At 54.2% G+C, this 60,948-nt stretch overlaps 1 protein-coding gene across 3 annotated transcripts; it reads left to right on the plus strand.

Moving 5' to 3' along the window:
* The first annotated feature begins 2,905 nt into the window (after nt 1-2,905).
* On the plus strand, nt 2,906-60,524 carry HCN2 (hyperpolarization activated cyclic nucleotide gated potassium and sodium channel 2). 3 transcript variants are annotated; one of them, XM_038384446.2, is made up of 10 exons: nt 2,916-3,104; nt 12,920-13,045; nt 14,578-14,814; nt 27,014-27,437; nt 40,118-40,279; nt 46,669-46,887; nt 52,320-52,466; nt 52,686-52,926; nt 53,336-53,500; nt 55,105-60,524. In XM_038384446.2, exons 1-10 carry the CDS (start codon nt 2,959-2,961, stop codon nt 56,007-56,009), a joined length of 2,772 nt encoding a protein of 923 aa, XP_038240374.2. In that variant the 5' UTR covers nt 2,916-2,958; the 3' UTR covers nt 56,010-60,524. The 3 variants fall into 3 exon arrangements, with proteins under 3 accessions (XP_038240377.1, XP_038240374.2, XP_043358337.1); XM_043502402.1 differs by lacking the exon at nt 12,920-13,045; XM_038384449.2 differs by lacking the exons at nt 12,920-13,045; nt 14,578-14,814 and having other exon boundaries at nt 2,906-3,104.
* The last annotated feature ends 424 nt before the right edge of the window (nt 60,525-60,948 follow it).

Raw genomic sequence — 60,948 nt, forward strand, 5'->3', positions numbered from 1 at the left:
GGGTTGCGTGGGTTACAGCATCCTCTGAAGGGGGAGCTAAATGCATTTCAAGGTGTCTTTGTGCAGCAGATCGACTGCCCAAACGGCGCAAGAACCCAGGCTACCTCTGATGGGGGTGACGAAGTGGGAATTTTCTGCGATATTTTTATGAATTCTCCCTGTGCCTCTGTTTCCTTCTGTACTGGCATTGAGAGCTGGCGGGCAGAACCTGCGCCAGGGGCATTTGTGTCACGGCGCTGGCTGGGCTGGGCCAGGATGATTGGGCCGCTAAGGCCCAGGCTAGAAAGTGCTGAAACTGACTCGGCTCCAGGGGGGCGAACCCAAGCAGACAGTGAAAACCCCAAAGGCTGGAACATTCATAGCAAGCTGCCAAGCGGAGGGAGATGGTTCTGCTGAGCAATGAAGGGCAAAGTCCCCAGCTCGAGAACAAAGGGAAAGGTGTCCAGTGACTGGACTAAGGACTGTCCTGGGGGGAGAGGCAGGGCAGGGCTCTCACCTGGGGCTGACAACAGGTTAGGGAGACAGAGAGCAGGAATGGATTCCACAGCAGCTTGGCTGGCTGGTTAAGCTGGCTTGGCCAGAATGGATGGTGCTAACCTAAGGATTTCCCAGTGCTATGTTCCAGCTGACTTAGAAACCCGACTCTGCTTTGAAAAGGCTGTCTGGTGTCCCGGCAAATACCCATGGAAGTGCATGTAAAAGTAAAGCATGTCAAGGTCTCTGACCCGGGGTCTCTCTGGGCCGAGTTCACGGTGTGAAGTGGGAGACTGGCAGCTCAGTCTCAGAGGTGGTAAGACCACGTGGCCTACCCTGATGGAAGAGTGAGACCCCAAAGGGTCTGCTGGGCAGAAGGGGGTTCTTCCCAGGGCCGGTTTAAAAGCTGGGGAGAAGCACAGATCCCGTGGCTCTGTGACAGTGGGTTTCCTGGTGTGCAGCCCAGGGGCCGAGGCAGGAAGAGAGAATGGTGTATTGCCTGCATCTAAAAGTTTTGCTGCTCTAAAGAAGCAATTCCTTCCCCGTCTCCCCTGCCAGCATTGACACCTGGCATGTATCTACATCCACTGGTATCAAAGGTGCTCAGACCGGTATTGCTTATTCCAGTTTGCTCCTACCTGCCTGGCTTTCGCTCCCCGCAGAAGGCCAAGGACAGCCAAGACCCCCATGCCAGGGGATTGCTAAAGGGAGCTGAGTGTGAGTCTGGGGTGGGATTGTGTCTTAAGGAGAAAACATATAACTGCATTTGAGAGCACCAGTGTAGCTGAATAACAGATGTGAAAGGGAAGAATGTGATCGTGTGATCAGAGCGGGGAACTGCGAGCCAGGGCTCCTGGGTTCTATTCCCAACTTAGTGGGTGCAGGGTCTAATGGCTAAAGCAGAGATCCCCAAACTGTGAGGTTTGCCCCCTGGGGGACACAAGAATGTTCAGGGGGCACGAGCCATCCCCCATGGGCATGGGGAGGGAGCACCACCCAGCTCTGCTCCTGGCCCCAGCTGCCAGCCCAGCCCTGTGCCTAGGGTCCCAGCTGCCAGCCTCAGCCCCCAGCCAAGGCTCCACTCCTGGCCCCACCCCAAGCTGTGGCCCCAGCCTTGGCCCCTTGTCCATGTCCTCCACTCCCAGAAAGGAGTCTTCGCTCCCTGCCCTGGCTCTGGATAAGTGGGGAGGGGGAGTCACAAGGTAAAAAGTTTGGGGACCACTGGGTTAAAGTAGAAGACTGGGAGTTCAGAACTCCTGCGTTCTACTTCTAGCTCTGGAAGGGAGTGTGGTCGGAGCAGGCGGCTCAGATTCAGGACTCCTGGGTTCTATTTCTGGCTCTGCCATATAGACTTCTCACCCAGAGCTAGCAAAACCAAACCAAACCAAACCACAAGGGATATGTAAAAACAAACCATTTCAGACCTTCCTCCCACATGCAGTTGGAGTCCGCATGGCTTAGGCTAAAGGAGATGATTCAAGAACTCTTCCACATTTAGAAATTTCACTAAACAAAGGCATTCAGAGACAATAAACAAAATCCACAGGAAGAAACATAAAGACCATTACCTGGGGAGCAAATGAGAGGAGATGAATGTCTGAACAGTAACTTGGAATGATCAAAATTCATACAAACTAAAACCCAAAGGCACTACATGTTCCTCCAAGTACTCTAAAGGAATTAAGTTTATTTCACTGTAATGCACTATTCTGTGAAGGCAACTCTTGTCCAACCATGCAGTACGGAGCCTTCTCAAGTGAGGTCAAGCTTCTGCCCGTTGATCCTGAGAACTAACAGCAAGCTGTGAAAATTAACTCCAAAATTAAACATTCAAATAATCAGAACAATCGTATTTCAATTCACAACAAAATATTTCCTCTGGTGTGAATGAAACCAAACCAACCCAACTCCAGGTTCTAAACAACTTGCCCCTTACAGCTGCTATATTGTACATAAGAACGGCCCTGCTGGGTCAGACCAATTATCCATCCAGCCCAGTATCCTGTCTGCCAACAATGACCAATACCATGTGCTTCAGAGGGAATGAACAGCACAGGGAATCACCAAGTGATCCATCTCCTGTCACCCATTCCCAGCTTCTGGCAAATTGTAAACCCCAAATATGCTCAAAATAATTCTAAAATCTGCTTTGTATTTTTTTCTGATCACCAATTGGGTATAACCACACAGGCAATGTAACTAGTTCAGTGGTTTGCAAACTTTTTGAGCTGAGATGAGCTGCCCCTCTGAGTTCCAATTTTGGGTTGCACCCCTCCCCCAAGCCAGACAGACATAGACACATGCAGAGGTAGGCTTGATAGCCTACTCATAAAGCTAGGAGAGACGTTAGCACATCTTGAATTAAACTACCTACACCTGGAAGTCTCAAATGCACAGCTACTTACCAATGGCACAGCCCAGGCTTCCTCAGCAGCCAGCTGCTTCTACCTTGCAATCAGCCTGCCCCACTAAGGCAGGACCAATATGTGCCCCTCTTCCCCTTCCCCCTTGGATTTTCAGAGTGCCAGGGTCTCTGAGGGCAGAGCCAGCGCTGGGCAAGGTGGCTGCTGGGAGTGGAAATCGGCATGGCAGATATTGATGCTGACCCCCAGGCTGGATGGCCCACTGAGGTGAGTCAGGGGTGGAGATGGTGCTTCCTCTCCACCTCCTGTGGGGACTGGCCCAGGTTCCGCTGCACTGGCATAAGCTACCTGGTGTCACCATCCCCCCCCCCCCGTCCCATGAACATTCCTCCATGCCCCCCTCCCAGAGGGGTGCACCTCACAGCCTGGGTTACCCCTGTCCTCTCTCGGAGTTTCTCAGCTTCAGAGGACCTTGGATCTGTTCAGGGTTGCCCTCTTTGTGCTCTGGGCTGACTTACCTTTCGCTCTGGGCTTTGCTCCCTCCTTAAGGCCGTAACGAGCTGTGCTCAGTGAGGTCGTCTTCCGGTTGCAAGCGACAAGTTTCAATGTTTTAGCACCGCCCTGAGGTCTGTGTCCGCTTCAGATAAACCAGACTGAAGGTGAAATCTAGATCCCGTGGAAGTCCATGGGGAGTTTGCCATTGGCTTAAGTGGAGCCAGGATGTCACCATCAAGCTCTGGGCAGCTCTGGCCTCTCACAGCTGTGGGTGGAAGCTTGGAACCTCTTAGCCCTTTCTACAATAGGATGCCAGGGCTCCGGCTGTATCTCTGAAGGGTCTTTCTTCAGCCACTCGGAGACATTGACAAAGTTTCTCTCTACCTGATGGCGTTAGTATGATTTGAAAGGCCTGATGCCTGGAATGTCCCTTGTCCCAGTGTGTCTGGCCTCTCTTTGATGGCTGCTGCAGTGCAATCTCTGGTTGTGCTGACACTGGGGGGGCAGAGGGCTCTTTTCAGATCATTGGGACCATTTTAGGGAAGGCGGTTGGCCTTGCAGCTGAGGAGCTGGGCTGGGAGTCAGGTCTGATTGCCATGGGGGCAATGGTTCCTTCCCCAAACTGTGCACTGGGGGGTTTGAAAGGAGGAGCAGTGGTCAGGAACTCAGTTGTGCTGCTGATGGGAGAGATGGTGACCCCAGCAGCCCGGTACCCCCTAGCACCAGCGCGGGGCATTGGAGACTTGACCCCCATCCAAGTCTAGCTTGGGGGAACTAAAGGGATGGCAGTACAAGATGGTGTGGTTACAAGGAATATCACCCACCCACCCTTACTCAGTGGGGTCTGGAGTGCGAATCTGAATGTCTAACCGTCTGTGGTGCCACATGCTGGGCAGCAGAGGGCACTGCTCTCCTGCAGATGCTGGGCAAAGGAAAATGATCGAGTAGCTTCTGTTGTGTCTCCTGGATCTCACCCAGCCCTTGGGCTCCTGCAGCGGCCGGACCAACAGCCGGACTTGTGGGAGCTGCCCCTCTTCATGCTCTACTCAAGTCTGTCGCCAGGACCTCGGGCAAAGGAAGAGGCTGCCAGTCAGTCCCCTGTTATCTTTGCCTTTAGCTCATCCAAGCATTTCTTGGAGCTGTTCGGTGCTTGGCACCCTGCGGCTGCCAGCCAGCCCAGCCTCACAACCCCACAGGTGGCAAAGCAGTATCGCCCCCATTTTACAGGTGGGGAAACTGAGGCATGGAGCGGGGACACAACTTACCCCAGGTCACGTTGTGCTAGAGATGTGGAGTTCAGGCCTCCCATGGCTGTGCTCAGAGCGCTAGGCCAGGCTGTGTCTGTTCATAGTTCAAGACTCTGTTTAGAGGCACCGATTTTTTTCCCCCCCTCGCCTTCTTCTGCCCCTCCCCTCCCCCACTTATGCTGAGACCTGCAAACACTCAGGCAAGCCTGGAGCGCTCATCATCGCTCCAGTGTCTCTGATACTTCTCTGTGAAACTCCGATGTGCTTTCGGACAATTCCATCCCAGCCACAAGCCCCACCAATGTCCCCTCTGCTGGTCTCTACTTAAGTGTGGAAGCGGGATTGGGCCCCTATCTTCTGCGTCACGTGCATTTGTACTGGGCCTTCATCCCCTCTGTCCTCCTCCTCCTCTTCTTTTCTCCATTTCCTGCTCTGCAGCCCCCGCCTGCCCTCTGTCTATTCCACCAGCAGCAAGCCTGGATCCTGCAAAGGGCCTAAATAGGGAAACAATAAGCAGATATTTATAACACAGGTTTCAGGTTCAGCCTGCGGAGCTGGGAGGCAAGAGAAACCACCTTGCACTCAGGGCTGCTCCGTCAGCCCCTGACTGGTTTTTAAAATAGAAGAACTGAGTCCATTTAGATTGGCTGCAGTTTTGCTTGCAGCCCAGAAGAGAGAAAAGATCAGGAGAGAAATAGCCCGGGTTGGAAGGAGGGTTCCTACAAGCTAATGACTGTTCCTCTTGGAAGTTGCTTCCACTCCCAAGTACAGAGGTAAAGTGAAAGGGACAGAAATATCTCCAAGAGGCCAGGAAACAGTCTTGGGTGTGGTGGTGCGTCGCGCACTCCAACTGATGCCATCTGTGCAGAGCTTGGCAGAAAATGCAAGCACATGCTCACGAGGCAACCGGCTAACAATGGGGCTGGTTTCTTTCCATTAAGAACTCTGCTCCTTCCAACGTGAGGTGCCATTTTTGCAGCAGAAAGGCAGTGTGGAGCAAGGGAGCGGGCGCTGGCCTGGCCTCTTTTATGGCCCTGTTGTTTGACTTTGGGCAAGTCACTTCTCTGCAACTCTACTTTCCCCTCTCCCCCCCCATGTCTGTCTTGCCAAGGCTGCTTAGCACAGGAGGTGTCTCCCACTGCGGGGCTCTGCTCTCAGCTGAGGCCTCTGTCCCTGTAGTAATGGAAATAGTAAAACTCTGAAAGTTTAACTCTATAAATGCTTCATCATCCAGAGAGACATTGTCATCACCCAGCCTTCCCCATCCAGAGATAGCAAAGCACTTCACAAAAGGTCATGTCATCAGCCGCATGGTACAGGTGGGGAAACTGAGGCACAGAAGCAGGAGGGTGTGACTTGCCCAAGGTCCCCCAGTGAGTCAGTGGCAGAGGCAGGACTAGGACGTCTTCATTGACTCTGAAGTCCAGGATCCAAGTTCCCCCACCTCGTGTTCTCATTTCCACCTGTGTAGGATGGTCCCAACACAGGATTCTTCTGCTGCATCAGTGGTAACGTTTCCTGCCGGAGTAACTGACACAAGGTGCAGGGTGACTCAGTCTCTCAGTGCTGACCTTATTGCTATAACAAGGGGGCTAGATCCTCTGCATAGCCCCATGGACATCCAGGAGGGGATTTGTATCATGCTTATACCAGATCCAGCTTAGGAAGGTGCAGACTGGGCCGGAACTCTTAACTTGCTAAAGATCTTCTGAAAAGTCCTACCAGGTAACTGACATGAACTTCATGCTAGGCCTTCTGTATGCACACAGCACCAAAGCAGGCTAGGTATCTTGGTTTGGACCCCTGTGGTCCCCAGGCATCCCCCCCGCACGCTGCCTAATCTTGTGCTGTTCCAGCCCTCTTGTTATGGAGGTGCAAGTAGTGCCTCCCGCCTTGTCTGCCCTTTATGCTAACATGTGACGTGCCCAGGAGAGAGCCATATGAGGACACAGAGGACCCAGCAGACAGCTCAGCATAATGAAAGCTCTGCTGCAAAATGCTGTTGGCACAGTGTGTGTGTGTGTGTGTGTGTGTGTGTGTGTGTAAGGAGGGTTAGATCAGCCAGATTTGCCTCTATAACTGTTGCTACGCTCTGTGCGGGCAGTGGGGAACTGGGGTTAGATCTGCCAGCTTTCTCCTTTGTAACAGGCATAAGGAGGGGAGAGAAATCTCCCGAGGTCCAGGCAGTGCTGGAAGGGACAGGATAAAGCCAACAGGCTGTTAGATCGGGTCAGTAATTTGGACGCTCCTGGGGTGGGGCAGAGTGGAATTCTTCTGCATGCATTGTTGGGGGGACCCAAGCGGTGGATTCAAAGGGACCTGGCTTTGATATGGGCACTTGATGTAGATCCCAGGAAGCAGGGGGGAAGCAGCCAGCACTAGAGTTCATGGAACCAAGAAAGGAGCAAGTGGCACTCGGGGCCCGCTTCAAGGAGGATGAACATTGCATCCCTCTGCAGTGTTGATGCAGGTAATGGCGAGAGATAGGCTGGACTAGCGATTAGGGCACTGTTTCCCCATCTGTACAATAGCTCTGCTCACAAACCCATACAAGAGTGAGAGGGGCTCAGACACCCACCAATGGGTATTTGAAGATCCCCTGCACTAGAAGTCTCTCTGCTCATACCACCAGCAGCTGGTCCCGGTTCCACTACCAGCTCAGCTGTGCCATGGCCTATTGCTGTAGTATCAGCCCTAGGGGAAACTGACTCTGGTCCTTGCCCTCTCTCCCCGCAGCCTGCTCGAAACAGGCCTGACTGTACTGAGAGATGGGACCCTCTTGTCTCGCTCTGCAGGGAGTTCCTGGCATGATGCGGGAGAATGAGTCTCTCCTCCCATAGGATGGGCTGGGGCTTGCACCTTCTCGTGAGCAGGAAGCTGTGCTTAGATGCAGAGTCAGCTAGGGGAGAGCGGTGACAGCTCCCTTTCCTTCCCCATGCTACACGCAGCCAGTCCCTTCTTTCCTGCTCTTTTCTCAGGGAGCTGCTGTTGCTGGTGGATCTAACGCTGAAAAGTTCTGATTTCCGCTGGAGGGAGCGGAACAAAGAATCATTGCAAGCCCAACTTTCCCCACGGCTTCAGATGGTCATCAGCAAACAGGACACTCTCTCTCTGGTACCTATACTGCAGTAATGCCCAGAGACCTCAGTCTGGACAAGAGCCCACTTTTGCTGGGTGTTGTGCAGACACAGACCCAGTCCCGAGGAGGCTATAGTTTAAGATCAGATGCAACAAGTGACTGTGTCCAAAAAATTGGAAGGAAACGGGGCAGGAGGAGATGAGGCAGTTACACAGGCTCCTAGTCAGCTGTGAATCTGTGCCCAGAAGACCAGCCAGGCTGGCAGTGTCAGGGGATGGGCTGAGAGACTGAGTGTGTCTCCTCTCGGGAACACGTGTGAATCTTTTTCCTCTTTTGTGCATCTGCGCACACTCTTCTCTGTGCTCTTACCTGCCAAAAGAAGCTTGCATGTAGTACATTGTTCAGCCATTAGATGTCTCTGGGTGCTGTGTAGAATTCCAGACAATGGTCCCTGGTACACAAGGGAGACAAAGCTGGCACTCAAGCTGTGTGGAAGCCTGTTTGTGGTTTTCTTTAATAAATGCCTCCTGTTTTTCCACATACCATGACACCGCCCACTTCCCCACCACTCCCCCACCCAGGCACATCAGTCTATGGTACTTAGATGACCCCATCAGCATGGTGATGCACTGAGCATCTCACAACACTCCTGTGAGGTACAGCAGGGCTATGATCCCCATTTTATAGATGAGAAACTGAGGCACAGACTGAATGACTTGCCCCAGATCAAACAGAGCAGAAAAATGAACCGAGAAGTCCCAGGGTAGTGCCCTAACCTCTGGACCATCCTTCCTCACACTCACTCAGTCTCCTGCCTTTCCTTCTCCTTTATCCTGGAGGGCTCTCATTAAGGCAGCTCTCTCTTTTTGCCTGTCACCTTGCTGTCTAACCTGCCCCCTCCTCACCTGGTCTGTCTCTGGATAGGTCAGATGATTCCAAACCCCTCCAGATTGCCACATGCAGCAACAGGAAGTTTTGCTACTGTGCAAACTACCTCAACAAGGGCTGTCTGCAGTGAATGATCCTTTGTGAATCTCTTTGCGAGACAAACACCTTGGTCCACAAGCCACCACTGGCACTAGGGGCTGAGCACATAGGGGCTCTTGGCTGGCTATTGTCTTGTGACACACACACACACACACACACACACACACACAGAGCTATCTGCAGCTGCCAGAAAGAACTACTGACCCCAAAAGTCTCCATAAAATCCAATCACCTTCAGGGTCTCCTCCCCCCTTCTCCATCTCACACACACCAGATGGCTAATGAGGTGAAGGCTGAGTTCAAGTCCGAAAGATTCTTCCCAGTGCAGCATTAAGCCTTGGATGGCTTTCTCTGCGCGGTGTGTCCTGCTATCTGGTTTGCTTTGGCTGTCTGTCCCTGGAATGTATTTGTTGGCAGGTCTGATAATGAGCCTGTAAACAAAGGATGCTGCTGGCACATGTGAGCCCTGTATGTGTGATGGAGATGCAACCTGCTGCTCGCGTATGTGTGTTTTATCCTTGTGTATGTGGTGCAGGTAGTAGACTGGTGTGTGAGAGAGGGGGGGAGTCATGCAAGTTGCAGTGGGTGTGTCTGTGTGTAGAGCTGTGGGGGGGTAACACTGGCTGTAGCATATGGTGAATGTATATGTGTGTAGAAGGGGTGATGCATGGGGGATGAGTGTAGTGGGGTGATGTAGGGTGTAGCATTTGGTTGGTTGTAGTGGGGTGATGCAGGGTGTAGCATGGGAGGGTGGCTGTAGTGGGGTGATGCAGGGTGTAGGAAGGGGCTCTATGCATGAGCATGCATTTAGGCTCATGCCTGGTGCTGCGTGTAACTATGTCACACACAGATACAGGGAGCAGTGTAAAATATGAGGGGGTAGGGGGTGTATGACAGGTTGGCTGAATCTCTCCTTGCCATGCAGGTGGCAGCGTGAGCATGAAATGCAGCTTGTCCCAGATTCACAGGATCAGTGCTACAGCCCCAGCTTTGGAACAGTCTTCAGTGGGCCAGACACCCAAAGAATGTCCCTCTTCCTCCAGGGTAAGCCATGCGGCTTCACCACCTCCTTGGACTGGACCCCTGGGCCTTCAGCGCCCCTGCTTCACGCTGTGAGCTCCGTTCAGCCAGTCCAACTGAGACAGATTTGTCCACTCGTCAGGGATTAAAGCAGCTCATCCAGCATTTGCAGCGACGCTCACGCGGGTTTGCTAATCACCTGGAACCCAGCATAGGAAGTCATTAGGATAGCCCAGAGAACTGAAGGTTAAAGCATAATCCATTCTGGTTGGCCCAGAGGCCAGCCAAGGTGTAGTGAACGCCCTGGTTCCATCTCTGTCCATCTGACCTTCATCAGACTCCAGGGACAGCCCTGGTTTCTTCCAGAAATCAGATCTTATCCCCCACCTCACACCTGCCAGTCCTTTGATCTCGCTTCCCTAAGGAGAGGTGGAGAAATCCATCTCCCTCTGGGGCCTTGGTTGCTAGGTGCCAATGTCCCAGCATTTGGGTTTGCCACTGTCTTCTTAGATACTCCATTGATATGGAGACTAAGGCCCAGGGAGCTAGGTGACCCCCATACCTATGTCTTCTAGCCTTTCCTGAGAGCAAACAGTCCCCTGCCACCCCCTGGGTAACAATGCTGCCCACAGGGGAAACTGAGACACACACAGGACTCACAAAACTATTCCCACTTTGTCACACAGATTCCAGTCTGGTTTTGTGTTTCTGTGTGATGCAAGGGCCAGGCAGGCTGGTGTCTAGGTCTCACTGTGATGGGTGAGCTAGCAATGCCCTGAGATACCTGCCCATGTGGTACTGGGCTCCTGCTTTGTGTCAGTCATTTTCAGCCTTCCCTGTCCAGCAGTGGCAGGTCCCTAGGGCTTCTCACACGCTGCCACTACTTGGCTTGTTTTCTCTTGGCTGATGGACTCCTGAGCTTCCATGCCTGGGCCTCTATCCCAGGAGAGGAGCTGAAATTCCCCACGGCTCTGTCCAGACCTCTCGGAAACTCAGACTCTTTCCACAAACGAAACCCAAATTGGGAGGCTGAGTGAATATGAGTCTGATTCCCAGTTACTCCTGCACTTGGGGAGCAAGGATGGGGTGGGGGCAGTTTAAAGTATCTTTAAGCCACCTTTGTTCTTCCCTTATTAAGGGGCTGTTCAGAAACCTGCCCTGCCCCCAGTCTAAATGAGAGTCACCGCAGGGCTGCTGTAACTTGCGGTCTGCTTCCCTTGCCTCTCTGTGGGTTCTGGGAAGTGGAGAATACCTGCAGGGAAGTGCATGCTTTGGTCATGCCCCTGGGGCGCTCGCTCCACCAGGGACTGAGAGCAGGGCCAGTGTAGATCCCTTGTGCTTGTTCTGCATCAACTGGGGAGGCCGTTTCCACCCACTTCAAGGCCATGGGCTTAGTGTAATCATGCCTATTGTTTCCTACCCAACCTGCAGTCTAAATCGGTGTAATCACAGGGCTGCTCTAACCTATACTCTGCTTTCTTCGCCTCCCTATGGCTAGCAAGAACTTGGAGTCTTTCAGATGAGATGTAAAAACTAAAGTCCTGACCACCTGAATCTATTCTGGATCCTGCCTACTGAAAATTAGACAGGCCCATCCAATCTTCAGAGTGTTCAGAATCAGGCTCTGGCTCTGCATATTCCAGCTGGATCCCCTGATCTCTAACTCCCCACCACCACCACTGCAGTTTCAAGCAGACAGTATTTTTCTTTCTTCCTTGTTCTAATTTGCAGTGGGAGGCTGTGCTAGTCAATTGCTGCATCCCACCATGGAAGCGGCTGTATTTCAATGGTGGGGGTGAGGCAATTCCTGTGTATGCTCTAAAATGCTTTGACTGTTTACTATTGGTGAGACTAAGGTGTGTCAACCCAGAAGTAATTCTGTAACAAACAAATGAGGAGACTAGAGCATTCAGGAAATGTACAGTCCATGTATATATCATGATCTATCCAGTTTGACTCCTCACCCTGCCTATTCCTGCCTATCCAGAGAAAAGGAAAATTGGCCAACTAGTTTTTAAAACGTCTGCAACCCTTTAAGGAATGTTTACACATTGCGCCACAAAGAAAGCTATTAATCTCCATTCCCTTCCAACCCAGGTCAGGTTGGGAATCTGCAGTGGAAGGTTGGTCTGTCAATTTCAGGGCTGTGAGATCAGGAGTACTACCTACAGTCAAATTCCCCCAGGAGTTATAAAGTGGATGATTAATGCCCATAGTTCTGTGTTCAACCCCAAAATGGCTGCAATCCTCCATTAAAATGCATTTTTCTTCTGAACTGGATCCACTTATTACACATGCAAAGATGGGCAAAGAATTCATATAAAACACCAGGTGTGGGAAGACGAAATCTTTCCACAGTGTCACCTTTTCCCCAAGTCTTAGCTGGTTCCCAGGCAAGGCCAATGGTGCTCTGATTAACTCTGTGTAGCAGAGCAGCATCAACCAGTGCCTCAGGATCTGCAAATGGTTTCCATTATGAAACCTGGGTTTCATGGATCAGGGTCTCAACTGCAAAAATGGATGTGATGGTGAATGAAGTCCCAGCCCCCAGCCGATTTGGCTGGTTTTAAGTAATCGAGGGTGCCAAACAAAGGGAAGGTCAATATCGGGTGTGTCTGTCTATGGAAGTGTGGACCGTATGGGCTCCCTGTTTGTGTGTCTGTCAGAGTGGGTTAGTTTCTTAGCGTGAAATGGCTGCTAATCCTGTTGGCCCTGCAGAGCAGAGGAAGAGGGGGCAGTGGACAGTGCACTGCATTATTATACAGGACTCTTGGGCTGTCACAAACTGCCTGGGTGACCATGGGCAAGTCATTTCCATTTCCTGCTCTGTGCCTCAGTTTCCCCAACTGTAAAATGGGGAGCATGATGCTGACCACCTTTGTAAAGTGCTTTGAGATGACAGACTAACCCTTTATCAGGGCTGAAAAATGTTGTTTTTTGCTTCATGCACCATCAAGAAAACTTGTCACCTGAATTCTGGCTGAATCTTCTGTTCCTCATGGCAGTGACAACAACCACTGCAGAGTCTCCAGTTTCCAGGCTGAGTTTGCAGGGTGTAAAGTTAATTTATGGTTGATAAATGGAGGAAAATTGGTCCAGAACAGCCTGGAGAAAGCCTACTGTGTGGGACTCCCACAGCATGGTGTTTGGAGAGTCATTTTTATAACTTTCTGGGCCTGTGAATTTCAAAAGTGGGTCTGGGTTTTGGTTTGAAATGGCAAAGTTAAGAAGATGTCAACTCTTTGCCAATTCAGTGACCTGCCCTGGGAGCCTGTGGCAGAGCCAGGAACTGAATCCAGATTTTCTGCATCCCAGTCCAGTGTTTTAGCTGCAAGACCAGATAGGATGCTACTACTCATGCAGAGTAAGGACATTTCCCTGTAAGTACTTTGCCTCTGAATGCTTCCATCACCTAGACACTGGGCACAGCATGCACGGCCTCCAGCCCCTGCAGTTCCTCCTGCCAGGCCTCCTGTATGGCCATGAGGTAGCTGTTGTTTTAAACAAACATTAAGGAGAGAAAATCAAACACAGTCGCTGGGAGAATGGGCCAAGACTAATGCACTTTGGGGAGGCACAGACAGTAATTCCCTAATCCCACAGCCTGCTCCTGAGACCCTTGCAACTTGTACCAGGTGTGTGTGGTGGTCATCCTTAGCACCCCCGGACTTGGCCATCCTGGGCTCTGACACTGACAGCATTCGAGGCCTCCATGGGTTTGGGACTCACGCACAACACCTCAGCGGTTTGCTGGGGGCGGGGAGGGGGCTGCAGTGCATTGCTAAGACCCGGCAGCAAGATGGGACGGCAGGGGGGACTGAATTCTTTTTCCCTGTGGAACTTCTACCTCTTGCATTTCACTCTTCTATCCCCTCTGCCCATTCCTCCTGTCTTGCCTTATTCTTCCCCGGCCCTCATTTCACTGCTGCGTGCTTTTTATCCTCCCGGGGCCCTCCTCTCTCTCCTTTCTTTCTCCCTCCAGCATTCCTTTTCTCCTTGCCTTTCTTTCCACCTGCCACCCCGCTCCACTTGATTTCCCTTTCTCGTGTCTCTGTCCCTCTCTCGGTTCCTTTCTTCAGTCTGATCCCTCTCCCTATCCCCTTGTCTTACCCCTTCTCCTGCCTTATCCTACCCCACCCTGTTCTTCACTCCTGCCTTCTTCTCCTTGTCTCTGCCTCCTGCCCCCTTTTCTCCACCCCCTCTTCTCCATCCCTCTTGCCTCCTCGTCTCTCTCTCCCCATCCTTCCTGCCTCCTTCCCCCTCTTCTCCTCCTCTCTCTCCCCCCATCCCTCCTGCCTCCTTTCCCCTCTTCTCTCCTCCTTTCCCCTCTTCTCCTCCTCTCTCTCCCCCCATCCCTCCTGCCTCCTTCCCCCTCTTCTCTCCTCCTTTCCCCTCTTCTCCTCCTCTCTCTCTCCCCCCCATCCCTCCTGCCTCCTTTCCCCCTCTTTTCCTTGTCGCTTTGCCTCCTTCCCCGTCCTCTCCTCTTCTCCATCCCTCCTTCCCCCTCTTCTCCTCATCTCTCTCCATCCCTCCTGCCTCCTTCCCCTTATTCTCCTTGTCTCTCCCTCCTGCCTCCTTCCCCCTCTCTCTCCCCGCCCCTCTCCCCGCCCCCGGCCGGGCTGGGCTCGCCACTCGCCGGCTGCCGGCTGCGGCTCTCGGGCGGGCCGGGCGAGGGCGGCTGCAGCATGCGGACGGGCAGCGGCGGGGAGGCGGCGGCCGGCGGCGGGGCGCCGGGCCCGGAGGAGCGGCCGGCGGCCGGGGAGGAGCCGGGCCCGGGCGCCAAGCGCGGGCCGCCGCTGCGGGGCGGCAGCATGGGCGGGCGGGCCGGGAAGGGCTCCCCGAACGGGGAGTGCCGGCGCGGGGAGCCGGAGGCCGAGCCGCCCCGCGAGCCCAAGGTCTCCTTCTCCTGCAGCGGGGCCGAGACCGAGAGCGGCTCCCCCGGGGGGCCGGACGGGGCCGGCGGGGAGGAGGGCGGCGAGCCCCGCGGCAGCCAGGCGAGCTTCATGCAGCGCCAGTTCGGGGCCATGCTCCAGCCCGGGGTCAACAAGTTCTCGCTGCGGATGTTCGGCTCCCAGAAGGCGGTGGAGCGGGAGCAGGAGCGGGTCAAGTCGGCGGGGGCCTGGATCATCCACCCCTACAGCGACTTCAGGTACCGGACCCTGGGGGGGGGGCTGGATCACCCCTTCAGCGACCTCAAATACGGCGGGGGTAGAGGGGAGAGGCCGGGATGGGGAAGGAAGAGAGGAGCAGGGAGGCTGGGGGGGGGAGAGAGAGGGGCAAGGACCCCAGGTTGGGGGAGGGACTGGGACCATCCACCCCTACAGCGACTTCAGGTACCGGACCCTGGGGGGGGGCTGGATCACCCTTTCAGCGACCTCAAATACGGCGGGGGTAGAGGGGAGAGGCCGGGATGGGGAAGGAAGAGAGGAGCAGGGAGGCTGGGGGGGGAGAGAGAGGGGCAAGGACCCCAGGTTGGGGGAGGGACTGGGACCATCCACCCCTACAGCGACTTCAGGTACCGGACCCTGGGGGGGGGCTGGATCACCCTTTCAGCGACCTCAAATACGGCGGGGGTAGAGGGGAGAGGCTGGGATGGGGAAGGAAGAGAGGAGCAGGGAGGCGGGGGGGGGGGGAGAGAGAGGGGCAAGGACCCCAGGTTGGGGGAGGGACCGGGACCATCCACCCCGACAGTGACTTCTGGTACTAGCGGCCCAGGGCAGATGGAGATCCTGGGGGGGCAGGGAGCCTAGGCGTGCATAGGGGGGTGGAGGAAAGCGCAGGGGCAAGATCAACCTTTCAGTGACTTCAAATATGGGGGGAGGCTGGGGGGTGTTTCCTCCCCCATGTTGGGGGAGGAAACAGGACCACCCACCAATACAGCAACTTCAGGTTCTGGGGGAGCCAGAGGGGCAGGGGGACCTGGTTTATCTCCTTCCCCCCCCCCCGCCCCATCCCACTGATCAGCTCCTCCAGGGTGGGGAGGTGGCTGAGCACTGGGGGAGAGGCCAGGCCTGGCTGGGAGGCTGGGCGACACTTTGGTGAGAGGGCACCTTGAGCTGTGCCTGGAGAGTGGAGGGGCTGAGAGGAGCCCGGGGTCTGTTTTACACCTTCCCCTCCTGTCTGGTCTTGGGGGGGATGGGGGTCCCTGATCCCCCAGCTGAAGCAGCAGCAAGGGCCACACAGAGCCCCATCTGAGCGGGCACCAGGCCTCCGGCTTCCCTTGGGGACAGGGAGTGAGGAATCCAAGCTGGGTGCCTTTGACAAGGGCATCCCTTCGCCCCAGGGCTTCTCCTCCGCCCAGGGAGGCCTCTGACCTTCTTTGCCCTCCTGCCCAGGTGTCTGTAACCAAACAGGTTTCAGAGTAGCAGCCGTGTTAGTTTGTATTCGCAAAAAGAAAAGGAGTACTTGTGGCACCTTAGAGACTAACAAATTTATTAGAGCATAAGCTTTCGTGAGCTACAGCTCACTTCGTCGGATGCAAATGATGCAAAATTTGCATCCAATGAAGTGAGCTGTAGCTCACGAAAGCTTATGCTCTAATAAATTTGTTAGTCTCTAAGGTGCCACAAGTACTCCTTTTCTTTTTGTAACCAAACAGGAAGCCATCACAGTGACCCAGCAGTGTTCAGAGACCCAGCTTTGTCTAGGGTCACTCCCAGAGAGGCAGAAATGGGAAGGCAGCTGCAAGGAGCAGGAATAAAATGTGGCCCAGCCCAGTGGGCGATGGTGCCCACCCTCCCCCTGTCTAACATTCCACAGCTGGTACAGGGGAGCTGCACCTCTTAGGGCAATCTGCTTCTCCCTGCCATCAGCACTGGGCTGGCCATGTAAATGGAGTGGTGGAAGGTAGGGTGGGCATAGTAGCGGCCGAGGATCTGGCCTCTCCCCTTATTTAAACATCAGTGATGCAGCAGCTTTGTGTCTCTCTCTGCCCCTCTCCCCTCCTGCACTACAGGATGTTTTAATGAGGCCAGACTGTGTAACTAGCTTTAATTCTCCAGGGTGGGTGAAGCCAGGTCCTCGGTGTCGAGGGTTTCCAGCAAGATTTTTTTCATCTTTTTCATGGGACTAGAGCCCCTTAGGTGTCACAAAGCAGAACGCAAGCTACTGCAGCAGCATCTGTGTCCTTTCCATCTGGCGTGTCGTACAGTATTCTGTCTCCGTCCCCCCCCCCCCCAGCCTCCTTTGCCAAGCCCTTGGGAGAGCTTTGAATGCTCCCAATGTTTGCAGAGTTAAATTCAAGCTGCTCGGGGGGGAGGGGAGAGGGGAGGGGAGGCGGCGTATGATCTGATCAAATATTGTACAGCTATGTGGGGTTTTTGCAGTTATTATTGGGGGGCTGAAAAATGGCCCACGACCCACACTCTCCAAGGCAAGACTGCACAGAAGATGCAGCTGTCACCAGACATCTGGGTGCTCAAGCCTGCTTAGGTACCATTTTCTTCCTCCTTCCCTTGCTGTTCCTGCTCTTCCTCCATCTCTCTCCGGCAGCGTTTTATAAGTCAGTGGCTGGGGGTCTAACAGCAATGCAGGCTGTCTCCACCTCTGGAGAGGAGGAGAGCCAGAGCACCCATGCGGCGGACAGAAAATCTTGCAGTTAGTTCCAGCCCCTCTGTTGTGGTAGCCACTTAACCTTGTTTTCTGAACCAATGGGCTGTTTTATTTCCTTCATGGTTCTGCGGCTGCTTTCTGTCTGTTTATATGGACATTTCAATAGAGGATTGAACTGAGTTCCACAGCTGGGTGTGGGGATTTTGGAGGATCTTATTTATTATTTATCAGAGGGTGGCCGTGTTAGTCTGGATCTGCAAAAACGGCAGAGTCCTGTGGCACCTTATAGACTAACAGACGTATTGGCGCATAAGCTTTCGTGGGTATTCACAGGACTCTTTGCCGCTTTTACTTATTTATCCTAACAGCACCTACAAGATCAGGGCCTCGTGGTGCTAGGGGCTGTACAAATATGTAGTGAGAGATTGTCCTTGCTGCCAAAGAGACAGGGCAGACAAAGGGTGGGAGGAGAATCCAGGGGAAATGATTTGGCTGAGGTCATAGAGCAGGCCAGTGTCTTAGCAAGGGATGGAACTCGGGTCTCCTGACTCCCAATGGAGAGAGGGCACTGGACTGGATCTGGCTGTGGTTTTTGGAGGAACAGGCTGTCTGGTAGGTGACCTTTGGTTACATGCTTGCCGCAGTGCATGTCAATGTTTCTGTAGTGTTTCCCCAGTTCAGAAGACTGTAGCTCCTGTCCACTGACACTGATTCCTTACAGGAATTCTCCAGCAGGTCCTATCCAGTGGATCCCCTTCCCCCACTCCCCATGGTGTGGGTCCCTCTCAGGGAAGGGGCCATATATGCTGCAGGGCTGAAACATGACTGACATACTCAGAGGAAAGGTTTCAGAGTAGCAGCCGTGTTAGTCTGTATTCGTAAAAAGAAAAGGAGTACTTGTGGCACCTTAGAGACTAACAAATTTATTAGAGCATAAGCTTTCGTGAGCTACAGCTCACTTCATCGGATGCATTTACAAATGCATCCGATGAAGTGAGCTGTAGCTCACAAAAGCTTATGCTCTAATAAATTTGTTAGTCTCTAAGGTGCCACAAGTACTCCTTTTCTTTTTACTCAGAGGAAAGGCTCCCTGATATATAGCCTTCACTAATCCCATGCTAACAACCTGTAGGGTCGTTAATCTTTTTCTATGAGTCTGTTGTCGCGAGCTCTACCTTTCCCCTCCTTGTTAATTACCACCACACACCATTTGTCTTGAGGCATTAATGCAGAATAAGCAGCTAACATAAAAAGCGTGATTCGCACCAGTGTAGAAGGGAAGGATCAACTCCATAGAAATCAATTCAGTCCCAGTGGTTTCAGATCAGAATTTGCCCCTGAATGTCTCTCTCCCCTGTCCCCCCCATCCCCCGCCTTCATTCCATTTATCATAGCTTTGTTCTAACGTTATCTGGGGTGGTGCGTTTAAATGGTATTAGACCACAACTTGCATTGACATCTGTTTCATCTTGACTTTGTAGTCTCATCTCCATTGTCTGTCTTGACCTTGTAATAATGAGATCACTGTGGCAATGCTCGGGCTGTGTTTAAGAGAATTAAGAATTAATAGTGCCATGAAGAACATGCTTGCTCCCCATGGGCTATTTCTCGCAGTCAGACATTGGGACCATTTCTAAGCATTTCTTTTAAATTGTGTTTTAACAAGAGCTGAGGGCAGACAGTGCCTTGCACTTTTTTGGCGCTTTCGTTCAGTGCTCTGCAAACACTATCCATTGTGCGGCTCCGCTCCCCAGTGAAACATCTCCTCCTCCTCTATCCCATTTTACGGCAGACAAGACACTGAAGTCCCTGATTCTGCAATGGGCTCGGTGTCCGCAAATCCAAGTGCTGGTTACAGAAACTCCGGATGCCAGGGAGGTTCTGCCTGGGCACCAGGCTTTGCTCTTGCAGAGCTCCTGGCAGAAATGGGGACTATGAGATTTACCCAAGATTATGCAGTGAGTCAGTGTTAGAATTGGGAATAAAAATCCATGTGTGTCTTGTTGTGATGTGCTTCAATCACAAGGTCATCTGGTAGGCAGCAGCGAGGGCAAAGAACTAGGAGGCAAGAGCCCTAGTTCTGTTCCCAGTTCTGCCACCAATCTGCTGCATGACCATGGGCACATCACTTCCTCTCTGTGTGTTTTGTTCCCCCCCCCCACTCTTTGTCTGTTTTGTTTATTTAGGCTATAAACCCTTTGTGGAAAGGGACTCGTTTGCTAGTATCTAGCGCAATGGCTTCCGCTCTCACCTGGGGCCTTTAGGTGCAGAATAAAAAGAAGATATACACTGATTTGATACATACACAGAGAGAGAAAAATCCATGAAAAATTTATCTCGGAAATCATATCAAGGTGCATACGGATTTGGCTTTATTTGATTTCCACTCTACATGTAAATGCTTTTGCCAAATGCTGTTTCTCGTCCCAAAATCTGATCAGGACAATGGAATATGTTTCCAGCAATGTTTTCCTTGCAAGATCCATTTTCTCATTTTAAGATAAAATCATTCCCATCTGCATATGTGACATCACTTCATAATCGCACCCATTTGCAGAATGTATCTCATCACAGGCAGAGCACTATAATTATTCATGCAAAATGCAAGGGGGAGATATGCTCGAGGAGCTAAAGTTCCTATTTACACAAATATTGAATTACTAGGAGGCAACAGGATGGTTGTTTTGTATCACTAGTTGCAAATCTGATAAAAACCTTGTAAATTACATGCTGAAACATACAATGCAGAATTGACCCACCCAGCGATGAGCTGTCTTGTGTTACCCTCTCCATTTATTTCCTGTTCCTGGTGCCTTTTAAAAAATGTCTAGTTAATGCTTTTCTCCCCAGTTGAAGCTAAATTTTAAAGCTAAGATGGGACAGATAACTAAGAGTCAGGACTCATGGGTTCTATTCCCAGTTCTGCAGTGGCCTAAGGCAAAGTGCTTAATTTCTCTAAGCCTCAGTTTATCCCTCTGTAAAATTGAGACATAGGAGGGTCAGGAGATGTAATACACCAAAACATGTTTGTTAAATGCTTTGAGATCTGTGGATATATAAGACGCTATACTAGCACCAAGTGTTGTTATAAAAGTTTTACATCCAGCTGGTAGGAACAAACACACTGGGCAGACACAAGGTCCATCTAGTATAGTATCCTGTTTCTGACAGGGGCTAGTGCCAGGTGCTACAGAGGAAGATGCAGGAAACCCCACAGTAGACAGATGTGGAATAATCTGTCCCCACGTTAGGGTGCATCCTGATTTCTAGTAGTTAGAGCTTGGTTTATGCCCTGAAGCATGCATACAACCTGGGAACGTTAGAAATGAGAGCGATACACTTCGGATGAGTCAGTTAGTTGCAGTGGCAAGTGTGTGTGTGTGTGTGTGTGTGTGTGTCTTTGTGTATTTGCTTTGGGACTGTCTGGTGTAGATATACTCAGAGTTTACTCTGAGGATCAAAAATTGCCAAAGGAGTGACTGGGAGTCCTGTAATCTGACTCAGACACCATTTCACTGCAACTGCAGATGGGAAATAAACCTGAGCAAGATGCAGGTTTTTCTTTCTGGTGAGCTCCTGCTGGTAAAGCAATAGCTGTGGAACTACCAGGCAGGGATATGTCAAAGTAAGTGTTATGGCAGGTGTGTGTTTTAGATAAACAATTTTGTGCCAATTAGCTGAACCCTTTATACACATGGCAAGTTGCCCATGTGGCTTTTGATGCTGCAAAGCATGCACCTGCTGCTCTAGTAGCCTTTACCAGAATTTGTATTGCTTCCCTGGGAGGACTGGCCTGTTGTTTTTGGTGGTGTTTTTTTTTTTTTTTTTTTTTTAAAGGGACATCTTAGCTGCATATTTATATGATGCCCTCTCTCTGTGAGCTGAGAGACCACTCTGATGAACTGGTTATTACTGATATCCTTGGTGATTCTTCCTTGCTGTGGAATTAATGCAAAGTGGTCATAATTGATAGACGGGAGACAGACTTAGTAGTTTGTTCATCAGGAACATGAGCTAGCAGCTACTGCTTCAGAGACATGTTTTAAGGGTTTGGAAATCTTTTTTTGATGACTGCTAAGAATGCTGCAAAGCAACCCCCAAAGGATCTGTAAAGGAAATTGACAACCAATGAAATGTCACACACAGCTGTGTTGGAAACCTTGTGTACTTGGCTATTTGAGATCAGGTTCAATAATGTAGGACTCACTGTATCTTAAACACCTGGGCCAAACTTTTCAAACCTGGTTCCTACAGTTAGGCTCCTAAACCCACTTAAATAAGTGGCCCGATTCCTTTTTTCAAAAGCGGTGATGGCCCCCTGCTCCCATGAACTTCCATTGGATATGTGGGTGTGCAGCATTTCTGAAAAACAGGCTGTTTATACTTAAGTGCCTCAATATTGATATGGAGCCTAACCTTAGACAACTGGTATGACACTTTTGGCCTTAGGGCCTCATCTAAAAGGAGCTGAGGATGTGGGGGCTCAGCACTCCTAAAAATCAGGACCTTGCTCTTTGTGTCTTTTAAATCTTTTTATCCTGATAGCTATTAATCTTCAAGCAGCATCATGGCTAATTAAACATTGAATTGGTTAATGGTAGGGGGGATGACTCGCATAATAGAAGGGAAAGAACTGGCATGTGTTGCTTGTTTACTCTTTTTGACTCACCCTAAAATTTCTGCTTTCTGCACTCTGGTAATGAAGCATATTCTAGGTTGGGCTGGAAAAATATTTGATGACTGCTTGCACTGTTTCATTTTCTCTGGCATTCTGTTGCTGGGGTTTAGTTTACAAATGTTCCCTGCTCTGAATCTCTGACCACGGTGAGCTGTCCGTGGTGCTGAATGCTAATGAGCTCGAGATTTCTGCCCAGGAGGAATCATAGAAACCATAGAAAGAAAAGGAGGACTTGTGGCACCTTAGAGACTAACAAATTTATTGGAGCATAAGCTTTTGTGAGCTACAGCTCACTTCATAGAATCAGAGAACTGGAAGGGACCTTGAGAGGTGATCTAGTCCAATTCCCTGCACTCATGGTAGGACTAAGTTTTATCCAGACCGTCCCTGACAGGTGTTTGTCCAACCTGCTCTTAAAAATCTCCAATGATGGAGATTCCACAGCCTCCCTAGGCAATTTATTCCAGTGCTTAACTACCCTGACAGTTAGGAAGTTTTTTCTAATGTCCAACCTAAACCTCCCTTGCTCCAATTTAAGCTTCTTGTCCTATCCTCAGAGGTTAAGAAGAACAATTTTTCTCCCTCCTCCTTGTAACAACCTTTTATGTACTTGAAAACTGTTCTCGTGTCCCCTTTGAGTCTTCTCTTTTCCAGACTAAACAAACCCAATTTTTTCAATCTGCCCTCATAGGTCATGTTTTCTAGACCTTTAAGCATTTGTGTTGCTTTTCTCTGGACTTTCTCCAATTTGTCCACATCTTTCCTGAAACATGGCGTCCTGAACTGGACACAATACTCCAGTTGAGGTCCAATCAGCACGGAGTAGAGCGGAAGAATTACTTCTCATGTCTTGCTTACAGCACTCCTGCTAATACATCCTAGAAGTAGTGCTTGTAGGGGGAATGGGGATGATCTGACTGTTTGCCCTGTTGTTGTTGCATCTGCAGTCTTGAAATTACAGTGGCAAAATTAAAAAGGATTAGTGCAAACTTCTGCAGCAGGCTTCTGTGCCGAGGGAGTTGAGAACTCTTAAGCTTCTGGGACAAGTAACTCCCTTACCACTGGCATTGGCAGTGCTGTTGTTATTTACGATTTGTATTGGGGTAGTGCTGCTGTCATGGGCCGGGACCTCATTGTGTTAGGTGTTGTGCAAACACAGCAAAAAAGCACAGGCCCTGTCCCACAGAATTTACAATCCATTCTCTTCATAATCTTGTATTCTCTCCTGAGCGTTGGGTTTCTGTTAGGTCAGGGAGCAGGATGCCTAATGGAAGAGGTGCCCAGAATTTACATGCTCATATCCCATCTTTAATTGCTTTTAAAACTATTTTTTCAGTAGTGTGGAATGGATTCCTCCTTCCACATGCTCACTTTTTCCCTGAGGAATACTTACTAACTTGGCTTTACCCATCTCTGCTATGCAATTACACACGATAGCTCTTCTGAAAACACAGTAAGTGATCAGGGCTGGTTTGTCAGTCTCAGTGGGCCATATTTGGCCCTGATTCCCATGGGGTTGCAATGTGGAGAATTTTTCCCAGTGTGTCTAGATTTATTCTCTCCATTTTTCACAGATCTGCTTGGCTAATGCCCACTGGGACTTGCAGTGTAAACAGGGGTCAGTTTACAATGAGCCCTCAGCTGCGCACCTGGTTCTGCCACTGATTCATTACCTGACCTTGGGTGAGTCCCTGAACCTCTCTGGGCCAAACTTTCCTTCGAAAGAGCTCTACTTCCAGTTAGGCACCTGAATTGGTGGCCAGATTCTCCCAAGAGCCCCATACATTGGGTGCTGGGCAGCTCTGACCAACTCATTAGGTGCCTAAATGGGGGAGAAGCAGTTTTGAAAATCTGCCTCCAGTTGTGGGTGCTGAGCCCTTGGCAATCTGGCCGTGAGCTACGTTGGGGGATCTGCCCCTCTGTTCCCCCCCCCCCCCCATCAAATGGCATTATGTTCCCTTCCTCCCCGGGGTGCTGTTAGACTCAATGAATTCTCTGTAAAGCACTTAAAGACTGGCTCTGAAGTATTACGATGGGAGTTCTGTTCCCGGCCAGTAGCGCAAGATATTGCCCCCTCCATCTCTATCCTCGCAGAGGACTTCTTCCTTCAGTCTATCAGCCGTTTCATTCGCCCCAGACCTTCCACCTCTCAGCTACACCCCCAAGGGCCAGCCTGGTCTGCCAGTGCCACTGCAGCTCTCTAAATACTCGGTTTGCAAGAGATTTTCCATTGCCTCCATCACTCGCCTCGTGTCCAGGCCAGCGAACACTGTGGGGCCTCTTGGTGTTGTGTGAACGGGGCTGGCTGCCGGCGACCCTGAGCGTTGGCGCCAAGTGGCTGAGCACGCCTAGAAAGCAGGCCAGAGGCAGACAGACCCCGTAGCGGAGGCAAGGATAGAAAGTTTTGCTTCGGCTGGTCCCCTGGAATCCTGAGCATTTGCCCCAAACTCGCCAGGCAGAGCTACCCTTGAGAGTCTTCGGGGTGTTTTTGGATCTAGCCTGCAGAATTGGGGGCAAGGGGGCTAGATGGCTTGTGCAGTTGTTAATGGATTTGGGGGGTCTTTCACCTCCATCGGTCTCCCCCTACTCCAGCGTTCCCTGAACTCGAGTCCCCCCTGGGACTTTGAAGAGGGAAGGGGGGTGGTCTTGCGGTTAAGGTGCGACATAGGAATTTGGGAGACCTGGGTTCGCTTCCCTTTTTCTGCCTCAGGTGTCTGTTGGTAGAATGGGGATAATACCCGAGTCGCGGGACTACCTTCACTCATGAGGCACTCGGATACTATGATGTCTGGGTAGCTGGAATCCCAACCACCTACTCGCTCCCTGAGGGGGTCCTGGTGGAGTTCTCTTGCCACCCGTCGCTACCTCTTTGACTGGCCAGAGGGGGACCCTGAGACACGGAGAGATGAGGTGACTTGCTCAAGGTCATACAGGAAGGCTGTGGCAGAGCTGGGAATAGAACCCAGCACAAAGCCACTAGACCGTACTGCCTCTCTCTCCTCTCCGCTGTGTCTGTTCCCTCTGCAGCCTCTGGGGATAATTGAAGGGTACCTTGGACATGCACCCCTCGCTGTGCTCTGAAGTCATAATTGTGCAGCGGTGACATCACTAACTGTTGCCTTGGTAACGGCTCAGGTGCAGGCTGTCACTGGAGAAAGGTCAGGAGGCTGGCTGCAAAAGGAAGGCTGCTTTCCCCTTTGAAAGATGCAGGTTTAACTCTATTCATGTGCCAGCCTTTATGGAGGCGGGGGGGGGGGAAGAGAGCCAGCCCCCCTCCCCCAAATATACACTAGCTCCTCAGCCAGCAGTGACCATGTATCCGTCTGCTCCCCCTCTCTGGGTTTTCAGTGGCTTGCGCCTGCCTTTGCTTCGGTCCTGCGGCTTTGAGACCTTTTGTGCGGCGAGGTGCCCCCAGGAACTGCACGGATAAATTGCCAACTTTAGCTGAAGTGATGACGTCCCTGCCGTCTCCCGTGTAGAAAACGAGGGTTGTCGGAGCCGCAGCACCACCCGCGGCGGCAAAAAACGCATCCCGGCCCCGTGTCGTTATCTTATCGAGCAGGGTATCTGGTGCACGGGGGACCAGAGGCTGGGAATTAGCCAACACAGCCAATTGCTCAGAGACCCCCTGAGGTTAGACAGAGGGCCCACTGGCTGCCTTCCTTGATTTGGAGAGAGAAGGGCGTGCCAGGGTTTTTCTTTAGCATCGGCCTGTTAAACCCGCAGCGTTCTCTCTGTGCGCCCCCCCCCCCGCAGACACATGATTGCTCTGCTGCAAGGGGTTGGCGCGTTCCCTGAGCGGGTGAGCACCATGTTAACGAGGAGGCAGGAGCAGCATGCTGATGTTAGGATGGGGCTGTGGGTCTCTGCTTTGACCTTGCAGGCTCCTGGGAAAGGTCGTTGCTGACCTGAAGGTGCAGGGAAGGGCCAGGGGATTTGGGGATGGGTAGAAAACACACTGGGGAGGCGAGAGTAGACTTTCCCCCCCCCCACCTTAATCTACCTGCCTCCCTCTGTCCAACAGGGATTGCAAGAAGCATTGACTTAAGCTGCAGTTGTACGTGATTCAAACCAGCGTTTGCCCAGCCTCTCTCTGGAGGAAAAACACCTGAATAAATTGCCACGCAACACGCCAGCCCATGCCGCTGTCAGCATTGTGTCCACGAGGGGCCACGCAGTCCCTGAGAGAGCGAGCGAGGCTCACTTTCCCCCCTTCTATGTGGAACTGGGGGGAGGCTGTGGGGAGATGGGGTTTCTGGAGTCAGTTCTGGAGAGTTTCCACCTCTCGGCCCTGAATGGCTCTGGGTCAGAGGGCCCCGATCTGGCAGGAAGCTGTTTGTTCTCGGAAGGAAGCGCTCTCAAGGGGTTAGAGCAGGAGACTGGGAGTCAGGACTCCTGGGTTCTATTCCCAGCTCCAGCTGATCCAGCACCCTGAATGTGCACAGACCTAGCATTAGAAATTCCACGCTCTGAGGGGCAGGGGGGCCCTGCAGACACCCCCACCACCGGTGACCTCATCCAGCCCTTGGACTGCATGTATTTGCATTCAGGCCCTACACCAGACTAGCACAGAGCCACATGAAGAGGAGGGTGGAGGAAGGGAGGAGAAGGGGGGGCAGGTTCCAGAGAGCTGGGTTTGGGGCAGGAGGGACGAGACACATGGGGAAGCTTTTCCCAGCAGCCTGACAGCAACTACAAGGTAGGGAGCGGGGGCAAGGGAGAGCAGAGGGAAGTGGGATGAGGGCTTGTCTGGTGTCAAGGCACCACATGGCATGGTGCCCATTGTGCCTAAATGCTGCCGTCAGACCACCCCTTCGGGGCAGAGCTGGCAAATCAACCCTTTATGTGGTGACTCTCCACCCTGTGCTGCTTGGAGCCCCAACTGGAAGTCTATTTCTGCAGGGCTCAGGAGCTCCCTTCACATGGGAGATGCCTCCTCCCCTGGCAAGGGAGAGCTCCAGCTGCTTCTCCCCCTGCACGGCCTTCCACACCCACTTCCCAGGAAGGTCCTGCCTGCAGGAGGCTGTTGTGGGGATGGGCCGGGGTGGGGGACCACAGTAAACCAAGAGGGAACCCAGAGGGCTTGTTGGTGATGTCTCCTTCTGCTCTGCCTCTCCAGGTTCTACTGGGACTTCACGATGCTTCTCTTCATGGTGGGCAACCTCATAATCATCCCGGTGGGCATCACCTTCTTCAAGGAGGAGACGACGGCCCCCTGGATAGTCTTCAATGTGGTCTCTGACACGTTCTTCCTCATGGACCTGGTGCTGAACTTCCGCACGGGGATAGTCATCGAGGACAACACGGATATCATCCTGGACCCGGAGAGGATTAAGAAGAAGTACCTGAAGACCTGGTTTGTGGTGGATTTTGTCTCCTCCATCCCTGTGGATTATATTTTCCTCATCGTGGAGAAGGGCATTGATTCGGAGGTGTACAAAACGGCCCGGGCCCTCCGCATTGTCCGCTTCACCAAGATCCTCAGTCTTCTGCGTCTGCTGCGCCTCTCCCGGCTCATCCGTTACATCCACCAGTGGGAAGAGGTAAGAGGCATCTCTCGGCCCGGTGGCCTTTGGGCACCTGCCTGCCTCGGAGGCCAGCTAGGCTGCATTCCCTTCCTCCGTCCGAGCACGGGCAGCTTCTTCTGGCGCGCTCGCCCCGAGTCCAAAGGGCTGAGATGAAGGAATTCAGGCCCCTCAGCTCGAGGGGATGGCTAAGTATGGGTGAGTTACGGCTCAGTAGCCAAAGGTGCTGGTTGCTTAGAACGCCAGTCGAAGAGCCCTGTGCCATCAGCCCCTTTGCAAAGCAGGTCCTTGCTGCCAAACGTCCCGTGGGTTTTGTTGTTGTGGGCCCCTGCCTGCTAGGAGTGGACCGAAACTTGGCAAACTCATTTCACACAGGCCACCAAATTGCCGTCAGATGGTGATGACTGGTTGCCACTAGTACAACTGTCCTGGCCTGGATTTTCTTGTCATCATAAGATTCGATTCCCATTATTACTAATTTATTGTCTCGCTGGCTCAAAGTGCTTTACAACCCTAAGCTAAGTCTCCTGGTATCCCTGGCGGTGCCCCCCATAGCTGGGAAAACTGAGGCACGTGCACCGAATGACTTGCTCGAGGTCATCCAGGGAAGACGTTGTCAGAGCTGGGAATAGAACCCAGGAATCCTGACTTCTGGTCTCCTGCTCTAACTCCTAGAGCGCACTCCTGCCTTCATTCAGCTTGTGGCCCGCCTGGATTATTGTTAAGCCCCTACCACCCCGCCCATGTACTACCCCTGCATCTCCTCCTGCTCCCTGCACCCCACCCCCGAGAGATGGCATGGTTGGGGACACCAATCTATTAAGGGTGCCAGCCTGAATAGCCAGCTCCTCCCCAGCTTGAGAGGCTGGTGACAGTGGTGGGGGGGGTGGTTAGGGTGTGTATCATTGCCCCTCCCCCCTTTCCGGCCCCGGGCTGAGCGTCACCCAGCTGACAAACCCTTTGTTGTGCTCGCCAGCTAAGCAGGAAGCTAAGCTTGCAGGCACCTGCCCCTGTGGATCCGTATCTGTGACCGGTGTGGGAGGGAGTTGGGCCGTGGTTAGCTGAGGCGTACATTGCAACTGTGTGTGTGTGTGTGTGTGTGTGTGTGTGTGTGTGTGAGTGGTGTCTTTTGAGGCTCCCTTTGAATTGGGCAGGCCCGTCCTTCCAATGGAGGCCAGCCCTCGATCAGCTCTGGGAGAGGATCGCATCCCGCAGCCCGGGTCATGGTTCAGGACTCCGCTGCGCTAGGCGCTGTACAAACAAAACCAGTTCCTGCCCCAAAGAACTGACAGTCTAATACACAGGTGTCTGCAGCACATGTGTGGATTCAGTGTGCTGTGTGCGCACACACAGGGGGATGCGAGTACCTCCAGGATTGTGTATCTGATAAGTGTGCGCTGTGCATTTGTGTGCCTAGAGATGTGAACGGACATCTGTGTGTGGCTGAGCGTGTGTCTAGGCACAAGGGTTTGTGCGTGCACATTCACACCCTCGTGCACAGAGACAGCGTGGACTAGTGAACTGGAGCACGGAGCACCATTGCAACTGACTCGACTTTGAGCAAATCCCTTCCCGCTCCCTGCCTCAGTTTCCCCTTCTGTAAAACGGGCCTTCTCACAAAGACGGTTGGGAGGATTCGTTGTTGTGTTTTCTTGCCTCCATAGCACTTAAGTGCCTGCAAAGCACTGTGTAAGTGCTAAGGAACATGCTACAGGGCGAGAGACTGTATATGCAGGTGTTGGGGGCAGGTGAGGGTTGGGCGTGTAGCTGTGTGGCTAGGGGTGTAGCGGTAAAAAAAGAAGTGGGTAAACTACACTAAACCCCGTAGTCTCCATTTGAGAAGTAGGAAAACTCCCTTACCCTCATCTATGCTGCCGAGGTGGTGGGCGGTGTGTTATGTACACCTGGGGCTGTGTGGGTGAGCTGGGGTATGCCTCTGCCTGCATGCGCAGTGTGTGTAGCAGTTGCCTCTGTGTGTGGTGTGTGTAGCCAGTTGCCAGTGTGGTATATCTGTTGCCGGTGTGTGTACTTTGTGATTGTGTGTACTGATTGCCTGTGTGTGTACTGTTTTGCTGGTGTGTGTGTGTGTGTGTGTGTGTGTGTGTGTATCAGTTGCCTTTGTGTGGTGTGTGTACTGGTTGCTGGTCTGTGTAGCAGTAGCCTCTCTCTCTGTGTGGTGGGGTGCATATCAGTTGCTTTTGTGTGATGTGTGTACTGTTGCCGGTGTGCGTGGCGGTAGCCTTGGGGTGTGTGTGTGTGTGTGTGTGTGTGTGTGTAGCAGTAGCCTCTCTGTGTGTGGCGGGTTGTGTACCAGTTGCTGGCGTGTGTGGCGTGTACCGTTGCTGGTGTGTGTAGTAATAGCCTCTCTTTGTGTGTGGCAGGGTGAGCATCAGTTGCCGTCTCGTGTCGGTTTGAGTTTCCTGACCGCTCTGCAGCTCGGGTGTTGCAGCACTGGTGGCTGCGGGGGGAGCGCCGTCTGTGCGACGGGGAGCAGGGCCCATCGCCCGCTGCTCCCTGAGCTGGCACAGGACCGAGGTGGGCCGTGAACTGCCTGCAGCTCCTTGGCGTCTCTCGCCCTTTGCTGCTCTCTCTGGGGAGCCAGCGGGTGAGGGAACGCTGGGTGCGAAGGCAGCGCCAGCACCCGTCTCCTCGCGGGGAACGGCTCTGAGCGGCAGCGGGGATGGGATTGACTAATCGCTCTGCCACCCAGGCAGCGCTGAGAGGATCTGCAGTGCGGAGGCTGGGCACGGTGACCTCAGCTCGGGAGAGAGGAGCCCGACCCCCCTGGGCTCTCCCCGGCCACTCCTCTCCACTGCAGTCCAGCCTGGCGAGGTCGGGGCCTCTGGGCTGGAGTTTTGCAGCTGGCAGCTCCAGGGCCCGAGGCCGCGTCTAGCACAGAGAAGCTGACCGACCGGAAGGTCACGGCCATCCAGGGCTGCAAACCACCAGCCTCGGCCTATCTAAACAGGAGCCAAGTGCTGGGGTAGCACCACCCGGCGGGTGGCCTTCTCTCTGCCCCTGCTGGGTGGTGATTTTGGCAGGGGGCGGGGGATGCTAATAAACGGTTAGGACTTGGGAGTTCCTGGCTCCTGGGGCTGCCTTCTGGAAGTCGGGCCCTGGCCCTCCCCCTGACGGGACTGATTGAAATGCCTAGCTCTGTGCTGGCTGAGCCCAGCCCCCTTGCTTCACCCCAAAAATCTCCATGCACAGGGGGCTGCTTTGTCCCTAAATTCCCTCATCTCTTCCCATCCGAAGATGGCCTCTCAAAACCATCCCCATCTGCCTCGCTGCTAGCAGGAAGGGGAGTGAGCGCCCCAGACTCCTTGGCAGGGGCCTGCCTCAGTCGCCCTGGACTCTCCTTTCTCTTCCGGGCTCCCTGCCTGGCTCCTGATCGCCTTGTGGAGAGACAGGTTTGCTGGGCCTCATCCCAGACTTTAGGAGGAGTTTTCCCATGACCCAGAGCCAGCCACCCGCTCTCAGCTCTGCTCCACGGACGCCCGACACTTGGCTCTGGGAAGGGAGCCTTGTCAAAGTCCTACAAGGATGGTGCCACCTACACTATGCCTGGCTGTCTTCTGCCTAGGTGACCCCAAATGCTCCCCCCACACACATACCTGTGACACCCCACCCCCACACACAGCCTCACTGAGACTGGCTGTCAGTGGCTGATTAGCATGGCCCAGGCATTTAAACTCCATCAGAGTAGCGGATGTGTCTGTGCAAGTCTGTGCACATCCAGCCGTGTTTTCACGCACGTCTGTCTGCCTCCCATCAGGGTTGGTGCTTATGCTCCATGTTCACAGTGGCATCTGAATTGGGGATTTCCTGGCAATGGGATCTGGGTCTAAAGGGAGTTGGAACAGGGGGCCAGTGGGGGCCCCAATGGTCAGAGCCCAGAGCGAGGAGCTGCCAGGTTCTAAACCTGACTCTGGCCCAACTCTTGGGCCAAACTGCATCAGTTGTGCCGCTTTTCTGTGCCTCAGTTTCCCCACCTGTAATATAGGGATGGCATTTACCTAATCCTTAAACCCTCTCTGGGTGGCAATGGGGACAAGGGATCGGACACTTAGAATCCTTCCCCGGCACACTGCAGAGCAGAGACTGAGACACATCACAGTGATGGGGTCTTTGAATCCGAGGGAACTTTGGAATGATTGGGGCCAGCAGAAACCATCCTGCAGTTTGCTGGCTGTGATGTCGCATCTGATGTCATAAGCATGATGTCACAGGCTGTGGGTGTGACAAGGCCAGGAGCAGGGATGGTCTCACCTGACCCTTGCCCAGAGGGAGCTCACCAATTCCTTGCTGGGGTTGGGCAGGGATTGGGATCCAAGTGGCATCCCCTGCCCTAAAGGGAGATTGGGATTTGGGGGTCGCACCCAGCTCTGAGGGCAGCATGGGCTTCTGGGTTTGCTTTCTGCTAAACCTGGCCCACACAAGGGGCCCTGGGTTGGGTTGCTGCTGGAACGCTCGGCAGGGGACCCAAAAAGCCCGTGCTGCCCCGATAAGAAGCTGTCCCATGCTGCCTGCTGCAGGTTTCTGTGCTGCAAGGAATCCCGCCAGGGAAGCGCCGCTCACACTGGATCAGAGCTGGCAGCCCGCTCACTGCCGTCGAGTCCTGTCAGCGAGGAGAGTGGCCCTGCACCGTTACCCAACTCAATAGGGGGAGAGCACAGTGCTGTCATTCCCTTGTCTCTGTTAGATGCGCGAAACTCCTTCTGCGTAAGCACAGGGTCTGTGGGACCCCCTGGTGCCCATAGCTCCGGGGAGCTGCTTCCCTACACCTGATGGGCAGGGGAGCTGATGCTGACACATGCAGGGCTACAGAGCGGATTCAGCTTCTTGCTTTGGGCCTCACTTTTGTGCCGTCATCCACCGTCTCTCCCATCCTGCCCCTCCCCCTGAGTCCCTGCACGGGGGCTCAGGGGGGTGTAGTACAGGGGCTCTCACCCTTTCCACACTCCTGTCCCCCTTTCAGGAGTCTGATTCATTTTGCGTAGCCCAAGTTTCACCTCACTTAAAAACAACTTGCTGACAAAATCAGCCATAAAAATATGAAAGTGTCACAGCACATTGTGATTGAAAAATGGCTGGGTTTCTTACTTCTACCATATAATTATAAAATCAATCGATTGGAATATAAATACTGTACTTACATTTCAGTGTACAGTACACAGAGCCGTGTATACAAGTCAATGGTTGAAATTTTAATTTGTGCTGACTGGGCTAGTGCTTTTTATTTAGTCTGTTGTAAGACTAGACAAATCTCTAGCTAAGTGGATGTACTACTCCTTGGAAGATCTCTGCGCATCCCCAGGGCTATGAGTACCCCTGGTTGAGAACCACTGGGTAGTACATAAGAATTGGGTAATATCCCTTTCAATAGTTTGGGAGCCTTCAAGGGGGGCTTTCCTCTACTTCAAGCCCCCAGCTAACGAGCTGAAACCGGGGAGAAAGGAAGATTCCTTATCTCTGCTTACAGCTGAGGAGCTGAGGCCCAGAGAGAGAAGGGGACTGGCCCAAGGGAGTTGGTGTCCGAGCTGGGAACTGAACCCCCATCTCCTGGATCCCCTGTTCCTTAACCTGGCAGGAGCATGACAGCAGGACCCAGCCTCGGCCGGCAGCACTAGCTGCTCTGTTAGCTCTTTCCCATCTCTTCCGTCTGTAATTCCTTCCCCTCCTGTCAGTGTCATGCATGGATGCAGCAGCCCTGCCTGTGGCCAGCTCCCTCCCCGTCAAATAGCTCCTATTAATAACCATGGCGGGCGGCCCTTTGCAATAAATGGTTTAATTTCGTGCCACCTGCTTCCTTCCTTCTGAGCGGGGACGTCTAAACTGCTGTTTTTAGCCCGGTAGTGTGAGCCCCGCAAGTCCGAGTCAGTTGACCCAGGCTGTGAGACATGCTGCCATGTTTTGTGGGGGGGGAGTGGGAGGCTTGGTTACCTGCAGTGTACCCATGTCCTTCAGCAGGGAAGTCAATCCCCTGCGTGCTGTGTGAGCATGGTCCGCCCACGTGCCATTCTGAAAGCTGAGCCCTGACAACCAGAGACTGCCCCTGCCCCGTGCTATGTTAAAGGCCTTCATTCGTCCCTCTCCCCTCCTGTGTCTCTCCCCGCCCAGACTCATCCTTCCTCTCCTTGGATGACCCAGTGTCATACTTTAAACGTCAACACGTCATTATCGTCGTCACCCTTGGAAACAAAGGACCATTCCCACCTCAGAGCAGTTGTTTCAGGCTCTCTGCAAACTCATGCAGATGCTGCTGCAGTGCTCCCATGTGGGGCGTGTTTACAAGGTTTACTGTAACAGGTAGTGACTTGGGGGTTTTTACTGAAAGCTTGGATAATGGCCAACAATTGAGAGGTTTGTCCTTGCCCCCCGCCCTCCGTTTAAACACACGCCCACTGGGACATGCTGGCCTACCCCAGGCCCTGCTGTGGACACTCAGCGGTATCTCTGTTGTCAGAGACTCCCTGGATTGTCTCCTCTCGCAGTGCAGAGTAGCGTTCCCTCTGCTCCCCCAGTCCTGCCAGCAGGTGTGTGGGCTCAGATTCCACAGGGCTGGGCTGTGGTGTAAGAACCTAGATAGAAAATGTGCCTCCCCTGGCTTCTCCCGGAGGTGCCCTTGTGGGGGTATGGCCGGCATCGGTTTCAGAGTGGTCTGTGTACCATAGTCCCCAGCTGTGCCCAGGCCCACCAGGTGCCTGATGCCCCGGAGGTGGGCATCTCCCGCTGTTAATATTTCATATGTGGCTGTTAAAAGCCTGTATCAAGCCGCTGATGAGAGATCGCAGAGCCAGTTGAGGAGGGATGGCTCCAGGGACCAGCCCTGCAGCGGTGGGATGGGGGTGCCAGGCTCACTCACTAGTGATATCGGGGGGGGGGGAAGGAGGGGAGGGCTGCCTTGGTCTGGGCATTAAACTAGGTAGAGGCGAGTGAGAGGATTTGAAGCACATTTAATATCTCCCTTCTGGCGTCTTTGAAACTGTGCAAGATGCTGGGTGCAGGGCAGATGTGGGTTGGGAAATAATGGAAAAATCCCCTCATCTGGGTGTGCTATGGAGAAGCGTTAGCTGAGATCTGAGCCGCAGGATCCTCCTTAAAGAAAAGGAGTACTTGTGGCACCTTAGAGACTAACAAATTTATTAGAGCATAAGCTTTTGTGAGCTACAGCTCACTTCATGCGGTTCCTGGAGATGGGGGAGTTTTACCCTCGAGCTGCGGGGAGACCATGCTATGAAATACCCATAACAACCCCCCCCACACACACACGTGTTCCTTCCTGTTTGTTGCCTCCTGGCTCCTATCTTCCGAGTTTATTGACATGCATGTTTCACACTGTCAAGGCCCCTGCAGAAGTAAGCCTGGACTGTCTCCTCTCCCACCCCGACCTCCCCCTGGTTCTAACCACCGGATCACGTCACTGGTGATAAAGGGGCGGTAAACTCATGATGCTTTCAAGCTGGGGACTTTGTCGTGACACAGTGTAAGCTAATAAGAGTCGCTCTGAGCTAAGGAACAAGTGTTTAAATTCCTGTGCCCCACGCCATGAGTCATTGGCACGGGTGAGTTCCCCATGTACTGTCACGTGGCTATGGACAGTCCTGGGTAAAATGGTCAGTCCTGTCCCATATCCTGATTCAGGCAGGGGCAATGCTGGATCCAACAGGGGAAGCATGTAGGAATTGCTAGGATGCACCCAATGCTGGGGAGGAACAGGGGTAAGCGTTCACAGCACCAGCCCAAGTGTTCTGGCTTGTATTCTCAGCTCAGCCCCTGATGTGCTGTGTGACCTTGGATGTGTTGCATCCCCTGCTCTGCACCCCCTCTGTAGTACGAGAAGGAGGAAGAGGATGGTCTGGTGACTACAGCACAAGGCTGGTAGGCAGGACTCCCGGGGTCCAGTCCCAGCTGACTTTCTGCCAGTTGCTACTGACTTGCTATGTGACAGTGGGCACGTCCTTGCTCTGTGCCTCAGTTTCCCAATCTGTGGAACAGGGCTAAAATTGGGGGAGGGGTATTGGGAAGCTTAATTGCTCCCTGTTTGTCAATTGCTTTGAGAGCCTCAGCCAGGTGGTGCCTTACAAAGTGTCACGTATTATAAAAGCCCCAGGCAGGAGAGGAACCTGTCTCATTGGCCTTGGAAACAGAAGCCCAGTGGGATTCAGCAGCCAGGCAGCTGCACTGAGTTTCCACTTTGCCAGGGTGCTCTGAGCAAGGGGTGGGCTGGTGCCCCTAGGAGTGGCATCCCCAATGCGGCCCTGTCCCATCTGCTCCACTCGGGAGGAGGGAGTTTGACCACCAGTGGGAAAGGGCTGCTGCCGGAGAGGGCCAAGGCTGGATCTGCTGTGCCCTGCCCAGCCCCCGGTGTTTGAGGAGGAGGGAAGCTGAGCTGAGCTGCTCCTTCAGTGAGAGTGAAACGCAAAGCAGCTTTGCTGAGAGAACCCCAGATCTGTCCGCTCGAGAGGCTAAAACCCTCTGTGATGCCTCCCATCTTAACCGTAGGCATGGGCCCGAGAGAGGACGGGTGGCTCTGTGTCTAGCCCCTGGGAGACCCGGGTCCAATTCTCTGCTCTGCCCCGGGCTTCTTTGGGCAAGTCACCGAAGGCCCAGTGCTCCAAAATTGCTACATCCCTTTGCAGGTCTGAGCCATCTGTGAAATGGGGTTAACAGCCGTTCCCTACTCCCAGAGCTGCTGTGACGATCAGTGCGTTAACAACTGTGAGATGCATCCTAGGTACACTCTTGGGTGTGAAACCCAAGTCAGTCTTAGGTCCTGATCCATGTGGGCAGGCCCCTGTGTGGAGCCGGCTGGGGGCCTCAGTCATACCCAGTGATCCCCCAGTCAGCCTGGCCCAGGTTTTATCCTCTGAGCTTGGCAGGATGCAGGCTCTTTGAAACCCCGTGCCTGCACTGTGCGAAAGGTTGGTCCACCCCTTTCCTCTTCTAGCCTGCTCAGGTCTCCTCCCAAAGTGACTCACTCACTGCTCACAATCGCTCTTTAGCAAACGCAGATTTAGGCACCCGGCCTGCATCTTCCCAGCAAGCCGAAGGATGCCCATTCACGTGGGCGTGGGTCCATTTCTAGCTCTCATTGATAAAATTGTGCTAATTATCTTTCCCCGTGCTTGGCAAATGCAACCTCATTCTCGCAGAGCCCTGGCAAGGCAGGAGATGCTGTTATCCCTGTGGGAAAGGGGGGGAAACTGAGGCAGGCTAGTGGCCACACTCCGAAAGTGGTATATGTTTTTAGCGTCCAACTGGAGAGGGTTGGGGGCTGATTTTCAGAGCGCCCACAACTCCTGGCAACTTCCACTGCAGCAGGGACAGCTCAGCGTGATGTGTTAAAGTCAGGCCCTAGCATGAGCTGGATTCCCAAATGAAAGGTGGTGCTGGAAAGTGGTGGCTGAAATGATGTGCCCCAGGTCTTCAAAGTGGGGGGCGCTGTTGCGTTACAACGGAGGATCCCAGCACCCCGGGGTCTGCTCACACCGCTGGCCCCTGCCTCGCGCTCAGGTTAAAACTTGTGTGCAGCCTGCCTCCCAGAGGGTGGCCGGTGATGCTGCAGGCTCTGCATTTCTAGGTACTGAGCTCTTAACTATCCCTAACGGGACAGTAACATAAGGTCTGTCTATGCAAGGTGCAGATTTCAGCTGGTCTAAGCTTACAGCGCTCGGGGTAAGAAAAATCCATCGCTCGGGGAGTTTGTGTGGTTATAGCACAACCCCTTTTATAGGTTTTTATAGCTTTTTGTAGGTTGCGTCTACACTACAGGGTTATGCCAGCATAGCAAAGAGCTGCTTCTTTTTCTCCTGAGACCTGCTACCATGAGCCCCCCCCGACCCTCCGGCTCACCTGGTGTGAGAGGGGAAATTCAATCCCCTGGCTTTTTCCACCCCGTTCCAATGATCTGGGGGTAGGGGGGCGGGGAGCGAGCTTTGCTGTGGGATTAACTTGCTGGGACTTGGGCCCACAGCAGCTGGCTAACCACAGCCCGTGGGGGCTGCTAGCAGAGTCCCCTGGTGGTGCGACTCTCGCATATTCTCATCACCAGCCCTGTTATCCCCCAGCACCGAAATTAACCAGTGAATTTCCACGCCAGAGGTCTGATTCCTTCCTGGTACTCAGTCACACCTGGTTATGTTCCGGGAGTTACACCACAAATGATTCTAGCTCAGCGCTGAGCATCCGCCTCCATATCAGTGTCCCCTGCTGGCCTGTTCTGTTAGAGACTCCCCAACCGCCACCCTCCAAAGCAAACTTCCCTATGCTTTGGGCCTTTCAGGATTCGAACCTGGAGCCAGACAGGCCGCTCGAATTTCAGCCCCGTGTGTCTAACAGGCCGAATAGGATCCTAACAGCCCTGAGGGTGGAAATCTGGCTCTGATTTTGCACCATCTCTGTTGTCAATGAGGCTGGTACTCGGATGGCATCATTTCCTTCCCTCCCCGCCCCCCCTGCACATGCCCTGATTTCAGGGTGGCCTTGGCCAGGCCACGGGGGTGGGGGAAGGAGAGGAAAGGGTCAGTCTGGTGTTTTGGTGGATGGGCTCCTCTGTTTGATTTGCCAGGCCTATGGGGTGAAAAGCATGTTGAAATGGGGTTGGGAATGGGGGGAGATCCAAGTGCTTTGTGTCCTGTTCAGTTTGGGGGAGCTCTGGGTGTGCCCCTGAGGGGTCATGGGGGTGGGGTAAATCCATCCATAACATAACTCAAATGGAGTCATTGGAGTAGTTGTTAGTAGTAGAGAGGCGATGTGACTCCCTAGGTTAGGGCCCCTGGATTCTATTCCTCTCACCAGCTAGGACACCTAGGTACTACTCCTGCTGGCTGAGCTTTGGCAAGTGACCTCTCCCCGTGCCTCAGTTTCTCCATCCATACAATGGGGTAATGACCCTCCTTTGGAAAGTGTTGTGAGATCTATGGGTGGAAAGTGCGAAGTGGTATCATTATTGAGGGCCCGGTACAAACATACAGGGAGATACGATGCTTGCAGTCTAGTGTTACCCCAGAGACCGATGTATTTAATCCTGTGCTGTCCGCACACCTTTAATCCATCAAGAGCCCATGGTACTGGAAGGGGAAGTGGCTGCAAGAGAGCACATCTTCCATAAACTCCGTGATTCATCCCTTCTAGACAGCAGAGTTTACAGGCTGGAGAAAGAGGCAGGGTGGCCTAGTGGCTGAGACTCGGGACACCCGGGCTCTGTTTCAAGCTCTGCCACTGGGCAGCTGGGTGGCCTTGGGCAAGTCCCGTCCTGCTCCGTGCCTCGGTTTCCCCATCTGTAAAATGGAGATAATGATACCGCCCGCACTTTGAGATCTGCTAAGGAGCGCTAGGGATCGTTGTTGTTAAAGCTTTGCTGGATCGGGGCCCAAGAGCAGGAAGACTAAATGCAAAGAACATGTAGTGAGACTGTGGCAGTGGAGAAGGAGGCAGGGGAAGCCCAGGTGCCTAAAATAACGGCAGGCTCCTGCCGGGAATAGAGACCGTTTTCAAACGAACAGATGTCAGTGAAAAGCTGGGCCCACAACGGCTGATGGCTGGAGAGTTACTGCTCTTATTCATGAAAAGAAGAAGAATGCAGCATCTGCCAGCATCGTACAGCGATGTGCCCATCCTGTATATAAACAGTGCCACTCATGCCAAAGGAGTCTGTTGCCCTATTGGCCCAAGCGGGTTGCCAATATTCCCATAAAGAAAGAGCTCTGGTGTCTTTATGTCAGTGCAGAAACTCGCGCTTAAAGTCTCCTCCTCAAGATCCACTCACGGCGCACTGCATGGAAGTCAATTTATTCCCCTTCAAAATGTGTCCGGCTCGGTTAACCCAGCTGGGATTTGAACCCATGGTTCCTGAGCATCTGGGAATTTCAAAGCGGATGCTTCTTGTGCTAAGCAGCCCTGTCTTGGCTCGTTAGCATCATGAGCAGCTGTGAATCAGAACCCATGTGAAATGGCTTTCTTTGTACTGTGGATATAACAAGCAAGAGGCAAGAGGGAGGGGTGTGTGTGTGTATGCGCGCGCGAGTGTGTGTGTGTGTGTGTGTGAGAGAGAGAGAGACACGCCCAGCATTGCTATCGGGCATATTGAGACAGTACAGATCGTCAATGAGGGCAGCTAAATAGTCCCCAGCTCTTTGGCCAGGTGGCTGCAGGCTAACAAGACACCAGTTTGCCCATGTTGTGTGACCCCCTGATTCTGGTCCTGCATGTAAGAGGACGTGAGGGGCAGAAGGAAAGCAGTCCTCTCTCTTAACGTACAGCAGGTGATTCCTGAGCCCCAGCTCCCTAATGCCAGACAGCTGGGCCTGGAGCCGTGCAGAGCGTTGCTGCCGGTGCCCTGCGGAGCTTGCCCGGTTTCGGTTGCAAACTCCTAGCTCAGCCCAGGTTTGGGAACCTTTGGAGAACACAAGATTTGGCTTGGAATCGGGTGCCACATGAGTGTGATGAGCCTGACGCTCAGGGGAGGGGGTTGCAAATCTCCCAGGTCAGAGTGGAGTGAAAGGCCCCAATGAACCCTGCAACTCGCCTCCGCTAGGGAAGCTGCTGCTGTGTGCCTGATACAGGGCATTGCTTTGCAGCACCCCCGACGAGGGCTGCTCCCCCTGGAGGAGGGCCGGTGCAGGCTGGGACAGCAGGGGGAGGACGGGCTGGTCCTGGGCATGGTGGTCTCATGCTGTTTGTTTCCCCCCTGGCAGATCTTCCATATGACCTACGACCTGGCCAGCGCGGTGATGAGGATCATTAACCTCATCGGCATGATGCTGCTGCTGTGTCACTGGGATGGCTGCCTCCAGTTCCTCGTGCCCATGCTCCAGGACTTCCCCAGCAACTGCTGGGTCTCCATCAACGGCATGGTGGTGAGTGCCAGGGGAGAGCCACCTCCTGCTCAGCAAATAGAGCTAGAACACGGTGCTAAGCAGGGCCGGCTCTAAGGTCCCTTCCCCGGCCAGGGCCGGCTGGTTCCCGCTTCTGCTTGGGCTGGGCTGCTCTAGTTTCAAGTATCCCGAGCGAACGGGGCTCCCACCACATCCCGTAGGAGACGATTCCTCCAGCCTATGCCGTCAGCCTAAAATTGCCTTTGGTCGGTTTCATCCCGGGGACCTCTGGCCAGTGCCCCCCAGTGGCTCCTCTCCCTGCCTGGGGTTGAACCCTGCCCATGTGTGTAGATGGGTATGTCCTGTCCCCCGCGCTTAGCCTGCCTAGGTCTGTCCAGTCCTGCAGCCCCTGCAAACCTCTTCATTGTTTCCGATGCTTTTTTATCCTGAGCTCCCTCCGGTTTCGTCCCCTGTGTTCTGGCGCCAAGGGGCGCTGCACACTGGCATCTGAGTGCTCTCGGGCTGGAGTCGCATCGGCTCCAAAGGGTGCTGAGAGCTGGATCTCCGAAAGCCAAGACCCATTCAGAACCCCTCTCCTCCTGCTAAGGCGATGGGCAGAGACTCGCCTTCTGCCATCCCTGCCCCCTTCTGGCAACTCCACATGGCAGAGTCTCAAACCTCCCTTAGGATGCTCCCACCCCACTGCTGTGGGGGCAGCTTCTGGGATCCTGACTGTGCTCTGTGGGGCAGGTGATGGTTAGCCGGAACCCACCCCCAGCCAGCTGGTGCAGCGGGGAGCGGAGCCAGTCTCCCGTCTGAGCTGTCCTGGGGGAAGCAGGAGGATATGTCTCGCTGTGGTGTCATGGACGCAGGAGCAGGGCTTGTTCCTCTCCCGCTCTGGTGCGTCATTAGCCAAAGGGGCTGGAAGCCAAATCAATGCCATGAGGCCGGCACTGTGTCGCTGGCAGAGAGCTATGGCTTGGAAGTACACAGCCCCCTCCCTCCTTCAGGAGAGCTAAGCAATAGCAGACAGAGCAGAGATGTTGTGGCTTCTCTCTACTTCCCCTCCCCTCCCCCCCTTCTCCAGCAATAAAACTGCTATTAATAAATAATGGGACGTGCTTTTAATTGCATTATCACAGCCTTGCAGCAACGTCATTAACAGATCTCCCCCTCCCTACGCACAATTCCCTTCCTCTCTTTCCATCTATCCCCTGTAACCAGTCTGCATCTCCTCCGCTCCCTCTCCTTGTGTTTTCCTCCCTCCATCTGGGTCTTTCTCCCCTTTCCTCCCTTGCCTTCCTCTCTTTCTGACTGTTTCAATCCCTTTCTTCCTCCCCTCTCTGTTTACCTCATCCTCTTTCATTCCTCCGTGTCTTACGGTTTCCGTCTCTCTCTCCCCTCCACCCCCACTTTCCTTGCAATGACTGAGACATAAGAAAAGCTTTTTCCAACCCAAGCAGGAGTTCTAGGAAGGGGAAGGTATTTCCTCAGCAGGATCCATGACCTTGAGGATCGACCTGAAACCAAAACTCAAGCCCCTAGCACAACAAGCCCAATGTGTGTCTTGGGGCACATCACGTATGTGAGTGTTGGGCCCTGTCAGTGTTATTGATGGGGCGGGTACATGCCTTTATGTGTGTGTGTGTGTGTGTGTGTGTGTGTGTGATGCAGTGGGATTGTGATGCACATAACTTCCTGCACATGAATGTGGATGCTTATAGGATTCCACCCCACTGCCTGGAGACAAACTTTGGGGCATGTACAGAGATGCTGGCTGGCCAGTGGCAGTAGTGGTTGTTAGATGTATTACGGTAGCACCTAGATTGGAAAGAAGTTGAACACCGTCCAAGGGAAGCATCGCCGAATGATCAAAAACGTCTAATGGTTCGAATTCAAGTCAAATGAAGAGATCCATCTTCTAACTAAACAGGTCTTGCTCTCTCCGTGGTTGCCCAGTGTTCTCAGGTGGTACGGCCTTTTGCTCGAATGCCTATCAACTTCCCGGCAAGAACCACCTTGGACTTGTACCTAATGCAAGAAAGATGGAAAAGGCCCCACAGAAGACCTGAAACACAATGGCTGCATGGTGTTGATAGACTCCTGTCCACCACAGTCATCCTACCTTGTCACGTGCCAGACTGGGCTTAGAACAGAACATCATGAAGGCATATAACACATTCAATGGTCCCTACACTGTCCAAGACAGCGTGAGAATTAACAAGAGGCTCAACTGAGATCGGGGCTCAGTTGGTCAAGGGTAGTTTTGCCATTGTCTCTGATGCATTTCTGATGTTAGGAAAGGCCAGCGATCAGCCTCAAGATAACCCCAGGTCACGATGGGGTGAAGGTTGGGGCTCTAGTGGCTGCCATAAGGGGAAAGCTCATCTTCCTGCCATAAGGGGAAAGTGCATCTGTGAGAAGGACGGAGCTGTCTGGGGTCTGGTTTGAGACTGTGGGACGAGCTCCTCCAGGAAACGAGAACCATCCCAAACCTCCCCACCTTCTACTCCAAGTGTTCATAGATTCATAGATACTAAGGTCAGAAGGGACCATTCTGATCATCTAGTCCGACCTCCTGCACAACGCAGGCCACAGAATCTCACCCACGCACTCCTACGAAAAACCTCACCTATGTCTGAGCTAATGAAGTCCTCAAATCGTGGTTTAAAGACTTCAAGGAGCGGAGGATCCTCCCTCAAGTGACCTGTGCCCCATGCTACAGAGGAAGGCGAAAAACCTCCAGGGCCTCTCCAATCTGCCCTGGAGGAAAATTCCTTCCCGACCCCAAATATGGCGATCAGCTAAACCCTGAGCATATGGGCAAGATTCACCAGCCAGATACTACAGAAAATTCTTTCCTGGGTAACTCAGATCCCATCTATCTAATATCCCATCTCAGGGGATTAGTCCTATTTACCCTGAATATTTAAAGATCAATTACTTACCAAAATCCCATTATCCCATCATACCATCTCCTCCATAAACTCATCCAGTAGAATCTTAAAGCCAGATAGATCTTTTGCCCCCACTGCTTCCCTTGGAAGGCTATTCCAAAACTTCACTCCTCTGGTGGTTAGAAACCTTCATCTAATTTCAAGTCTAAACTTCCTGGTGGCCAGTTTATACCCATTTGTTCTTGTGTCCACATTGGTGCTGAGCTTAAATAATTCCTCTCCCTCTCCTATATTTATCCCTCTGATATATTTATAGAGAGCAATCATATCTCCCCTCAACCTTCTTTTAGTTAGGCTAAACAAGCCAAGCTCCTTAAGTCTCCTTTCATAAGACAAGTTTTCCATTCCTCGGATCATCCTAGTAGCCCTTCTCTGTACCTGCTCCAGTTTGAATTCATCCTTCATACTCTAAGTGTTCTTTGACTTGCCTTCTCTAACATCAGCATGGAGCAACCTGTGGATTAAAATTTCCAAACCTAGAAACTGCTCACTGCATGCACACTGCTCCCCTGGGAGAGAGGATGAGAGAACAAACCACATGGGACAGATACTAGCCCAGTTGCTTATGCCTCATTGGAAGGAGCTCAGCTCCTATGTTCATGGGCACAGTATAAGACTCTAGTGAGAACAGAATAGAATATGCAAGGCAAGGTAAGGCTGGAAGGTATGGGTTGCTCTCTGGCTCTGGGCTCCAGGTTCTGTTACAGTGAATGGGATGAAGTGCATGAAGTCTGGAGGCTGGGAGTCAGGACTCCTGGGTTCTTTTTCCAGCTCTGTCACTGACTTGCTGTGTAACCTTGGGCAAGTCACTTGTCCTCTCTGTGGCACTGTGTAATCACAGAGAAAAGGAATATAATGCTTTCCTGTCTTCGAGGGGATCTCTCTATCCTTCATGGACCCATCACAGATGTAGCTACCGGCAGCAATAGTTTGGTGCAACGCTTTAATTCCATGTACTTCTCCTCTTCAAGGGGTGCACTAATTGAGCATCACACCGCTCTGTGAGGCAGGTGAGGTGCTCTGCCTGTTTTACAGAAAGGGAAACTGAGGCACAGAGCTGAACTCAGGAATTGCTGCCTCCCAAACCTGTGCTCTGACCATTACAACACACCTTCTCTAGAACTGCATGCTTACTGGTGTCCGCTTACGAATGTCCATGTACTATCCCCTCTACATCCTGCTTTCCCTACACACTGGTAGCTTTTCATTTCTTACTTTCTCTCTCCTGCCATGCAAGTCGAGTATTCCAGCACAAGTACTTTAATAATCTCAGTGCCCTCCAGACTGTCTGGGCTCATTCTCTTCACCGGGACTCGCATTCCTCCCTCCCTCCTCATCCATCAGTAGGATTTGGCAGAGTCCAAGCTCACTGACAGATTATATAAACCTGCCCTTGTCGTGTCGGCCTGGTTCTGGGAGCCAAGTGACAGGCAGAATAAAGACAAAATGCTCCCAAGCCAAGGGTGGATCTATGTGGGGGTGATAGGGAGACAGGAGATTGGGAACTGGACACTGAACAAAAGGGTCCAGGTGCATTAAAGGCCTCTGGAAAAATGTGCTGAGCAGATCTTTTGAAGGAGCCTTTGCAAGCTGGATTATGCAATTAGAGCACAGCCCACGGCTAAGATGCAGCTCCGACAGCTGCCGATGCAAAGCAGCGCCCCCTGCTGGTGGAGTTCCATTGGCACCCAGGGACTCGGGCGTTCTCCTTCCAAGCTCTGGTCTTTATTTTGAACCTCAACTTGTGATCTCTGAGGCTGGGTCAGTTGCATTTTGAAACAAATTGTTAATACAAGGGATGCGTGCGTGGTCATGTGATGCAGAGATGTGTCTGCACATGGATGTGGATGCTCATGGGATTCCGCCTGGCTGTCCGGACACAAACACTGGGGCGTGTGCAGAGAGGCTGGCTTGCCCCTGGGAAGGGGGGTGTATGGTAGAGCATGTGTATGGCCATTTGGGGGTGTCTGTGTATGCATGCAGCAATGGTTGTGTACGTGTGTGGTGACTAAGCTGTGTACGTGTCTGCCAATGCTGATTGTGAGAGTTGTTATTGCAGTCTGTGTATAGATAGTGAGTGTGTGTGTGTGTGTGTGTGTGTGTGTGGTAATAGTAACAGTGGGAGATTAAGCTGCAAAGTGTGTGTGGATGGGGAGTGTGTGAGAGAGTTGTAATGGCTGTGTGTGTGTGAATGGGGTCTGTGCGTGCCTGCGCGTTCCCCAGCCAATCTGGAAGGGTCAGGAATGATCCGTGTGTTGTTCCATTAACTGCCTCTGCAGCCTGGTGCCTCTAACTGCATCCCAGCTGCCCTCTCCCCTCCCAGCCTGGCCCACAGGGTTGCCGCTTCCCTTTGATTTCAACCCAGCTGGTTTGTGTGAATCTACACACAGACTGATTATTTTTTCTCCTTCTTTTAAGCTGGGCAGCCCTGGAGTTTATGGCTCATGGCCTGGTGGCTCCTCCCATTTCCAGTCACCAGAGGAGGAGAATCCCGCCCCTCCCATGCAGCTGGGACTTGGGCTAGCACCTTGGGCCTGATCCTGCCATCTCGCAAGATGCTTTTCATGAAAGTCATGCCTGAGGCAGGACTGCAGGATCAGGCCCTTGGCGTGGAAGGGAAGAGGCTACTCTGTGGGACGTAACTGGGACTTGAGGTGGAATTCAGTGCTTAAATCGCATTGAAAACAATGGGAGTCAGGCGCCTAACTACCTTTGTGGATCCCACCCGGAGTGGTGCCTAGACCTTGGGCTGCTCACCCTCTTTGCCCAGCCCTCGTCTCTATGATCTGTTCCCTTCCTCGGTCACCCAGAATAGTATAAGGCCCCATCTATTTATTAAAGCCTTTGGCTGATGACTCGGAATTGTGCTATTCTAGGCTGAAGAATCATTTTCCAAAAGCTAGTGTTTACTATTGAGCATTGTTGACGGTCATTAATAAATTATGGATAATATTTTAATTTTTGTAAAATGCGCTTGGGGATCCGTGCGTTTTCATAAACCAGTAAAAACAACCAAATAACTAAACCAGGGTGGGGGAGGGCAGGACTGATTGCGCTTTGTTTCCATTGATACTATGAAAGAAGTAGAGAGACAGCATTTTCTATGGGCACCATTGGAAATACACCTCCAACCGCCTTGTGTTTATTTCTTCATGACGCTGTGTCCAAAATCATGTCTCCTGGTGCCCCAGCAAGACTCTCGCAGAGTGGTTGTGTTTTAAAAGCTGGTCCCAAGGAAGATCTGAGCAGCCTCTCTCTCTCTCTCTCTCTCTCTCTCTCTCTCACACACACACACACACACACACACACACACACACACACACACACAGAGTTGTCTTTTATCAGCTGGTCTCCAGGAACCTGAGAGCTGGGTCTGAGCAGCTCCTTCCACACACAACCACACAGGTGCGTGCGCACACACTGAGTGATGCCTTTGATGTGAGTTATTCGTTGCTGCTGATGTTGTCTTTGCAGAACAACTCGTGGAGTGAGCTGTATTCCTTTGCCCTGTTCATGTCAATGAGCCATATGCTGTGCATCGGGTATGGGAAGCAGGCCCCTGAGAGCATGACGGATATTTGGCTCACCATGCTCAGCATGATCGTCGGCGCTACCTGCTACGCCATGTTCATTGGCCACGCCACCGCCCTCATCCAGTCGCTGGACTCCTCCAGGCGCCAGTACCAGGAAAAGGTAAGGAAGCGCAGTGTGTCACACTGAGGGATGGGTTGTGACTTGTGTTTGAGTGGGAAGCCTGGAAAATTTTTTCACACTGGAGATGGTGCAGGTCTGGGGGGTGCTGGGAAGCAGCGTGACTGACACAGGCACTTTGGTTGGGGGTACTGCGATCATCATCGGAGAAGGACATGGTTATCACAGAACCAGTGCTCTGCTGGGCCCGATCCTGTGAAGTGCTGCTGAGCACCTCCTGAGCTGGCTTCAAGGGGAGTCCAGGTTGTTCAGTATTGGCCCCAAAAGCACATGTTGGGGAGTGGGGGATGCTGCGTCCTGGGGGTCCCATCAAGGCCCTACTCACTTGATCCCCAGATCCTGGGAATTCTGCAAGAGCAGGGATGTTAGCCCACGTGCTTGGATGATTACTTTCTGCCCCCTGAATTCCCGCTCTGAGGTTTCAGCTGGGTGTGGGTTTTTTTCCTCATTTCCAAGCTGATGTTCAGTGCAGTTGTCAAACAGCTCCCCCGTTTCACCCCAGAGGTGGCTGCATTGCATGGGGAGGCAAACTGAATCCCTCAGTGTCAAGTGTTCACCATTTCGGGATACAGGATATTATATATTTTATTGCTGTAACTGCAGTCTGTGCCTGGATGCAAACTGGGCTTTGTCCTATTGCGCTGTGAATAGACTTTGACTCTGTTCAAGTCCGCTGTAAATGTGTTCCAGGGAGGACCCTTGTCTTCAGAGACTGGGCCGAGCGAGGGTTTTCTTGACACTTAGACAACATCCTGTCTGAGGTGGAACTGGGTACCTTGGACAGGGAGACTTTTAAGTCACCTCCACTTAATAGCGCTGAGTCCAGAACCATGGACAGAGATAGTGTCTCCAATAGGATCAATAGCTCAAGGGGGATTCAGACCTGCACATGGAGACACTAGCCCCAGCCATCTTCAGAATCATGATCCCAAATGCAGGAACTGAGCTGTTATATTAAGGGGGAAACCAGCACCCTTATATTAACAGGGAGCCAAGAGGCATGTTGGAAGAGCGCAATTGACCAGATGCCCAAGGGATGCAACTCTTTTAAATAACACAGAGTAGGGTGCATCTCCTGTTACCTTTAAAACACAGGCATGACCCATGGAGACTTCAGATCCGAGTGTGCAATGGGGCATCCTGATCAAAGCCGGGGCCACGCAAGAAGAGCCAGGGCAACCATGGGGTCTGTGGGCTGCACCGTCATATTGCAGGGATGGGGGATGCAGGCTGTGTGCCAGGCTGAAGGCAGACTGGCATTATAGAGAGGGATTAACAGGGCCTAAGGTTTAGGAAAACGCCAGCAGATGGCCCCTGGTTCAGGCAGGAGAATTTTGGCTGCGTGGCATTCTTGGGGACGGATCTTGGCTTTGAAAACTTCCGTCTCCCTTTGCTCCGGCTGGGTCATGGGGGCAGGGGGCTGGCCCATCCTGGCTGTGTTACGAGAGGCAGGAGGTCTGTGAGCCGCAAGGTGACTAATCATCCCGCTGCTAACCCCGGAGTTTACATCCTCACCAGATTGCCGTTTCCCTTCATTAGCCGGTGTCCCGGGGGAGCCCGCGCTGCCAGAACATGGCCTGCTCCATATGCGCCTCCCCAGGGAGCATTCAGGGAGCTCGTCAAGACAGGCCTGGAATCCGGAGGGCTCCCGTGGGGCTGGGCGCGCGTGGCAATCGCTCCTCCAGCAGCCAGGGATGCAGCTGCTTCTTGGGCCCTGGTGGGGGGGAGAGATTCTCATGGGAGGAGCCTGCCCAGCCCGCATTGCTGAGGCAGATGGACCAGGGCGGTTCGGCTCAGACCCCTCCCTCAGTGGGAGGGCCAGCATTTGTATGGCGAGTGCCCCATGAGCCTTACACCACAGATGGCGCGTCCTTTAGAAGGGGCCAGATCCTGAGCTCCTATGTGAGGACTCCAGGATCTGGCCCACTGAGAGAGCCTCTTCTGCACCCCCATTTCTACTGCGTTCTCCCTCCCGGCCCGAGGGCACCCAGCTCCCTTCCCCCGCCCCAGGGTCCGTCTCCCTGGCCATGGCCCAGTTTGGATGCCTTTCCAGCCCCCAAGAGGATGGGTCGATGCGGAGGTGTTTGCAGTCACAGTGCAGGACAGAACCAGGCTGTTCAGACGTTGAGACAAAGCTGGGATGTCCTTGGTGCGCGCCAGAGCCAGGAGGTGGGGAGGAGGAGGTGACTTTGCTCTGCCGTCAGAGCGCCGTGGAAGGGCAGCTGCTCAGGGGCACGGGGCTGCAGGCACAGATCGGCTCTTCCAATAAATAGTCCCCCCTTCCCCCTTCCTCCCCACAGTGTCCACACAGAAAGGAGTGTGCTCTGGTGGGGTCAAGCGGGGGGCTGGGAGTCAGGACTCCTGGGTTCCCTTCCAGCTGTATCACTAAGTGCCCTGGAGGCAAGTCAGAGGCTTAATTTGTGCTTGCAGGCCACCCGCACCGCTACAATCAGGACCTCCACAGGTTTGTGTATCCTCCTCCTCTTGGTCCAGAACACAGTGGAGAACAGGTCCCAGGAACTGTGGCTGCTCCGGGTCCCTTTGCTCTAACCACGTCCTTCTACACAGCTGGAAATGGAACCCAACAATTCCAGCTCCTAACCCCCGCTACTCTAACCAGTAGCCCACACTCCCTCCCAGAGCTGGGAAGAGAACCCAGGAGTCCTGACTCTCAGCCCCTCCATTCTAACCATTAATAATGCTGCCTTTTGTTTGTATAAAGTGATGACGGGGAGTCGAATCCCTGCATCCTGCAGCTCTATTCCAGGCATCCCCTCCTCTCTGGCCCCGCAGCAATGGGATTATGTGGCATCAAACCAGTCCTGTTGTTGTACAGAATTATCCTTAGGCAGGTTGAACTACGCCATCCAGGCCTGGCGCAAACAGGCCATGGGGGCTGGGCCAGGCGGCTCAGTGCAGGAGCAGTTGGGAAGGGGGGCGGTGTTTTGGGTACCCCCAGGATGGGGGAACTCAGTGTCCCAGCAGAGCACAGTTACTGCACTGACACCAGGACTGGTACCTCCAAGGCTCCAGCTCAACACGGGGATAAAACACAAACTCTTTGAACTGCTCAGGAGGTCAGGAGGACGCAGCGTGGAAACCAGGCCAGGGCCTGTGGGTTTGCTGGCAGGGGGAGTTTCGGATTCCTGGCACCAGCTGGGCGGGGTTTGGCTTTTCCTGGATCCTTTAGATCTTTCCATTTGTGAAAAGACAACGTTCCTGCGGTGAAGACAGAACCACTGAGCACTAGCTACGGAGAGGGGCAGCGTGGGGGGCGCTACCTGGCAGCCGTGCCCTGCTGGCGCCAATTGGGACCCTGGTCGGGAGAGCTTCCCTGGCCCCCATGATTGTTCCTCTGCCAGAGGGTGTTTCCAGCTCACTCCATCCTTTTTGTCTCCATCCATCCCAGAACCAGGGACCAAGCTCTCTCGCTGCATGGGTTTCTCCTGTAGGGAGAGATGGGGCACCCAGGGCTGCTAGTGATTGGAGCAGCTGCCAAAGGGAGCGGGATGCAAGGCTGTCACGGAGCAGCCAGGCCTGGGTGGCTGCTCTCGGCTCTTCCCTGCAAGGTGACCTCTCTACTCCACCCCTGGAGCTGAGAAAGTGACACTGGCAAATTGCTGCAATGGAGTGAGGCTGCCCAGGGAGCTGCTCTGTGCCAAGCGCCAGGCAGCAGCCAAAGGGCCTGGCCGGAGCGTGGCAGGGAGGGGAGCGAATTCATGGGCAGCAGTTACAGAGATCTGCAGCGTGGGATGGCAACGGCTCAGCTGTGGATACAAACTCCTCCTATCACCCCCCAACTACCCCCCCATGCTTCCTTGCACTCCCCAAGCTCTTGCCCCATCTCCTACTTCCCACACCCATCCACCTTCCTTCCCCCCATATTCTCCCGCCTCCTTATCGCTGTCTAACCTTGGGGCTCTCTGTTTCTCCATTTCCCCCACCTGCACAATGGGAGTCACGGTGTGAGCCTATAACAGAAAGAGGGGCCAAGCTGGGAGACTGGGGTGCAGCTTCAAGTTGGGATTCAACCCCCAAAAAGCCTGGGGGGAGATGTTCAGAAATGGCTGGAGGGGGTAGGCGGGAGTTCAGGCATTGTATTCCCAGCTCACTGGGACCCCGGTGTTGGGCAAACAATCAGATTCTTGCTGAAAGTGATCCCATCTCTGGTGCTGAGGTGGGAAAGTCAAAGAAATTAGCACACAGCAGCTGAGAATTCCTGCTTTATCACAGCCCAGGCTTAATTTGTGCTAGAGCTTGCCAGGGTTGAGCTCCTCCGGGCTGGGCAGTTCAGAGCCCTGGCACCTCTGTTTGCCGAATAGGTTGTGAAAGTAAAAAAAATTGCTTGAGCCCTGGTACCTCTTTGATTACAAATGAGGCGCTGATCAGAGCCTTTACCCAGCTGGAACCCCCAGAACCAACTTCCTGAGCTAGAACAACCTGCTGCTCTAGATGTAAAACATCTCGCTGAGCTAGAACAACCTGCTGCTCTAGAGCTAGAATGACCTGCTGATTGAGCACATCAGCCTCCATCAAAACCCCTTGATTCTCTGAGCGGATTCCAACTCTGCCCCCTCTACCCCCTCCAGCCTTTCCCTTCCTCAGCTGCCCGCGCCTCGCTTTCCTGCATCTGTAGCTGTCCAGCTATCTATGATCTCCTTCCATGCTGCTCATTAGAAAGGGGAGGGGAGCTCAGGTGGGAGCTGGGGGCTGTCGCTGTGTCTCTAATGAAGGTGAGCTGGTGAAAAGCAGCAACTTCCCCCCCACCACTGGGCTGGGAACTCGTGTGCTGGGGACTTTGACAGGCCATGCAGGGGTGGAAGAGCCAGTCAGCCGTGGAGAGTGTCGGGCGAGCAGAGACCTGCCAATGGCTGGCTGGAGTCCTTGGAGCAGGAGCCCGTCACTGGCTGGGAGCAAGCGTGGATGGGCAAAGATGAGTGGCTCTGCTTGTGGTTCTCTCGGGGGGAGGGGGGTGTGTCTCTGACCGTAGCTGTTGGGACGGGGCTTGGGGCTGGAGCTGACAGCAAAGGGACCAGGGCCCCAAGAGCACCCAGCAGCACACAGCCCCCCAGGTGCCAGTGTTTTGGTGCCCATAGGTGACGCTGTGATGCAGGGGGGCAGGTAGGAACCGGCCTTTGCTGCCCCTGGGTTTGCAGGAGGGGTGGGATCTGAGATTGCACCAATCTCTGCTCAAGGCCCCAGGTAACGGAGCTCCCACCCACACTGTTTGAATAACTGAGAGGCTCTGACCCCAAGCCCCATCTCCAGACACCTCCAGGCTGCTGGAACATCCCGCTATAGCCCCGCTCTCTGTGATGGGCTGACCTGGAACCTAACACCGGGGTGCGGGACGTTTGGGCTATCTGCCCGCGGTCACACCCAACGCCTGCGATTGGTTTTGTCCCCCCCGGCAGTACAAGCAAGTGGAGCAGTACATGTCCTTCCACAAGCTGCCCACCGACTTCCGGCAGAAGATCCACGACTACTACGAACACCGCTACCAGGGCAAGATGTTCGACGAGGACAGCATCCTGGGCGAGCTCAACGAGCCCCTGCGGGAGGTGAGGAGCCCTCTCTGGGGGCTGGACGAGGCCCCTGGGGTGCAGGTGTCATCCCTAGAGCGAGGCGGGGCCTGCCCTACCCCAAGAGCCAGGCTGGGGGGAGAAGCCCGAGGGAAACGAGGGTCCCCCTTCTCCCCACCTCCTGTCCGCCTGCTTTTGTTTTCAGTACCTTGGTCCATCTCTTCCTCCCACTCACCCCCTTCCCCACCCACACCATAGGAGATTGTGAACTTCAATTGCCGCAAGCTGGTGGCCTCCATGCCCCTCTTTGCCAACGCGGACCCCAACTTCGTCACGGCCATGCTCACCAAGCTGAAGTTTGAGGTTTTCCAGCCGGGCGACTACATCATCCGCGAAGGCACCATCGGCAAGAAGATGTACTTCATCCAGCACGGCGTGGTGAGCGTCCTCACCAAGGGCAACAAGGAGATGAAGCTCTCGGACGGCTCCTACTTCGGAGGTGAGTGCCCGCCGGAGGCCCCCGTGCTCGCTGGCCTTATTCCGTGGACACTGCTGCGGGGGGATGGCAAGCGTCGGGCTGGCACTGCCGTTCTTCAGACTGGATGCTGCATCCTTGGTAAGTGGGAGCGGCCTTCTGTGCAAGCCCCGCTAGGACAGCGCTTGGTTCCCACGGAAGGGGGCTGTGGGCTAGTGTTTAAAGCTGTGACCAGGAGTCAGAACTCCTGGCTTCTATTCTTGGCTGGGCCACAGACTTGGCCAGGTCTCTCCTTCTCTGCGCCTGTTCCCTGTGTCTCCCGGGAGGGTTGTGAGACTGGCTGTGTTAGCATGTGATGTGTCCTGGTGGCGGGCACGGTTTTATGGTAACGTCCTGGTCCCCCTCTTATCCACCCCCCCCCCCCCCCCGGCAGAAATCTGTTTGCTGACAAGGGGCCGCCGCACGGCCAGCGTCCGGGCCGACACCTACTGCCGCCTCTACTCGCTCTCCGTGGATAACTTCAACGAGGTGCTGGAGGAGCACCCCATGATGAGACGGGCCTTCGAGACCGTTGCCATCGACCGCCTTGACCGCATAGGTACTGGGGGGGCAGGGATGCTGGTCTGATCCACGACCGGGGACACGATGGAGGGGGAGACACTCCTGGAGCCCATCCCCTCTCACGCTGGCTCGCACAGGCCCCGTGCAATCACTCCTGGGCTCAGACCTCCGATGGAAAGGCGACCCACCTGGGGGACAGCCTCTGGCCTGACTCCTGAGGCCCAATTGCTGCTCTGGAGCTGAGTTCCAGGAGCTCTGCAGAAGTTTGGCTGCCCTGTAACCAGAAAGTCCCGGGGAGCAGTTGAAGCGGGAAGAAGCAGTGATAGCAAAGACAAGGGGAGGCGTGGGGGGTGGATAGAGAACACTAGACATTAATAGGGAGAGTGTGGGTATGAGCTGGTGTGCGGGCTGCAGTCCTAGCTATCTGTGTCAGGTTCTCTCCCCGGGACAGGGGAGGGGTGGCTACCTCTCTGGATCTCAGGCAGGGGCTGGACCTCAGGGCCTTGTTCCCTCTTTAAAATTGCCCCACAAATCCTGCTGGGAATGGCCAGTTAGATTAGCTACCTCCTCGCAGAGACTGAGCTTGGAGAGTCTCCTCTGCCTGCCTCCAGTTTCCCGCCTCCTTCCCCTCTTTGGATCCCCAGGGGCATCCTGCAGAGCTGGCACCCTGGGCAGCTCAGGCATTGACAGCCCTGGGTACCCAAGGACTAAGGAGCCGTGCACACCTGCTCATCAGTTTCCTTTTCGCTCCCCCAAATCCCTCTTCAATCTCACCTCCTGCCCCATTCCTCTTGGTCCCACCCTTCCCAGGGGAGTCCTGGCTCGCCGAGACTCCCCCATGCCCCTTCCCTGCAGCCGGGGGAATTTTCCCTTTGCTGGGGGCTGAGTGCTGATCAGCTAGTGTGGGAGCCAAAGGCTGCGAGAGGGGCTGTCAGTGAAGGCTGATTTATGGTCACTGGGGCGTTTAAAACCTATGCTGTAAGGACCAGCCCTGGACTGGCCAGGGTGGACGAGCCAAGCACGTATAGGTCAGAGCTGGGTACATGATGATTCTTTTGTTCAGTGGCAGTTCTAACAATTTCCAGACGTTTCAGTCCTTGGAAAAGGTTCATTTTAGGTCTGTGCCCAGAGCAGGGATTTGAACCTGGCTCTCTCACATCCCTGATGGGTTCCCTGACCCTTGGGCTAAAGGGTATCGCGGGGTTTGGGGGGAGGCGTGAAGCAGCCGCACCCTCCTCGCTCCTCCCTTTTGTCATCGGCCGAACGATTCACAGCAAATTCACGACCAGTTTGGGGTCAACCCAAGTGGCACTTTTCATCCAATAAACTGTCTGAAAAATATCATGCCATGTAGGGTGCCAGGACTGTGGTGTCTGCCGTGGCTGGGGAGCTGTTAACGTTACCCAGCTACAGCCATCAAACCCGTCACGGGGCAGAGAAGGTCTGGACACAGGGAGGCGTGGGGCAGTGCTGGCTGCCCTATAATGCTGGCTGTGGCAATGCGAGTGATGCATGGAGAGGGGTCAGTGCTGTGCCAGGGGCGGGATAAAGGGCCGGGCTGCAGGGATCACATGCAGGAAGACAATGATGGGGATGTGACTAACCCCCCCCACCCCATTTTTCCCCTTCCCCACGCCGCAGGGAAGAAGAACTCCATCCTGCTGCACAAGGTCCAGCACGACCTGAACTCCGGGGTCTTCAACAACCAGGAGAACGAGATCATCCAGGAGATCGTCAAGTACGACCGGGAGATGGTGCAGCAGGCAGAGCTGCAGCACCACACGGCCATATACGCGCCCGTCCAGCCCCAGGTGACCTCGGCCATTGCCACCCTGCAGCAGGCTGTTGCCATGAGCTTCTGCCCCCAGATGGCCAGCCCCCTGGTGAGCTCCGTGGCCCTCGGTTCACCCAGGATGATGCGGCGCCTACAGTACGCCCAGGGCGTCCCTGGCCCCTTCTCCATCTCCCCGGTGCTGCTCCAGCAGCAGAACCTGTCGCTGCAGCAGCAGCCGCCATCCCGGCCCACCTCCACCGGCCCCTTCGCCTCGGTGGTGTCCAGCCCTCCGACCCAAAGCCCCCGAGCCAGCCGGACGTTCCCGTACGCCGCCCCGGGTCAGTCGGGCTCCCAGCTCTCCCTGACTCAGCAGACGGCTCCTGGCTCTCCCCAGCGGCTGGCTGTCCACAAAAGCACACAGGCCCTGCACACGAGCAGCCTGAGCAAGGAGTCGAGGCCGTTGTCGGCCTCGCAGCCCTCCCTGCCTCACGGAGTCTCGCAGACCATGACCCAGAGTCCTCCGCCCTCGGCCCACGAGTCCAGCACCTCCATGGCTGGGGTCCAGGCTTTGGCCTCCCCTGGCTCGGGCCCCCAGGCTGGGCTCAGAGGGACGGTGCCGCCCCGTGTGGCCCTATCCCACCAGATGTCCACGGGCTCTGTCTACACGGGGGCAGCTGGCAGCCAGCAGGACTCGAGCAGCGCCCGGAAGGATTCGGTGGTCAGTGCCCCCGACTCGGACCCAGCCAAAGCCAGGCTCTCTTCCAACTTGTGACCTTTGCGCCAGGCCCGCTGATCCTGGGTAGCGGGGTAACGGTGGGGCTGCCAAGCAGCTGCAATCTCCACCCTGTCTCCATGCTCCCGCCTGCTTGTTTCCAACTGGCGAAGGCCCTGCCCTGGCTCACTCCCTAGGGGAGTGGAAATCAAAGGGTTAATGAGCCCCAGAGCCAACCGTGGGGCTCGCCACCCCCTGACTCGAATCCTGCAACCGGGGCCTCTGATCCAGCGGGGGCCTGTCCCCCTTCTGTACAGAGCACAGCAGCCGGGCGTTGCTGCCACACGCACTGATTGAGCCTCCCACACGCCCCGATGAATCACCTATGACCAAAGTCCAGAGTCATCGCTCGCTGCCACTGCCCGTATGAAGAGCATCGTCCATCCGAACCCACTGACTGCACCATAGAAGCCATAACTAGTTGATCTCTTGACTATGAAATCTGTGTGTAGAGCCCCCCTCGGAGGGCCGCTTATGGGAGTCCACATGCACTGGAGCGCCAGGTCCCATGATAGCGCCAGGTCCCATGATAGCGCAGGGCTCTGAGGAACGGGTCGCCTCCCCCAACCCCCCGGGACCTGGTGGGATAGGGAGGAGTAGCCAGAGGGGGCTGGGCCCCTGCCAGGCCCCGCCAAGTTCCTCACCCAATGTGTTCTGCCTCCTGGCACCGGCCTGTGTCCAACGCGAGCCTGAGCCCATCCCTTGTGCCACATGCGGGGATGCCGGGGCGAGGAGGGGGAGGAGCGGGAAGGGGACCGGGCACCGGGGCCATGTGGTTCTGTCTGCAAAGGCCCGTGAGGACAGGCGTATCCTGGGACTGCCACTTCCTCCGCCCTTGCTGGACTAGCCTTTGGGGCTGGACACCTCTGCCTCGCCCCCCCCACCCCACTCATCCTATTGCCCCTGCCTCCGCCCCCCCCCCCCTCATCCTATTGCCCCTGCCTCGTGCCCTGGCCCCTCTCTGCTCCTCCACAGCGCCTCGCCTTGTCCCCACCCCTGCTCTCTGCCCCCCCCCACCCGGCACCTTGCCTCATCCCCATCCCCTTGGCATCAGAGGCAGGGAGGAGGGGATCTCCTCCCCCAGGGGCTAGTGCAATGCCTGGCTCCGCTCCCAGCCTGGATCGTCCCCCTGCCCGCCCCCCGGGGTCCCATCAGGCTCCCCATGCCTTTGCTTACACCTCCCTCGCTCTGTTCCAAGGAGCGGCCTCCAGCCCCTGCTCCCTTGTCTGGGGGCCTAGGGAGGGGATGCCCCGGCCGGGAGGCCCCAGTTCACATCTCACTCGCTGAATGTTTTCTATGTTTTTAATAGAAAAATCAATGTCAAGCTGCTCAACACCCACCCCTTTTCCCCTTCTTCTCCTATCCTCCCCCCACATAGTTTAACGGGCAGAGCGAGGGACTGGGCAGTCTAGTCCCTGGCTCTGGCCCAACTCACTGTGTGGCTTTAGGCAAGTCACCTCACCTCTCTGTGCCTCGGTTTCCCCATCTGTAAAATGGGGATAATAATACTTACCTATGTGACCGCACGAGAGGTTGAGAACTAGAGTACTTTGCAAGCCTTGCGACAGAGATGGGCAAAGTATTATTATCTATTAGCATCCCTGCGCTCTGCTGGCCCGTCTCCTCACCTTCCCAGGGCACGGCTGCCTGGCACCTGCATCCCAGCTGGCTCCTGCAGACAACAGGATGCGCACTGAGATCAGTTGAAGGCCTGGAGCCAGCCCTCTTGGGCACTGATTAACACCCCCTCTCCCATGGGAAGGTCCTAGGGCAAACTTGCTCTGATCTCTCTATATTGGTGGGCCCCACGTGCCCCCTCTGGGACACTGGCACTGCATTGGCGGGAGAGTCGTGTGCTCAGCCCCTTGCAGGATCTGCATCTGGATCCCTTCCCTGCCATCCCTGCAGTACGATCAATTCACATACCAGCCTCTCGAGAGGCTGCTCCGTGACACTGAAGGTAAGTGAGCACTGGGCATGAGGGGGTCGGGGATGCTAAGAGGAGAGGGTTGGCTTTGGGAACTCCTGGCAGAGCAGAGAGGGCAGGCAGGCTCCAGGAGGTGGCTGGGCACCCTCTCCATGGGTGGCTGCCTCCTCTTGACAATGGCACTTTGCAACCTGGACGGCTGTTTGTTTTTCAAGTGCAATATTGAAACGGAAAGCGCTGAGCCTGGCGAGCATCGTCCATTCCCTCCTGCCGCCCTCATCACTGCAATAATCGTGCCAGGCCAAAGGACACAGCCTACTTGGCCTCTAGCCCGGCCCCTGGCCTGCAGGCTGCTGGGGCTGTGTGTGGGGTTCAGGGCATTCAGGGAAAAGCTTCTTTCACCGGGGGGCTCCTGCTTTGTCCTACAAAAGCAAATTTCTGAGCGAGCTTCTGTCGTGCTGGGGGGGAGCAAAATGCCCATTAGCTTAGTAAGACAGGAAATGGGGGGGGGGGAATTGGGGCTAGGGCTTTGTTAATGATGAATCCAGCGTGGGTTGGCAGTGGGCCCCCGCTTCCCATCAGCCCCTCGATCTGTGGACTATACCAGCCAAGGGGACAGCATTAGAGGCAGGGCCAAAAGACCCCCTTTCCCTCCACAGCCAAACACCCAACTTGGGAGAGCTTGGGTGTGAATTTAGCAGCTTGGGCCCATCGCTGTAGCTGAAGTGCAAGGCGTGTATGGCGGGGGGGTGGGGGAATGGTTTACCACATCTTGGCAGGACCAGCTGCAATTCAGCATGGGCTCCTGCCCCTACCCTTCCAGCTGCCTCGCAGTGTTTAGCGCCACCCACTGTCTGTGGTGTCTGCATGTGGCTCTCGTCATTGGGCATGCTGTGTGAGTCTTTCGTCCCGTGTGCGTCTGCATGTGTGGGGAGGCGCTGCATAGCCCACAGCTGGAAGGTAGGGCTTGGAGCAGAAGCTGGTTGAGGGCTTGGGCGGGGGGAGGAGGAAGGAAGAATTAGCCCTGGGCATGTATGTGGGGGGTGTCTCTCCCACCCTCCATGTACAGGGCTGGAATTCAGCTGCCACAGCTGGTAGGGGGAAGATCTCATGCTCACTGATTTCCCACCCTGAGAGGCATCAGGACTGCTGCTTTCCAGGCCCCCTCTCTCTCCTTTCTCGAGCCTGGCCTCCCTAGGGGAGGCAGAACTGATTGAAGGTGCCACTCAGAGAGGCGTGTGATAAATCAGCCTATATCTGATTCCCAACAGAGCAGGCACCAGGCCTTGCCCCACCTGCTCCCCTGCTATGAGGGACCCTAAACGTGTTCGGCCCCCCGGTGTTCTAAACTGCACCGCTGAGGTAGGGGCCAGACTGCCAAAGCCAGCTCAGCCTAGGGGAGAAGGGGCTCACGCCACCCCCATCTCTTGTGTTACCTGGATTCCTCCCAGGTAAGACGCCGTGGGGAGGGGCGATGCAGAACGTAAAGCAAACGATGCCTGGTGCAGCTGCACTTGGACTTACTGCTGGGTTGCCTGGACTTCCAGCCCAGTCCCTCCCCTTCCCTCCTTAGAGCCAGAGACCAGAAAGAGCTGGGATATCCATCCTTCTGCATTTTGTGAAGGCTCCCTACAGTACATGTTCCCTGGAATCTCAGAGTCAGGTTGGTTCACCTGAGCCGAAGCAGGTGATAATTTTTCTCCCCTTAAAGGGGATCTGAAGAGCACAGTCCCCGGGAGGTTTCTTAATGTCCGGTGCAAAGGGCTGGGATTGACTTGGGCGTTGGAGGAAGAGCGTCTGTTTTTCTAGGCCAGCAGGAGTTGAGCTTTTAGGAAGGGGACAATCCTTTTAGTGGTTTTCTTGCCTTTGATTTGAGTTTGTTGCCAAGGTGCGCTAGTGCTTTGTGCATGAATTTTTTTATGCCCGGTTCTCTTAGGACTGTCCTGGGGCAGTAGCACTGATGGCTAATGGTGATGGGAGTGATTAAACACAATGTCCACTTGTAAGCATTTTTAAAAGCAAAAGCTGGGGCAGCAGACTCCAGCCTGCGGGGGCTGTGACCTCCTGGAAGAGGCTTGTCGGAAAGCAAGCCCTGTCCCGGCACTGATGAGTTAGGGGACAGGGCCAGCACAACCCCTTGGCCTGGTGAGTAGTAGTTGTGTCACGCCTGGCCGGCGCTGAGGTGTTCTTGCTTTAATCCTCGACGTCTGATCCACAGCGGACAAGGCAAGGAGCGGGCGAACGGTCAACGTGTTTCTTATTATCGATACTACTTACTAATATCCTTATTACGCTAACGTGTAGCCGGTACCTTTTCGAAGGTGGAGGCAGGTGTGTGTGCTAACGCCTGTATTCCTAGCATCCTTGCGCCTTTCATGTTGAATGTATAACCGATAACGGAACTCGTGGTGACAAAAGCCAAGCAAAGCGCCCTGTAGCTATGGAGACGGCTGGATTGTGTCACTGGCGCTGGCGGCTGTTTCCGTCGGAGAATCCACCTTTTTTTCATCCAGACCATCCTGTGCAATAAACATGACAGCCCTGGCAGAGCTACGCAGGAGTCCGTCTCTTTTCGCTGCTGCCCGTCACGTTCCCATTGGCCTTCTCCTCTCCAGCCGGCTGCCCCCGCTTCTGTCTATCCCCTACCCCCTTTTCAACTCCACTCCTCACCCCAGGCTTGCTGCAACAGTTCCAAGTGCACCGCAGAGAAATCAAGGCCCTCTCCCCCAGCCTGGCAGGGTGCTCACAGTGGCTCCCCTCCCAGGGGGGTGCTGGCTCTGGAGAGGAGCATCCCTAGCTGCAGCCTTTCCCAGCAGGAGCAGGGAAGGGGCACACCTAGCTACTCCAGTCCTGGAGCGCGGCAGGGTACACTATCAGAAGCCGGGAACAGCTAGGACCGCCCCGCTGCATTTTTCTCCAGCTCTGTTTCCAGGTGGAGACGTTAAGATTGAAACAGCCTCATTTTGAGGATTTTTGTATCTAAAGAAATCCCCAGGGCAGATCGCGCTGCTC

The sequence above is a fragment of the Dermochelys coriacea genome, chromosome 25 (genome assembly GCF_009764565.3).
Source record: "Dermochelys coriacea isolate rDerCor1 chromosome 25, rDerCor1.pri.v4, whole genome shotgun sequence".
NCBI classification, from domain to species: Eukaryota; Metazoa; Chordata; order Testudines; family Dermochelyidae; genus Dermochelys; species Dermochelys coriacea.

Excerpts from the sequence above, each read along its gene's own strand:
- HCN2 (XM_038384446.2), top strand. The coding sequence starts at position 2,959 with ATGTGCCCCTCTTCCCCTTCCCCCTTGGATTTTCAGAGTGCCAGGGTC. Across the intron at positions 13,046-14,577 it reads CAGAGTAAGGACATTTCCCT|CGGGGCCGAGACCGAGAGCG; the intron begins GTAAGTACTTTG and ends CTTCTCCTGCAG. Across the intron at positions 52,927-53,335 it reads GGACGGCTCCTACTTCGGAG|AAATCTGTTTGCTGACAAGG; the intron begins GTGAGTGCCCGC and ends CCCCCCCGGCAG.